We start from the raw sequence: 54,213 nt of genomic DNA, 5'->3' as shown, positions 1-54,213 counted from the left end.
AACTGCATGGTGCTAAGCTACTCAGACTGACCTTGCACAGAAGCTGCTCCAAACCTTTGATTATCTTTGTTGCTTCTCTCTAAATTTTTTCTGTGTCTGCTTTTTGGGAGGAGGAGGTTAAGTAAGGGTGCGAGTTAGCTAGGGATTTCTATGGTGACATCTTCATGTTTCCTGTTGTGCTCTGTGTTCCTTTTCCAATAGTCTGTAATATTTGATTGGTTTTTTTCTGACTGCTGCCACTCAGCTGAATTTTTTCTGATATGTAACTAATCCCATGGTTTCCTTCTCAGTGGCAGTGATCATCCCAGAGCTTTTCATCTTATATGAGAGGCTAGGATTGTTCTTACTGGCAGGTGGTGATTCAGTTTATACACAGTGAATTTCATCTGTTGTTTGATTGACCAGTCACTCAGCCTCACAAGGTCCTTCTGCAGCTCTTTGCAGCCAGCCGTTGTTCATCCTACCTCAAATAACTCAGCATCAGCAGCAGACTTGTTTCAGCTGCTTATATGTTGAACAGTGAAGGTTCTAGAGACACTAATCAGTCCAAAGCTACCAAAAGATAACTTCTCTAAACTACTATTCAAAACAAGTATGGTATGATCTGTACTCAGAAAGAAGCCTCATGAATGGATTCTTTGCATTTGCTTTGAATCTACTCCAAGAGTTAAAAGTTTATACCAAACTTCAACACTTCCGCTTCAGGTAATACTGCCTTACCTCATGCATACTCACATCAATGTGTATATTTAACAAAAAAGTTCCACCACAACAGCAGACTCAGCAGGTGGTAAATCATTACCTCATAGATAATCAGCAGTATGTGTGAATATGTGTATGCATTGTGTGTATATAATATATATATATTGAACACGGCAATCTGTTTCTTTATCAAGAGAGGAGGTGCTTTTGGACGATCACCCTCATTCAGTTGTCAGACTGTTGGAAAGTAGTTGGAGAGAGATGGCAAATAATTTCTACAGAGGATTTTAAGCATACCTGGAGAAAAAGGTGCAGGAAGCAGATAGACTTCTGAAGCAAATATGAGTAGGTGGGAATAGTATTCTTGGGTTTTAATGCTGTTTGAATTCTGCCCTTCATGCAATGTCTGATCCAAATGACATGGTGGGACATCCAGAGCTTACAAAGAAATTTACCTCCCTACAGTTTGCCCTAATGCACTTTTGGGCAGTACTTAGGTGTCTAGAGTGAGATGGATGGTGTAAGAAATTACACAGAAGACGTACCTAACAGTGGATACTATATGGCTGTCTTCTATTTTAGATTTGACAGGAGGGAGCTAGATTATTTTTTCTATTTCTAAATTTCCAGTTTTCATTATGATGGCATATACAGGCACACCTGCCGAAAGAAATGGTCCTGCCAGCTCCCTCCACTTCTCCAGTTGTGCAGTCCTTCCCTTCCCCCATGCTACTGCCCACTTTTTGCTGGCAAGAGCATTTCTCTGGCACTAGAGTGAACTGGGAACAGATGTGTATTTAAACCTTTTTCTTTTTTTTTTCACCAGTTGAAAGTGCCTGTGAAACTACAGCATTACATGCTGCATCAGAAATCCCACCAAATTTTAACAATCCCCCCCTGTGTACTGAAGGCAGTGCTGCTGCCTCTTTCCTTCTCAAACGGCTTCCTGAGCCCTCGTGCCAGCTCAGAATGGCCCCCTCTGTTTTCCACTCCTCATCTCAGCCTCTCTGCTTCTCACTGTCTCACATAGCTGCTTCTTTGTGTGGTACCTTTGCTTCCAATTGACATCAGTGTATGAGAGCTCCCCCCTGCACCTGCTGCCACAGTGAACAGATTTCCTGTAGCTCGTCCCTTACGACCTCTAGTTTGTCTCATAGCTCAGCTGCAAACTCTGCTTTTCTTCTTCTTGCATTCATCTTTGTTTTTCACTCTCTACCCCATCACTGCTACACCAGAGACCTTTTCTATTTCAGTAGTAAATAACGTATTCACCAAAACATGCTGCTGAAAGGAAGCCAACTCCACTTGCAAATTCAAGTCAAATTCAGGGGAAAAAAAAAAAAAAAAAAAAGGTTTTGCCTAGCATAAAGATGAGGAAAGCCCAGACATGTTAGACTCGTTTATTTTGATCTCTCCGGTATCAAGACATCTTGATCTTTTTAAGCTAGGCTCCCATGTGGCACTGCAGCATCTATCACAGAGCAGAAGAGTAAATAACCGTCATGGCCATGGCCTCATGTTCTAATGCAGATTTTCTCAAGCTATTCTTCTCACCATCTCTCCCTCACTTAAAAAAAACCCCAGCCATTTCCATGGCACCTTTTGAAGCATGGCTTCAGCATGGACTGGGGAAATGCCAATGAGGTGAGAGGCCAGGAAGGGGTGACGAGGGCAGAGCAGCAGCATGGGCTGGCACAGAACAGTGAGACGGTGACTGTGCCCGTGGGAAGGTAGGGCACCCAGCCAAGCTGCCAGATCTCACCAGAAGACTCAGGACAAGGGATGATGATAACTGTGGCTGGCCAGGAGGCTGGGAGATGGCAACTCAGCTCAGTTGTTTGCTGTGGCCATGGGTTCCTGCTCCCCACATTGCTGCCCTCTGCAGAAGCCAGAAGCTGGCTGATACTTTTTCATTGCCTGGTCCTGCTGAAGCCATAACCTCTGATATGCTTCCTTCTTATCTGTACACCCTCGTGACTCAGCTGATACATTTTCTTTCCTCTCAGTAACACCTTTTGCAGGGAAAACTAACACTATCTTCCACTTTTCCTTCAGTTTCACTTTAAATGTCCAAAACCAGAAGAATTAATTTCACTTTCGGTGGTGAAGTTCCTTCCCAAAGGATTGTTTTCTGTCAAGAAACAGTAAAAGTAAGAGCATTTTTGGTTAATCTGCAAAGAACCCTTACGTATCTATATATTTAGCTCATTCACAGAACTGAAGCAAATTTTTTTTTACTTTAATCAGTGCTTAGCTTAGATATACTACCATGCCCTACCCAAAAAGAGATGTTCCAAATTTTATCGTGCTTTAGTTAATTCTATGGGTACTTACAATAACTCTAGAACATGCTTGTGATGTGATTAGCATAAAGGTAATCTTCATAATAGATAAGTAAATAAAATAAATCAGAATACTTAATGCAAAATGTAAAAGTCCCAGTCGCAGTTATTAAACCACAGAACTCCTAGAGACTTCAGCTAAGCCAGGATTTTTGTTAAAAATATTTAAACAACTTCTTAAAACAAACTCATGCAAATCTGAAAGAAACTGATGAGACTTTAATGTGATTGTTGTTACAGGTGAATATATTTCACTTTCCAGAATAATCTTTTTTGGTTTTTGTCTACAGCTGTAACAGAGCAGCTGGTTGACTTTACTGGCATCATTTTCTGATCCTGTTCCAAAGACAGTGACTCAACTGGTGTCAGGGTAGACTTCAAAACAAGAGTAAAACTGATAGCTCATTTCAACTCAGTTCAAAATATTTATGGGATTAAGAATCTTATATTATAGATAACTCAAAAATGTTTGAAGTCTAATCCAGTGGATATGCAGATCAGAAGAGTTAAGCCTTGGGATGTTTATTTTGGCTGAATGCCTTCCTATAAACTTAAATTAGTCCAAGAAAAAATTAGTTTCCCTAGAGACACCTGATCACTAGCAAGCAAGCTGAGGATTCCTATTGCTGTTCTCCAGACTTTAAAAATGGATTTTAGGGACCTTTACTCATTGTAGTGTGGGCCAGACATAATTCTAAATCAGTAGATCAACTAAGAACAGAACTGGGAGAAATAAAAGCAGGAGCACTGGTGGTTTAAAAAGCAGAATAAGAATATCTTTCTCGGCAACTATCCTTTTTACTGTACTAACACCACCCCCACCCCCAAATCCTAAATTGCATCAAATTTCTTTGTCTCACACTCTTCAGTACCTACTGCTTGTCACAAACTGGGATTTAAACATCACAGTACAGCCACTCAGTAAACAATTAATCCTGCATTCATCTTTTTACATCTGGATACAGAATTATTTTCTATTGAACTGTCATTATTATGGGGTTTTTCTCCACAACACATGTGTATTTGGATTTGAACTTGTCATTATTTTGTTGTAGCATTCATTTTGATAGACTTTAACCCTTCAACATGCCATCTTACCCATAAGATGATTATTGTATACATCCATTTTCCTCTGTGGATTGAGTGGATCACACAGAGGGGAAGGTCTGAAATCTGGGCAGTCACAGTGACTCTGGCACAGAGTCCCTTACAAACACTTCCCACCTTCACAGAGCTGTGGCAATCATTTGTCCCATCCTGTAGCACTGGAACGCGGCTGCTTTTGCGGGCTTTTCCACACTCAGTCCCTAGCTAACTGCATCAGTGCTATCAAATGACCTGCTGGTGCTGTGATGCAAGTGAAAATGCTGGCCGAGGAATAATCCTGTGACTTGCCCACAGCTGGGCAACACGGCTGCCCTGCCTGAAGGAGCAGCAGATGCAGAGAAGGCAAGTGCCCTGAGCTGTACAGGGCCCCTCAGAGATGCTCACATACCCAGCCACAAAGAGCATTCAAATGTGTTAGCTTTGGCAACAATACTCCTGATGCCTTTATTTTTCGCATTTTCATGCCAATATACCTTATATGTGTAGCAGCATTTAAATAATATATTAAGCAGAAATACCAGATATTAAAAGTGAAAATATGTAAATCGTGTTCCCTGCATGCCAGAAAGGGGTGCTAGAGCAGGACCACAGTCCAGAGATTGAAAGCTCAGTGCATTGGGTCTCCAGCTGGAGGATGGGGTCTGGCTTCAAATTCAACTTGATCCATGTATGTCTGTGCTGAGGCTGTTCTTGGAGTTTACATCAGGCACTGCAGGTTATTCTCTGTGTGCAACTATGTTAGCAGTAATTGCAGGGGATTTTTGCTGTTCTATTAAAACAACTCTTCTGTTACCTGCAGAGCTTGCAGAGCAGCTGGGGGAACTCACTGACATGGGAAGACTGAAGGGCTTAATTCGGGGAGTGCACACCATGCCTAACTCTGAATCTGTGGCATATCCAGCAGACTTTCGGACACAGGATCAAGTAGGACCTTAAGAGTTTCTCTCAACCTTCCCTCTGCCCAAAGGAGGACTCACATTTCTGGCATCTAACATGCTATACGTCACCATGTTTAGGTCATTGAATCCCACTCTGGGGCTTTACCCCCTGGGTGATGAAGACCGGTATCTTCTTCCTTTAAATAAACCAAATAAAGTTATCTCTACAGCAGCTGATGAAAGGCCTTTCTTTTCCAGTTCTTGAATTATTTCTGTGACTCTCTGATGTGCTGGCAGAAAATTCTTCAGTGCTCTTTTTAAGTGGGAACACTCCAGCAGGATATGTATTCCAGCAATGGTTTCATGTGGGGCTTTTGATCGCTACCCACTTCTCACCAACTGTGTATCCAAAGACAGTCAACACCTTTTCTTCCATCACAATGGGAGCTCCTACTGAGTTGCTTTCTCTCTTCTGACATCTCCAAAGTATTTCAGAGTCACTGCTTACCCTCTGAAACTCACCTCCAGTAAGTACAGCCCCTATTCCTGCCTTTTAGATATCTAATTTAGCTAGATATCTTCAGACTGTACTAAGACACCACTTGCCTGAATGGGCACTCTACTGAGCAATCCTAAGTGCCACTCTAGGTGACTCTTCTTTTCATCATTATTTGCCACCTGGCCAGTGTTTGCACTATCCAATTTCTTAGCAGAAATATTATGGTTACTCTCAGATCTTGATAAAAACATTGAACAGCAGTAAGTCGTATATTGCTCCGTGCATAGACCTCGCTACAGTAACTCCCATTTCTTAACAGTTCTCCTTGGACAACTGTACCTTTTCAATCTACCAGGTCTCATACCACTGAATATTTCGATCTTGCATAGTTCTACATTTTCTTTTTTTTTAAAAAAATCAGGCTATTATGTGACTTCTCCAAATAACTGACAGAAAACTCTTACATTTATGGTGGTCGATATCCACCAAACTTGTGCTCTCAACAATGAATACTGAGCCTCAGGCCTGACAAGACTTGTTTAGATTAATGCTTTCCACACTTACTACCTCAGCATCTTCAGTTCACAACTGTTTGGGTTCTTTACCAGTAGTTAAATTATTTTTAGTGATTTGCCTGGGGCAAAGGTTAAGTTGACCTGCCTAGAGTTCCCTGGGGCTAGTCTCCCTTATTGAGAAGGAGACTGTCATTAGCACAGACTGACCTTGTGGGGTTCTGCCAGGACCCAATAGTCACATAACCCAAACACTGGCAGAGACTTCCTTGGCCAAGACCTGTGACTGGGGAGGGAGCAGACAACTAAGGCCAACAAATTTTTTGATATTCATGACATCCTCCCAAGTACTAAAGGACTGGAAAGCACCTGAGATGTCTTCATAAATCCCAAGTACCATCCTCCTGCTTTCTCATTCTTTGTCATCACCAGCAGATGGAACAGCTACATTGAGCAGTGAGCCTGCCCTATCACTAAGATTTGTCTCTGCCTATGATTTCTAAAACATACCCTTATTTATCTTCCTAATCATTGGCTTCACATCTTCACTACTGTAGTGCTTGTCTGAAAATGTGCAGATGGGCAACGTAGCAAGCATCCAGGCATTTCTGAGGCAACAGAAAAAAATATACTCTCTTTTGTGACCTTCACATACCTTGCTTGTTCACAGGTATTTTTCTGACTGTGCTAAGCCAAGAGCCACTCCAGCTAGTGGTACTTTTGTTTCTGCCTGATGAGAATCATAAAGGAAATATTTCTCTGGTCACTGACACAAGCCACACATAACAATTCTGGGAAATCTGATTGTCAAAAATAGATTTACTTTTTAAGAAATAAACTATATGAATTAAAAATCCTGCTCATTTTATTCTCCAATTCAGGAAATGGCATGAGATGACACAAAGGTTTTCATTTTTTAATGCCTGGAAAGAGGAAAGCTGGTTCCATTTCAAACACCATCAGATAATACCTTTGCCAGAGGATGTTATTACAGTTTTAGGCTAAATATATAAATAACCTGTTTTCTTCTGTACAAAAAATATCTACTGGCTGGAAGCAATTATTGTGAGATAATACATGGAAGTTTGCCAGCTGGGCTTGTTAGGTTTTCTAACTCTACATTTATAATTTACATTAGTGCATAGCACTATCTCCTAGTACAGCCAAGGCTCTATTGCTCTATTTATGAATCTATTTTATGTATCAGTGGTAAAATTATAGGGCTGAAGTAAACCATGCAGTGAACTAATCTAAACCAAATCCTTAGAAGAGATGCATTTCCATTCAGGAAATAAGCACCACCTTTAAATGGACCACATTCAATATGAGTAAATCATTATTCCAATTATTTGGCTAGCTTTACAGCTTACCAGTGGCTCAGTGCCAGCATTTTATTTAACAGGCTAATAAAAATTTGATTATCAAAGCCACCAGGTCAGCTGCACACAGAACGGCAGTCAGTGGGCAGAGAGTGAGCTGTTGCAGCCACTGCCACAACAGCCACCTTGGTTAGACACAAGGCCAAGGAATTACACTTTTCTGTTACGTCATGTCCTGCAGTCAGTAATAAAATTAACCAAAAATACTCCCAAGAGCTGTCTGTGTCAAAGAACATGTGGACGTGGACCCAGTTTTCCCTCCACCAGTGACCTGTGGACAAGGGTTAAGTGTGGGAAAGAGTGTCCTATCAAGCCTGCCCTGGGGACAAGAGACCTTCATTAGGAAAGCTGTCATCCCTCTTGTGCCCACAAGTGTTTAAAAGGGAAGGGAGGGCAGAGATGCACAAGGAAAGGGAGGGATTATGTGACTTCAACAAAATTTTGCATTCCAGGATCATCAGGCAATAAAATCTGTGATCCAGGCTGGAGGTGAAATCCTGGGAAAGTCACTGACAAAATCTTGCAGACAGATCATAGGACCAAATTTCTACACAGAAAATAGACCTTTACCATATAACAGCTTGTCAGCAACCTCAGTACACAATAGAGGGTGATTACAGAGAAACTCTGGGAGGGTTGTTATAATACTGCCTGTATTTTCTAGGTCTGATCACAGAGAATTGGAAAAATCTCTTTGGGAACAAATGTCTGGATAGAGATAAGGCTGCATTTGTGGTTCATGGTTCCTGTGTGATTTGCTATGGAAAAGGCTAAACATGGCTCCATACAAAATGTTGAAGCTAGTCCTTGGGAGGCATTCTCCTGGCAAAATGAAAGCTGTGGAAACTGTGCAGACACATGCTTTTAAATGGTTGAGTGAGAATTAAAGTTTTACTTCCCTTTTCACTTTTATTTCCTTATTCCTTACATGATACTTATTTTTAGGGTGAAAAAGGAACAGGAGCAAAAATGTTCACTTGGCTTATTGAAGTTGGACCAAATGCTTTGTTTGTAGCACAGAGACAGGACTTTGGGGTAGGGGAAAGCTGTTACAAGGCTCTGTCAGGAAGTCTGCAGGTGCAACTTGTGCTAACTGTCAAGGTGTGGACAGAAGTCTGGCACCTGAGAGGGCAATGTTGGTTAGAGGAAAGATGCTCTGATTTGTGCTCCTCCATCTGATGTGCAAAAAGACTGTGCAAAAGCAGGATTTGTACTAAATAACTGTTGGGCCCCAATGCAAAGCTCTTAAGTTAGGATATTCATCTGTCTTACTGACAGACCATGGCAGGAGATCAGTCTTCACAAGGTCTTTCATCAGCCTTAAAAACTGAGTCACCTTCTGGAGGCTCCCATCTCTTCCCCTTGACTACAGAGGGAGACAAGGAAAGTCACCTTCTTCAGCTGAGCGCCCCAAACTGTGGGAGAACACTCTGGGCCACACAAATGGCCACATAAACAGAGCTGCTGTGATTCAGCCCTTGGGAAAATGATCAGAAAGGGAGAAAGTGGAGTGTATGGTTTGGCAGAAAGCAAGAGAAATAGGGAAGCTAAAAGAGGAAAAGAGGAAGAAATTGAAAGAAATGAAGATGAGTGGTAAGAGGGAAAGCAACTTCTGAAGGGCAATAGCAAAGAGACTGAGGGGGGAAAAGGTGTGTGAGAGAAGAGAGCAAGCAGAGGAAAGCCAAAAGCAGACAAATGAGAAGCCTGAGCATCACATGAAGAAGCCCTTGTGCCCATACCCTGACAAGGAGCAGCTGCTGCCTGTGGCTGTGGGAGTCACTGGTTCAGCTACCCCCAGGGGCCAGAGGGAGCCCTGCATGAATGACACTGCAGCTTGCTCTGTCCGGGCCACTCCTGTGACCACCTCGTCTGCCATTCCTGTTAACGGTAGAAATTTAGCACTTGGCAGTCATCAGCCAGAGAATGAAATAGTCTTTTCTTCATGAGAAAACATACAGAACTGTTAATGGACACAGGGCAGGTTTTCTGGTGCATGGTACCATGCGGTGGGCGGAGGAAGCAAGCAGCCGATTCAATGTGAATGATTGCTTTGAGCAAGCTTCAACTTTATTGAAAGAAATCACCCCTTATATAAGCACTCTACAATAATCATGCATACTACTCACAAATCTATTGGATACATCTAAAAGGCTACATTATAATACCCCAGCCCCTTGTGGCATTTCAGGTATGTCACAACATCTTCCCTCTTCTGAACCTGTTTTCTCCTGGGGCCGTTCCTTTATCATACACAAGGCCATAATGTACCTCAGTTTCTCTCTTTGTTAACATAACAGTCCTTTGTTAGCATAACTGTACCCTGGGTTTTTTCCTTTGTTTACCTCCGATGCCTGCAATCAGCTTCTGCAGAGACCCATGGCCTTGCTCTCTGCAAGCCGTTCTCCAACAGTACCAGCAGGAGGAATTTTTTAGTTTTCTGTTTTCATTCTCTTTTAGATGTGAAAAAGTTGGCAAGTTATTCAGGGTTTTTTCCTTGCTCTGCTGGAAAATTATCACAGCATGACCGAGACAAGGTAAGCACAGAGAAGCCTCCAAACATATTCTGTGGGTGCTGAGAATCTCTGGAAACACTTTTGGTTTAATTGTTACATGTCTTTCGTACCTGCAATGTACTTGGAAAGTTACACAAATGTGTATGTAATGCAAATCCAGGGATTAAAAATCACTTACTAGTTCATAACAGTAACTATACTGCTGACTGGCAGAGTTAAATATGGTGAACAGAAAAGAATGTGGAATACATTAACCAGTGTAATTGCTTTAATAGAGTCTATTATCTTTAATGGAGTTTTTACAAATACACACACACGTACACACAGTGAAGATACCAAATTAGAAATAAAAGTCTAGTAGTGCCAAGCCACAACTTAACTATTAAGACAATTGATAAAAGGACTGCAGTTGCAGCTGGATTACAAAGTACTGTAAAATGTAGTGAGATGCATTTTCTCTTTGAGAAACCTTCCTGAACACTGTTTAATACTGTGAGGAAGTGTTGCCTGAAGGGTGAGCCAGCACATCTGGGATATGAGCATCCAGACTGCGGTCGCATGGTGCTGCAGTATAACGTGCTGCAGAGCTACAACAAGAGGCTGAGGGAGGGAAAGAGGAAATTCTCACAATTGCCTATTTCCCTGCACCGCATTAAGGGACTGAGTGATCACAGGCCACAACTGAATTACAAGAGTGAGTCACAGAGTTCAAAACAAGAGCATCCACTAATTGTTTCATGGATGAGGCTCAGGGAAGTCTGAAGAAGGATTTTGTAGGATATTCTTTTACTCATTGTGAGCTTTGTAGTCTTTTGTGGCAAAGCCAGCCGTTCTGATCTGAGAGTTTATTTTACGACTTGTAGCCCAGGGAGGGCTGTGTTCCAGGGCAGGGCATCCCTCATGGGCAGCGTTTTCTTCTAAGCCTGGAATAGCTTTGAAGCTGTCCAGAAGGAGCTCACAGACACCACCTGATGGCAAATGGGAGGGGATATATGGCCTTATTCCCAGTCCAGCTGTCCCATCATCTCTGTGCAAAGTTTTTTGTCAGTTTGGTTAAGATTTGTTCACCTACATTTCAGGTGTTCAAGGCAAGAAGGTAATACTCTAATTATTATTTGTCAAATATCTCTATCCCCAAGCCTCCAGACTTGGATAAGTTGTCTCAATGATTGGCCCCTGAGCCTTGCTCAGTGGAGCTGTAGAGCTGGATACTAGACTGGGAAGAGCTCCTGGCTGCTGGTGTTTTACTTTATGGGGGCTGAATATTCATCCTGGGTGATAAATGGGAATGAATGGGGATCTGGGAGGCATGTGGATTCAGGGTCCTGCTTTGCCACAGTCTTGTAAGTGCGTAGTAGAGCGTCAACTTCCTTTCCCTCACATAAGAATGATTCATCAGTGCTCCTGCGATGCTGATACACCCTGGTGTGGGCACTGAGGATGTATGTGAGAGGGATAAGTGCAGTCGCAAGCCTAGGGGTTGCACAAATGGCTGGGGACATGCAGGTTAGAAGGAGGAATGGAAGGGCATTCATGCACTGGCAGATCTTTCTGGCAAGAGGGTCAGTGTGGATGGGGATGGCTTCCACAGTGCTTATTGCCTCAGGGTTACAAGCAAGTTTATGGCGTGGGACTGCCTTTTGGCTGTGCTTTCACCCTTTCCTACCCCCTACTGACCAGCAAGCTTCAGTGGTTGGGTCACACAGAACCCACTTGCTTTTACATTGCTGATTCCCTTGATCTCTTTGGTCTATGTCTTGGACAAAGAATCAGTTTGTTACTCCTTATTTGCAACCCAGCTCCTCCAGAAATGCTCTAACCCCTGATTTGCCTAATTTGTGTCTTGTCCCCCTCCCACAGCTTCAGCTCTACGTGTGCTCCAGGTTATTGGGTTCCAATTTCCAGGATACAGGAATGCAGAAGACAGGTCAGGACCTGACATGCGCTAGTGGTATAGAAACCTCTTTGCCAAAAATACGTCTTAGTGCAGAGTGGGTTACCATGTACTCACTTCTCTACATAATTCAGACTCTTCATCTCCAATCGCTGTCCTGTTGGTAGCCCTAAGCTTTTCCTTCCTCCTGTTCTCTCTGTCCTCTGAGGCATCAAGTCTCCTGCCATCTTGCTGCCAACTTTCTGCTTCTGGTTCCGTAAACCTGCCTAAGACAGAAAGGGATCACAACCTACCTGCTGGACTGTTGTTTTCTGAGCTAAGGCTTATTCAGTATCTCAGCAGGCTTCCCTGCAAATCAAAGATGACCAAGGCTCAGTGACTCGTTGGTCTGGAGTCACATTTTTTTCAAATATCAGTCCCAACCTGGAGACAAAAACATCAACAGAGAAAGCAGATGAATCAAAATCGGATTTGCAGGTTGGTAGAGAAAAGACCTGTGAAGGCAAATTCACTTGACAGAAGCTCAGCTGGCTGGTTCAGAGGCAGGCAGGAAAGACTTTATACAGAGACAGTAGTTTCTTCCCATTGAGATGATATGGTTACAAAAGATTTAATGACCAAGGGCTAATCTCACCCTTGCTCTTTTCTGAGTGAAGAAATTAAATAGTGGCTGCTTCTCGACCTGTCCTCCTCTCAGGTCTCACTTGTGGGGAAAGGTCCCTGCTGTTAGCAGGAGCTGGGCTCATTTCCATTTTTCTTCTATCTGAATTTTTATTTTTAAAAAGGATGAACTTTTTTTCCATTGCCAAATATGTGGAAAATTTAGCAGGCTGGGAAGGTGAACAAAAATTAGAAAATCTTGCCCCCCAAAAATTGAAATTTTCCATGCTTTACACTTGGATTTAATCCAAAATCCATTTGGAGTAAAAGCACTTGCCAAATTATTATCAGAAAAGTGAGAGTTATCAGAGATATGTCAGGATTCAGAAAGAGCTCAAATTAGTGGAAATTATCACATTTGGGGACCATTTACTAGAATAGTAACACTTATGGTCTTATATTTAAAACAGCTTGGTCTCAGCTGTCTAAAACAACTCACTGCATTACTGCCAAGTCATTAGCTTACAAAGCTCCAGGCCCTGTCTACACACAAGCCTGCCATCAGTTTAACTAAAATCACTATTTAATCCATTTAGAGCAATCAGCACAACCCTTTTTTTTGGGTAATCAAATTAACTTAAATCAATACAAGCCTGTTACAAACAGACAAACAATTTAAGGACATCGACATCAAAACCTGTGTTAGCTCAAGTGGTGTGAATTTTGTGGCGAGGTGAGAGCTCAGGTCAAGCCTGGGGGATGCTGCAATGGTCCTATTTGTGTCACAGAGCTGTGCCTGAAGCATATCCAGCAGCAGCTGTGTGTCAAGGTGCCCAAGTGGTCCCTCCTGCACGTGGCTACATGTACAGTCTGGATCCCCACTGCTTCTCAGGGCTGTACCCTGCTGTGTTTAGGATCTGTGGCCACCCTCACCCCGTCTTCTTCCCGGCCCTGAGCCCTGCAGGAGAAACCCAGCTGGTTTGCTGGGTGAGCTTGAGGTGAAAGGTGTAAGACTCTGGTAGAAAGCGTTTGGCTTCTATGACCCGGGAAACCCAGTTTAAACTCTATTCCCCTGTGCTGAAACACATGTGAGCCTAAGTATGGCCACAGCAGTTTATGCCAACATCCTCCGTCCCCATGTTTGTGGCTGCCTCCACACAAGCAGACGTCCAACATCCCCCTCCCAGGAAGAACAGCAGCAGCAGCAACAGCTGTCCCAGAGCACATGTTATTTTCCCCTGGGGGTGTGCACGATCCTGGTTGCTGTCGCTGTGCTCAGCCCCTGCGGGGGCTGCCTAGCTGCGCAGTGCTCGTCTGCAGCAGGGCAGGGGGGGAAAGCACCAGGAAGGGCGACCCTCCAGCTGAGAGCAGCGCTCACCTGAAAGGAACCCCCCAAAAGGGGCTCGGAGGCTTCCTCAGATTAGTTTGGTTTGTCGAGACAGTAAACTGCAGTGGCTCTCATGATCTCCAAGTGCTTGCCCAGCCCCCACTTGAGGCCTCTTCTGCTTTTGGCACACGCAGCTCTGACGGGTGAGGGGTTCCCCAGGTCTCCATCCACTGTGCGAGGCACCAGCTCCTCGTGCTTGCTCTGAGCCAGGCCGTGGCCAGCTGCAGTAGATGGCGTCTAATTCTTCTCTTGCCGAGACAGTGAACGGCTGCTCCATACCCACCTTCTTTATGGCACACATAACTCTGTAGACCTCTACTATACCATCCCTAACGTCATTTTTCAGGCTGAAGAATTACAGCCCACTGGAATTCCATAGTTTCCTTTCATAGAGAAATTATTCCCTACCTTTGATCATCCTTTCTGCCCTTCTCTGGACCTTCTCCAGTTCTGCTATATCCTTTTTGAGATAAAGGGATCAGAGTGACACTCAAAAGCACAATGACACAGGGATTCATATGATGACATTTATACAGCATATCCTCATCTTTATTTCTAGTCCTTTCCTAATATTTTCTAACATTTGACTGGCATTTTCGCTTGCTGACAAGCACTAAGTTGATATTTTCATGGAAAAAATCCCAATATTTTGATCTTGAAGGGGGTACACAGACTATTTTTCCCTGTGTGTATCGCTTCACATCTACCTACACTCAATCTGTTTCCCCATCCTGTCACTCTGCAGTCTCGTAATGCTCTTCTGCATTTTTTCAGTCAACTGTTGTCTTTACTACAGTGGATATCTCACCGTCAGCTAACTCTCACTTCACAGCTCACCTCCTTTTCCATATCTTTACAGGTATGCTCCGTGTGTGTGCACAGGGCAGCGAGGAGGGAAGTGTGCAGGACATAGAGCAAAAATACATGTACTCATATACCAGTTGTTATTCTGTTTTCAGGTGCTGCATCACCAACCCCCCATGGTAACACCCTACAGCAAAATGCAATTCCCAAAAGCAAAGGAGACCAGAATCTTTAGAAAAGAAGCAGGGCCACAGGCAGTCCAGGGAAGGGCTGCTGAGGTGTGAAGACACCTTTGTAGCTGCTTATCTCTGGGTTTTCCTGTTGCCCAGAGGGATGACCAAGTGCTGCCCAGAGCTCCTTAAGGCTTCAGGGAGAGCTCTGACCTGGGGCAGAGCTGCAGGATGTAGCTGCTGAGTTTCGGCAGGTGAGGAATGCCACTAACTTCCCTGCCAGAGCTAGGGATTTCAATGTATTTTTACTGAAGACACCTGCTAGAATCTCACCTGAGTCTATCCAAAAGACAGAAAGGACTCCAACTCTCTCCTACTTTTATACACAATGCGAGTTCAATCCTTCAGAGGTTCATACAAAATCTCAGTCTTTGTTAAGCTGTGCAGAAAAAGACAGAAATCCCTCCAAAACCTGTGATCTTCCACAGGCAAAGGAACTGCTCTAAAACAAACTAGCATCTCCTTCCTCCTGTGGCTGTAATCCAGAACACAGTTTACATTACTGGGGTATCTGGCCCAAGCTAAGCTATGAAAAGCCAAAGATGTTCAGATATGACTGTGACAATATAACATAAAACAGGGCTAATTTTGTATTGCAGAGTGCCTGGGTAGCAATAGATATCTGCAGCCACATGTCCAGACACACCCGCCTTGCCCAGTCAATCATTTCCAATGTGCCAGCCCACCACCCTGGCATTGGGTGTAGGACAAGCAGGAACTGTGGGTGTAAGAACAGGAGATCTGTGCCATTTAATGGCTTTCAGTCCCAGAGTGGGTATCCTGTGGAAGGTACTCAGTAAAGAATGGGCCCTGTAGGAGAAGGACCCTTAAATGACCCTTGAATGACTTTTAGGAGAATAAATAAATCTCCATGGTGACAGTGCCACCATTTCTATGTCTACTGATGCAATTTTACAAGTGATTGTTATTGCTCCCTTTCCACTGGGGCAATCCAAGCAACAACTCTGGCTGTGTTATCCCCTTTAAAAGCCCACTGCAGTATTTCATCATCCCTCTGCCGTGGTGCATGCCAGGTCTCTCCTGGCCCAGGGCACCCCTGAGCAGCACAGGGCAAGGGAGAGCCAATGGACCAGTGCAACGAGAGGGACCAACTCATTGCATCAACTGGGCAATGCCCCAGGGCTTAAACACCAACCCCAGCCTCGTTCTGTCCACAGAGCACAGCACAGCACTTATTTATGTGACATACACAGCGTCTTGTGGGTTTAAAGCCACTTGTACCTTCTGCCCGAGCGTTTTCTGTGGCAACCATAGTCATGGCAGGGTAGTACACAGGCACATTCACACATGCAGGAGCATTTGCTTTTATACCAGGAGTCCAACAGCTAAAAAAAGGCTTGCATTTTCTTGTATAGGTAGCATGATTATAATACAGATTAAGGAATTCAGGACTCCAGTCTACAAATCCTTATTAGCACTGGTAATCCTTAAAAGTACTAGTTCAAATAAGAATATTTGTATAACTCACAAGTCTGAAAGAACACGTTTAGTCAAAGTTTCTCATGGCTTTTTACTGCCTTCAAAACACCATACACACATATGAGGAGATACAAAATAAGCACATGCTATTCCCTGGTATTCCCAAAGTTTCCAAATAGTAGAAGGTGCTGAGTATGATTTGTTACTATCAGAGGCCTACCTAAGTCTAAAAATGAAGCTTACACCGCACCACTAATTGTGTTTATAAAAACTTAAAAGAGAAATTAGCAAGTAACTTGTAACTCCCAAATAACTTTTTTTAACACCCAAAAAAGCTTGCTTTGAGTATTTCTAGAACTGGGCACTAGGTGGCAGAACAAATACGCGTTCTCCAATAACTGACAAATACGCATCCTGTCAGTTAAGAAGGAAGGCCCAGAGAAGTTAAAGTATAGCATGTATCTGAAATAAATTGAAAGCTTACAGCTGCCCTGCTTTTCCTGATCAGTTCCTGTAGAGCCAAGCTCTGTTAAATTCTTTACAATGATGGTCACGATTTAGTCACAAACTCGGGTCTCACCACAAATGCCCGTGGCTCCCCTTACAACGTGTTCTGAAAGTAGAACCCGGACGAACTCCACCCCAACATTTAAGAGACAACAAAAGTTTTTACAGAGATGTAAGAATCTCAGTTGAGCCCAAGAGATTTAGGGACATTGGTGTAACGGCAAGTCGGTAGGACACTGCACCAGGTACCTCAAATGAGGAAAGAGGGATCTAAAATGCGAATGACTGCTTTGCTCCTGTAAAGCAACCTTTCTGCAACACCACATCACCTAGGAGCCGCCGTGGGCAAAGGCAGCGCTGAGAGGGCAGGAGAAGGGGCCTGGGAAGGCCGAGGAAGCATTTTGCACCACGAGATGTCAGCACGCGCCCTGCCCGCCCGCCGGGGCCCCTCTCCGCGCGCTGCCGGCGGGAGGGGAGCGCGCGCCGCTTCGGGCAAGGCGCGGGAGGGGGGCTGCACAAAGCACCCGGAGCTCCATAAAAGGATTACAAAAAACAGTTCTGCTGATAAAACTACACGCAACAGGATTCTATGAAGGCCGGCTGGAGGGTCAGCAGTTGCGGTCAATGGCTCGATGTCCGCAAGGGGAGAGCGGTGACAAGTGGCCTTCCTCGGGGGTCAGTGCTGGGACCAGCGCTGTTTAACATCTTTGTTGGGGACACGGACAGTGGGATGGAGTGCGCTCTCGGCAAGTGTGCCGACAGCACCAAGCTGTGTGGTGAGGTCAACGTGCTGGAGGGAAGGGATCCATCCAGAGGGACCTGGACAGGCTTGAGAGGTGGGCCTGTGCAAACCTCATGAAGTTCAACAAGGCCAAGTGCAAGGTCCTGCACATGGGTTGGGGCAATCCCAAGCACAAACACAGGCTGGGCAATGAGTGGATTGAGAGCAGCCCTGAGGAGAAGGACTTGAGAGTAGCAGTGGATGGAAAACTGCCTATGAGCCAGCAATGTGCGCCCACAGCCCAGGAAGCCAACTGTATCCTGGGCTACATTAAGTGTAGGCAGCAGGTCAAGGTGTGTGATTCTCCCCCTCTGCACCACTCTTGTGAGCCCCCACATGCAGTACTGTGTCCAGCGCTGGAGTCCTCAGCATGGAAAGACATGGACCTGCTCAAGTGGGTCCAGAGGAGACCACAAAGATGATCAGAGGGGCTGGAGCACCTCCCCTGTGAGGACAGGCTGAGAGAGTTGGGGTTGTTCACCCTGGAGAAGAGAAGGCTCTGGGAGACCTTATAGCGGCCTCCCAGTACTTGAAGGGGGCTACAGGAAAGGTGGGGAGGGAGTTTTTACAGGGAGTGTAGTGACAGAACAAGGGGTAACAGTTTTAAACTGAAAAAGGGTAGATTTAGATTAGATATAAGGAAGAAATTCTTCACTAGGACGGTGGTGAGGCGGTGGAACAGGTTGCACAGATAACTTGTGGCTGCCCCCTCCCTGGCAGTGTTCAGGCCAGGCTGGACGGGGCTTTGAGCAACCTGGTCTAGTGGAAGGTGTCCCTGCCCATGGCAGGGGGGTTGGAACTAGATGATCTTTAAGGTCCCTTCCAACACAAACCATTCTATGATAAGCATTTCTAACGCTGTTACCTGCCCAACTGGGCACACAAACACACACACGTGGCAGGTGACAGACCTGCACATGCGAGTGGCCTTTGCATTTCAGTGGAGCAGCTTCTTACCTTGACTGACTCTGGAGAGCAGAAGGAGCACAGGTTTGCAGCAGTGAAAGCTGGGATGGAAGTTGAAAGAGCCACATCTAACCCCAGGCTCCTGACTGATTTGCTATATGACTTTACACTGCTTCATCTGACTCATTTTCCCTCACAGCCCTGGTATCTACTGTCTGTCACATTTCCCTTCAGGTGTGAGGTATGCAGAGCAAAACATACCTACCAAAAGTCCTTGCTGAAAAGAGAGAAACCCGCACTCCCTCTTAAAAATGAGGCTGCCAGCACTTAACAATATTCCTGTGATACTGAAACATCCAGGACTGTCCATTCAAGTGCATCCTTTGCCCATTTGGTTCCTGTCCCCAAGCATGCAAAATCTTATTTTAACAAAACACTGGGCTATTTCGAGATCAATTTTGTCAGCTCCCCTTGCTGGGGCCATCAGAGTAGCCTCTACTCTGATGAAGAATTAAATGGAAGTGGTAGGACCCTTGTGGATTAAAAAGGACTTGCAAGCCTACAAGAAAGCACAGGGCTGTGGAAGAAGTGCTCAAAGATAGATGATGTCCCATGAAATCCGCACTGCACCACTACCCAGGAAACAGTTCATGATGGGCTTAAGAAGTCATCTGACATGCTGTGGCAGTGGCAGAGCAGAGAACACAACAGCTTCTTTCTTTGGGATGAATGAACATCTGCATGACACGAAAACACCACCACTAGGGAAAAAAAAAAGAAAAGAGGATGAGCCCACGAGTCACTGGTCTGCAAAATCCAATAGTGAAGGCTCTGAGGTCAGCCCCCCTGGGTGGCTGGAGGGACATCAGAGCCAGCCTGTCTGGCCTGTGGGAGGAGCTGAGAAAGAAGCCATCACATCATTTTTGGCCAGTGTTCAGGGAGGCACTGACTGTCTCCAGAAGAAGTCACAGGCAGGTCTCTTCTGCCACATTCTGCAAATAGGCCTTTCAAAGGGATAATGCATCAGGTAAAAAGAGGTAGAGTTGGTAGGAAATAATATTCCTCAAAGACAATCTTTCTCAAAACTGGAGAAGAAACTTCTTTCATGTTTACAGGCAATTTATCTTGGCTCATGATGATTGCAAACCTCAGAATAACTAAGGTTTGCTCACCTGCAAAAGCAACATGAGACCTGCCCACCCATGACACCATGGCCGCCGTAGGACATATGCACCAGGCCTTATCTGCGTGCAGGAGTACCAGACCTCTCCCCTCACAGTAGGCAAACCTACCTAAGAAACCAACTGATTCCTCTTCCTGCGTGGAGACATTTTACCTCAGGATTCCAGCTAAACACAGAAAGGACTGAACCACGGGATGGACATGGGCAATGGCTCCTCCAAACAACGGTACAGCCTAAGAAAGGATAAGTAAAGAAAGGGAAGAAACAGAGAGGGGGTTGAAGCAGCAATGACAGCAAAACGGACACATAAACAGCACACAAGGGGAAAACAGTGGTCACCGTAAGCATTCCTTTATGTTAAAAACTGTATCTAACCATGTCTCTAATAGCTGCAAATGGTGGTAGTGCTACCAATATGGGAGTGAAGGGAACGTGCATGGGAAGCTGGGTGGTACGGGATATAAGAGCTTGTTGATTTGTGACAGCATGGCTGGAAGCCTTCAAACCCTGCTCAGTGCAGGACCCACAAGTCCTCAGCTGCTCAGAAAATCAGGTTCCCTTTATTTATGACTCAAGGATAGACAGACAGATGCTTCAAGGACCTTGTGGTCATTTTGAATTTAATTCCTATGGTCAACTCCAAGTCTCTTTTATAGCTGAGTCACCTGGTTTCGAAGTGTTATTTTCAACTCCTTGCAGTGCTGTCTTCCTGTCCCACGTCCTCCCCAGTCCCACCCTACTCACATGTGCACGCTGTCCTGCAGCTCACCCTGCTCTTCCTCCATGCTGTCCCACTCCTGGCCACTTTTCCCCGCTTTGTCTCTACCTCACTTCCTTCCATTTTGCCTCTCCACTGCCTTCACCCTTCCCAACTAACCCTTTACTGTCACACTCCCAACTTTCTGAAGTTTTGACAAGTTTCTTTTCCGAAATGGGAAGTGGTAAACCAACCCATTACAGTCTTCTGGTAAAAATCCTGTCACTTCATTCACCCTCCCCCCGCTCCTACCATCTTCCTTTTGTTTGTCTTGGCTACTCTTTTGCTTACTCTAAAATTGTTAAGTCTTTGAGGGCAGTGCCAGAATCCGGTCCATAGAATTCCATAAGGCACTTAATATGCTAAATATTATAAAAGGTCCTATTTATTTTTTTTTCTTTTGATTTTTCAATAAACTCACTGAAAATCCAGGTAAGCGGGACTCGAAGTAGACAGACATGTGTGTGTTGTCAACAGGAAGTTTCTCTTGCATAACTTCTCCGGCAGTTCTGGAAAGCTAAATGAGGTTGGGTTTATTTTCCTCACTGCAAATTAATACTCAGGAAAAAAGTGAACCCGTAAAGAAAAATCATTTCTGAGAAAGGAGATTCTAGAAAGGCAGATGATTTTTAGCACGCAGAGCTGCCCTCATGAAACATCTGCTATGACATAGTCCTGTTCTGGCCATAGACCAAACGTATCAATAGCTCCACAGAGTAATGGGATAAGAAATGGGAAAATTGCCATTGCTTGTTTAGCAGCTTGTTTTGCTGATAAATGCCTGTTACTTTTCAAATAGCCACAGTGTAATTGTTTTTTTGGGGAAAATATTTCCTTGAGCAGGAGGTTTGCAGGCCATTAGCTATTTCCCATATGTGCTGGTGTTTTAATACACCACACATACACTTTGCTCCCTATTAGAAATTACTCACAAGTTTTGATTATGGGCAGTAAGCCTGAAGTTTAGAAATCACATCTGTCATTAAAAAGTTTTCTTTTGCCTTACAGAAAATTTAAATCTCAAAATCATTTGAACCAATATGTATTTTTTGAAAGAACCTCTACTTATAAAGATTGTTAGGAAAAAAGTCATATTTTTAGACATCTGTAATTTTAAAATAATGAATGACCATACAAAAGCAGCAGCTGTTTGCCTAAAATGGTGGCCACTGTGTGCTCATTCCATGGCTAGAGGCACAACATCTCTTGGCCAAGTGCTGCCACGTGCTGGAGTTCATCTCATCCCCGTTTCAAACTGTGCCATGAAAATTTTTAAATTCCACCTGATCGTTGCTAAGACAGACAAGAGACAGACCTTTGTTTAATATCACACAATACCTCTAACAATATCTGCTTTCACTTCACACACATACACTCAACAAGAAATTAAGTGCAACAAATTTAGCTGTACCAAAACCCACAGAACTATACTCTTACCTGAATCAACTGAAATACTAGATGCATACATTTCTGGGAGAAAAAAACCTGAAACCCATTCCGTATTAATAAGTATACTTCTCCCCTTAGAAAAAAGGCAGGAAAAAAAAAAAGGAGAGATAAAAAAACATGGGTACCTTTGCAGATTTATTCCAGCAATAAACTTGTTTTGTCATCAGAATCCTTTGCATTTTTTTAATTCAAGAGGATTACATGAAGTTTCTATCCTAACTAGGTTTTGGACTTCACAGAATAAAGTTAAGGGGGAAAGAGAAAAGAGATTCAGGATTAGAAAGTGCTCCTCAAAGTATGAATACAGGGATGGAGTGAAGCTTCCGAGGCAAGTCCTGCACAGTGGGAAACTTGCACCGTTATTTACCACTGGGACCAAGAGGCAGAAGGACCAATGTACAGGCAGTGAGTGCTTTTCAGAATTTATTGTAAAAAATAGTATTAAACAATAGGAAAAAAGCCACTCCTTGTTCAACCCACCACATATTGCTTTATGTGGAAACAATGGAAAAATGTGACATAAATGTATTTACCCTTTCCTATCCATATGTCAGATGATCCCAGCTACTCAGGACATGCTCACGGGAAAAATATTGGCACTATCACAGCATATGGAAGTGGAAATAGAAAACATGCAATATTTTGAGTTGCAGCTGGGACACCTATTTCCTGGAGTCTAAAGATCATGTTGTTTTATCTGTTTTCCTTTAGCATAATGTACATTATCAGAGACTTTCATAACTTCAGACACCAGCAGAAAGCCCTGATTTTTTGCCAACGGTGACATACCCACCTCAAAGATAAATGTGGAAGTCAGAATGTCTGCCTTACTTCTTTTTGCAATTTCCTTTGCATAGGAACATGCACATGATATAGTTCCTGCTAACAGATATTTAAAGCTTGGCTAGCCCTTTTTCATGTGTAACAGTTCAACCCCACTGGAGGTCCTCAGGGCAGCACAAACAATGGAGAACAGATTTCTAACACCTCACCGCATTTGGTTTGGCCAAAACCTGCTTGTCCTAACACCAAATTATTCATGTTAAACATACTTGGCAGGTCTTCTACTTTTGTCTACAAACAGAAAGATGTGAGATTCTGCATTAAACTGCATTGCAAAAAAATGTTAACTAATACATTCCACAATTAATTTTTTTGGTGGATTTTCTAGCTCATGTCAAAACTGTGAAGTACCAATGTTAGCTTTAACAGAGCTCAATTCAAACAGAGCCCTAAAATAATGAGTGCACAGTAGTATTTACCTGGTGCAAATAGATTCATTAACAACTGGTGAAAAGTTGACTTAGCTTCAGTTCCATGCTCAAAAGCGTTAAACAGAGATAACTTTAGTTACATGGCACTTTTAAGACCACCTCAGTTTCAAGTCAAGGGGTGAACTTACACATTGGGTGTGACATTAGTACAGAATCCAAATACTCAGAAAACAGGTCAGCAAAAACCATGGATAATGCTAAATAACAGTACCTAACCATTTTTTTTCCACTGCTGTGCTTGCTGAAAACTGATAGCAACCACAACAGTTTGAGGTGACTCACACATCTGACAGTCGCTGGTGTAGAGGACAGTGGAAATTTTGGTCATTCTGAAAGCAGATACAATGGAGCAATACGGGAAATTCCATACCAAGAGGACAAAGTCAAACATTCGTTCTCTTGCACATCATAAAAAGTACTTTTGGTTAAAAATTACCACTGCAAACAATCTTCTCATAGATAAAACTAAAGTTGTCTCTACCTAAAAAGCTTTGAGAAGGGTCAAAACCCCACAAACCATAACTAGAAATCTTTTTCTAAGTCCTCTTTCCTTCTGAGTTGTAACAGTCTCCTTATTTTAAGAAAGGCCCTCCTCTTGGTCAATCAATTCCGTTTTGGTGGAGAACACATCAGCCAGCATGTGCTTTGGAATTTCAGATCCCCGTACTTTTAATGTGTAGCAGGCATTCTCTACTTTTGCCAGGCTCTGTTTCAAGGTATACAGCTTCTTAGATACTTCATAAGGTCCAGTGTTGCCAATGAAAGTAAACCCATCATAAATCTGACGTAAGAACTGGCTCAGTTCAAAAGGCGTATCTATGTCACCATTTCCAACACTGCCGATGCACAGCCGCATCAGCTCTCCAGTTAGATCAGCCACTCCCAGCAGGTAATCTACAGGTGTTACCTTCAGGCTCCAAGTGTGTGGTGGTTTATCATGGGAATTGGAGGTCTGAGGACAGAACAGAACAAAGTCCAGTACAGAGAACAACGAAAAGCAGTTTATAATGGTTCAAATACACACTAACTTATTTAACATAACTGGTAATTAAAAGCATTTGGGAAAAGTAAATTGCATGGCACTTCCACACAATCTGATTTCAGAAGTACTAATCTCCTTCAGACATACCAGAAGGTATGAAAGCATCATTTCCACTTGAGATGTGATTTCCATTCTAGCAAAGCATGATAAACATGCCCTAATTCTACCATCTCTATTTGCAAACAAAGTTATCACGTCTCTGTAACAACATTTATTTGCAGTTGCCTTTTAGGTACTCTTGTTTAGGCTGACAGATCTCAGCGTAAAAGATTTAAATTTTCCCTAAATGGTCTGTCCAAAGCTACCAAAGCAATCAAGAATCCAAAATAACCTGCATTATGAAAACAAATTGTGATTTTGTAATAGCATCTGGAATTTTCTACAAGAAGCTGATGTGTATAGTTCCCTCAGGTGCATTTGATATCAACTGCACTCATTAAAATAGCTTAAAAAATACTTCATGAAGAAAACTCATCACAAAGTTTCTCCTATACCCAAGTTACCAACACTTTTTTATTGCCATAATATTGGTAACTTGGAAGACAAGACAGGTTTCTTCCTGTTCCCTTGCTCCCATAACATGCTATCCACCCGAATTCACAAATCTGGTCAGATGTGTATGCAGGGGTTAACAGCTTTCCAGCTTGTTAACACAGGTGTGCCACAATGGGTTTGCCTCTGGTAAGAACAAATGAACTTAAGCTAAAAACTTGGCTTCTTTGCAAATATCTTACAAAGAGAATGAAGAAAGAATAAGAAGTGCTTTACAGCAGAATCTCTTCAATGGAAGCAGACTCAGGAATTCATCTAAAGCAGCAGTGCTGTGCATTACTGTACACTGCACATGCACTGCATGTGCATTTCTGTATATTACTACAAAATCACCTTTTGTCCCCTATCAACAATCTAACTGTACTCAGTTCACTGTGGTCGGTGGCAGCAGTTTGTCCCTATGCAAAAAATTCTATTTAGGACAGGGTAGGAACATGGGCAAGTCAAGAAACAGCAGATATGGTATTAGGGCCAAGGTATGATGGAACACAAGATTGTCCTCTGAGGGGAAGCATCAAGATCAACTCCAGGAAAGTTACCAATGACCAAGCTAAGACATACGCCGTGCATTTTAACAGAAGCTGAATACAGTGCCTCCTGTGTCTAGTTCAGCACCAGCAGTAAGACTTCATTCATGGAGTTCATGCTGCTTCAGATTGGTTTGTCTCCCCCAACTTCTGTGACATCACTATACACCGTTAGGCCTTAGAGGCAGTCCCAGCCATTAAAAAACCCCTCCTCTACATTTGTTTGCTAGTATCTCACTATCCTGGATCTTTCCCCCTACCAGAAGTAGTTCAGTTTGCTCTGAATAAAAAGGATATGAAACTTATTAACTTGTATCCCAAGGATTTAGTTTGCTACTTGTCAGAATGAAAAGCATGTTTTGAACAAGTGAGTCAAAGTCCATATGTATATCTAATACCATTCCACTAACTGGCCTTGTTTAATCAGATGACAAAAGGTGACTAAGCCTACTCATTGCATTTCCATCCCAGAAAGATGTTTGTCACATAAGAAAAAATTTTACCGTGTTTGTTGTTTCTTCTCTGTCTTCTGCTGCAAATATTAGTTGTTTGTTGATCTCTTCAACACTAATCAAAGATCGTGTCTTGATAAAGTACTGAAATGAGACTGCCTCAACGTATTCTTGAAGTCCTGCAGAAACAGATGAATTAAGCTAATGTTTCAAACTTTCCAGCAATGATCCATGCTCACTATTTATTTTTTTTAGAAATCTTAAGTGAGACTATTTTAAGGTTACTAGCAAAAAGTGATAACTAAAATAATCCAGAAATAACACTGAAACATAATCTAACATAGCACACTTCTGAAGTACAAAAACCAGACCAAGAATACAGCAGATAAACATTTTCCAGATTTTACTCCAACATGACCCAGCAATTTTACCCCAACATGACTCACAGCCCAAGCAGCCAACCGTGTCCTGGGCTGCATCAAAAGCAGCATGACCAGCAAGCCAAGGGAGGTGATTCTCCCCCTCTACTCTGCTCTGGTGAGACCCCCACCTGCAGTGCTGTGTCTAGCTCTGGAGTCCTCAGCACAGGAAAGACATGGACCTGCTTGAGCAGGTCCAGAGGAGGCCACAAAAATGATCAGAGGGCTGGAGTACCTCTCCTATGAGGACAGGCTGAGAGAGTTGGGGTTGTTCAGCCTGGAGAAGAGAAGGCTCCAGGGAGACCTTATAGCAGCCTCCCAGTACTTAAAGGGAGCTTACAAGAAAGATGGGGAGACTTTTTAGTAGGGCCTGTTGCAACGGGACAAAGGCCAACGCTTTTAAACTGAAAGAGGATAGATTTAGACCAGATATAAGGAAGACATTTTTAAAAATGAGGGCAGCAAAATACTCAAACAGGTTGCCCAGAGAAGCTGTGGCTGCCCCCTCCCTGGCAGTGTTCAGGCCAGGCTGGACGGGGCTTTGAGCAACCTGGTCTAGTGGAAGGTGTCCCTGCCCATGGCAGGGGGTTGGAGCTAGATGATCTTTAAGGTCCCTTCCAACCTAAACCATTCTATGATAATGAGAGTTTTTCAAAATCAGCATTTGTATGTTGGAGCACACAGATTACTATTTCATGAGTTCACAAAGACACAATGCAGAGAAGAAGACTGCAGATAAATCAAAAGCAAGGCTGCTCACCTACAGAAAAAAAAAAAAAAAAAAAGAAGCTCCCATTGTTTCATCTTACTAGCAACAGGAGACACTTGTTTAAAACTGAGTTTCCCACTTCACTATTTTGTGGGAATTCTTGAACAGGCTCCTTAAAAGAGGCAGGTTCGGCTAAATTCATGTTCACGACAAAGCATCTGTTGTTACAAATCACTCCAGACAAAAACAAACAAACAAACAAGGCAGGCACACACACACACACACACACACACAAAAAAAAAGGCAGGGCTGTGATCTCCAATAACAGCAATGACAGCTCTGTCCAAAAGAACTTACAGTCTAAAAACAAGACATGAAGGGCAACAAAAGGAGTTGCTGTGTTGGCAAGGAAATAAAAGACTGGATAACAAATCTAGTTTGTACCAGATTTATATGCCATCTGCAGCAATTACCTCTCACTACCTACTTAGCAGATTATGATTTTCTGTATGCATTATAGCAAAGGTGAGATCTAAAAAAGAGCTTGGATGTTCAGACAGCAACTTCACAGCTTCTGTCAGTTTTTCCTTACATGCAGAGACCAGATTTGGGGAAAGCATGTGGGAAAAGTTCATACACAGAAAAGCTGAAATTGGCACCATCAGTGGAAAAATAGCAGAAACAAACCTGGAACAAACAACCATGGCAGGACTAAGGTAAAAAAAGTTTTGAAGATAAAACCAATGCATGTGTATATCTGACCTATGGACAGAGAAAGCACCAAAGGAGGACATTAAATGAACAGACTGTAACATGACAGAGATGACTCTAGCAGAGCCGTTCTGAGCCATTTTAAGGGTTTCATTTCAAGAGAAGTGAAGAGGTGACACTGCCGCATCATGCTGCAAGACAGCCAGGATTAGACAATAGTTTTGCCGGTTCATAAAGTGAGAAAATGTGGAGGTACCCAAGGGTACCAGAAGTAGAATCCTAGTTCCGTTAGAATCATCTCAAAATTCTCAACTGACCTCTGCAGGGCCAGGACCTCAACCTACAGAGATATGCAGGAAGCAGCAAATTTACACTTCACCTGTATCAAAGAAAAAATTCTAAATCAAAAAAGAACATAGAATTGAACAACAGATGAGGGTGGAAATACCCCCAAAAAACTAGAGGTAACCTCAAGGGAAAATTCAATTGTAGGTGACTTTCCACATTACAACCACAAAGGCATGATGAGTGACCTTCATTTTTTCTTTTTAAATGTGTATTTGCAAGGTGAGCAGAGGCAATTCAGAACGACAATTAAGCCTGTACCCTTTATGCTTCCGTATAGCAGCAATGGGAAAAGCAGAATAAACATCCAGCAACCAAAGCCATGCTCAGCACAAGCTGTTCACGGATCAGAACACACAAAGGGAGCTGCAAGGCCAATTAAATACAATAATTTAATCAACTGAATTTGGGTAAAGCATTCTGGCCAAAAGCAATAGAAAAATACTAGATAAAAGGATCTTCTAAGATAAATAACATCAAAACTTGCAGAGAGGTAGATTTCATCACCCGTTCTTTTCCTGCCTTACCCTCTGATGTAACGCAGCCAGTAATCCATTACGAAATTTTGGCTTTTTCTGTAGATAAGCTGTAAGCTACCAGATACAGCAGCACTCAACATGACAACATCTCTGAGAATCTCTCTCTGCTATCTGTGGAGAAAACTATCACATATGAAGAATCAACTTGGCATTTTCCCAAGTTCTCAGAGAGATCAAATCAGCTTTCAAACTTTTTTGGTAATCAGTTTTCTAGATCCATCATAACTTCCAGTTTCAGTTCACTCCACTTTACTACTTCACACGTTTTGTCCTTTTCCAGGATAAGTGTTTGGCTCTGCAGTTCATGTGTTTTTATTCTTTTTTTTTTTTTTATACAGGCATACTTATATGCACGTATACACACTCGCATTTTTACTTCCGCTCATCGTCCCACCCTAGCTGACATGTCCCACTCTTCTCCTCCCTTCTTCTGTTTAATGCCACCATATGAATGTTGCACACACAGTCTGGTTTGTTATTTAGTGTCACCTTTTCACAATCCATCTCCTACTATTTACAAGTAAGCCTTACAAAACCTCATTTAAAGTCGTTACCATTATAAATAGACTGGTAACAAATCCTGGTATCAACTACTTTGCAAAAAATACACAAATTTGACTTCTTTTGTTCCTTTTTTAAGTCCTTCTTCCAGAAGTTGCTACAACATGACACTTCCATGACCCAAGACCTTGAAATAAGGTGTTTCCACCTGCAGATAGAAGGATGTTTAAACATGTTATATTTTAGCTTAATGGTAGGACATCCGCTATTTTGAGCAAACGATCCCCAAGGTGAATAACCCCATCCCATTTCACTACACCATCCAACAATACCTTTCCCCTTATGGTCTTGTTTTGGACTTATTCCAAAATTGGCTTATTTACAGATTGAGCTGCCAGTAAAGGAATAGTTTGTAGCACTGCCTTTTTTGTAGGGTTTTTTTTTTTTTCTAGCACACCAACCGAAAATCCCAATTAAAAGCATTGTATTATTTCTACTAGCAATTCTTAAAATTACAGATGTAAGGTAAAAAAATGCTTAAGTATTTTTGATATTTTATTACATTTACTCTATATAAATAGCTTGTACTAGTGATAAGTTCCAGTGACCCAGTATAACAGCTTCCTTCTACATTTTGAAATTTTATTTTCTACATAAGAACTAGAAAGTTACCCTGAGATACCTTCTAAGCACATATTATCTATAAAGGAGGAAATCTGTGCCTGAATGTTTGTGCACTTTTTTTGCCAGCTGTATCAGCTGATATTCAAGACTTGTCTACATATGCAAGTACAGAGACAGAACTGTTAAGCAGAAACTTAGTAAGAAATCAGGTTTCTTCAAAAAAACAAGTCATGGGAGCACTCAAACAAAGAGTCAAATGAATGCAAAAGGGGTAGGAAAAAATAGTTCTATTTAAAAAAATGAGTAAAGAATAGAAATTCCTTGGTTGCAGGACTCAGGGTAAACAGAATCCAATTCCACCTGAGATGTACATGCCTGCATGCATGAAAGCTTTAACCCAGAATGACGAAAGAGGTGAAAGTTTCCTCCTAAACTTGTTTACTTCACTTTCTCCTTTAAGTATCTGTTCAACAGTTTAAATATGGGTTAAAATGGATTTCATGCCTCTTCAGTTCTTAAGGTTAGCAATGCCAATGCTACCTGCTATCTTCCCAAACAAGCTGCTGCTTCTCCCTATTTCTTCTCAAACTCATTTTCCTTCTATCCCTTTGTCCTCTTTCTCTCCTCTTTCTTTCTCTATATCTTTTTATTCACAGAGCAGTCTGTGCTGATGGTTGGGGACACAAGCACATGACAGCCTGTGTTCTCTTACCCAGTTCCTCCCCTAAACCCTGCAGCAGGAATCCCAGGCCCATAGCAGCCACTAGAAAGATAGTAAGAAAACATACACAGCAAGTTTCTTCTAGGATCACTATATGAAAGGTGGGGCACGAAATCACAGGGCAAGTCATGTGAAATTACCCACTTGCAAATTCATTACAAAATCAAAACAGCACAGCCACAGATCTATCTTATCATCATGTTTAGGCTGGCAAGTTATAGTCTCCTTAAAAAAACCAAACAAACAAAACCAACCACAACCCCACACAACCCAGAAAAAATAAGTGTTGTATTCTTGTGTAAATCCCAAACACAAAAATCAAAGTTAAACTGGAGGGCCCTTACTGCTAACCTCTGCAGAATATTGGGAGGATGGAAGACTTAAAGAACCCACTTCTACAAGTATATTGATCACTGAAGGGGAGAACTGGTGAAATAAGCAAATAATTAACAAGGTACATCAATTTAAACAAGTACAAGCAACAAATTTAAAAGTATTAATACACAAATTAAATAATTTTGCCTCAGAGTCAGCGTACTATTAGGAAGAAACTGACAATTCATACCTCGGTCTTCTTCATTTACGTTCTCTGCAGATTTGGCAATGATTCCTTAGATTCACAGGTCTCTTTCCACACATAAGTGACAAAAACTTAAGTAATTAAACTGATGCCGTGAAACAATTCAACTGCTTTGTTGATTGTGTGCATGAAGTCAAAGGTTAATTTTATAAGAGTACACTGAAAGAGCATAAAGCCAGCTATCCTCTGAGACAGGCATGCTCTGGACATCCTGTTGTGAAAATGTCTTTAAAGAATAATTCTAACAGGGATGGATTTTATAAAATGGGACTAAACAAATACAAATGGAAGCACTAGAACAAATGTCCATAAAAGCTTATAAATCTGGGGGAAAAAAAAACCTGGTTCTATTCACTGAGTAATACTTCAAAAGCTGAATCATTATGGCAGATAAGGCTGTAAGTAGTCTGAATTTTTAAGGGAACTGGATACAGAAAAAACACAACTAAGTCCACATCCACATAAACAAACTGCTCCATGTTATCAATCCAGTTTTGAAATTACTTTAGTAATCAGTGCAAACCCAGATGTGAATATTTGTCAGAAAGACTTATTTTTAACAACCTTGAACTTTACAAATGGAATATAAATAAAGAATGTATAGTACATCTAGCAGTGATTTGTCTAAACCAGTTTAATATTGTATCAGTAATCAAACCGATGCAAATTTCTCATATTGAGCCCTGAATGCTTTGTTGATGAGTCAATTGCTACTCAACACATCTATGACCACCAAGTTCTGTTCCCTTCTAGCTGCATGTGATATTTCAGATACTGAAGTGTTAATATTGTTTGCACTTTGTTTAAAGCTGAATACACACCAACTTTAGGGAAAATGTAATCCTGAGATTAGCCTGTTTTCCCAGTAACTACAGAAACAAATATAGGCTCCCTATTTAATAGGCACAGGTGCCTGTGAGAGTTAAATTATTTCCCCAAACAGGCATAAAACCCCTGCAGAGAACTGCAAAGACTATTTTAATCTCTCATTGCAGAGAACAGTTTAATCAAGCCTCTTTGTTATTAGAAACATGTACATATGACAAATGCTATGTTCCTTGCACATAACTCATCACGCATGAAAAATTCACAAGCTTTCATTTCGCTCCTAGTTGAAGACCTGAGGGATGTACCACAGTTACTTTTGTAACCATGTTTTTTGTTCTGACGGGTTTGTTTTGTTTATTCGCCAAAAAATGTAGTGATTCTGAAGAGCAGCCTATGTTCTACGAGTACTTAAAAAAAAACAGAAACAGAAACCCCCCAAACTATTCCTGTGACAAGTAGTCTTCTTGTAACTACCTCCAATTGCCTTCATCATTGATACAGATGTTTAAAAGCCAGTCAGACAGCAAATTTTACACTATGTAACAGCCTTGAAGGGAAGGGTTCAAGACACCAAAGAAAGGAAGGTCTGACCCAGCCAGGATGTTCAATGATCAAAGAAGAAAGAGCACCTAACACAACTTAAGTTCAAACCTCAGTGAAAGTTCTCAAGGTGATGATGTTTCCATGCAACAGCCCCAACTCACTAGCATGTAAGAAATACCAATGGTGGCCATTTATCCTCATGAATGGTGATATGATAAAAAAGGTACATCACCACTCACCAACCTCTATTTCTCACCACATGACTGCAAAACGAAAACCTAATCATGATATGCTATACTATTTGTTTACTGGAATGAAGCTCCTCCGTGACACATTCTGCTGTGTGGTTTTAAACAAACAAAAAAGGTACACAGATTTTTTTTCTTGGTCTTCTCTCATGTTCCACCTGCACTTGGTTCCTGTACAGGCTGAAGGGCTCTGGTTTGTGAATGACTGCTTTTAACAGCTGCAGGGTTGAAAAAATTCCTGAGCCAGAGCACAAGGTTTCCTCCATTTGCTACCTATGAAACTGAATTAAAAGACAAACAACATCACCAGATTTAGACTGTCATGTCAATGACTGCAATACTTGCCATAATAACACCACAGGACTTTAAGACAGTTAGGTCTTAAGTTAGAACCAGGAAAGGACAATCTTTCTTTGGCCTGATCCACAGCACACATCTTTAAAAGACTGTATATAGCTTCTCCTAACACACTTATGTTGCCTTCAATGGCTCCTGCTGAATTTATGGTTTATGCTGAACTCAATGGCTCATTCAAGGATCAGCTAATAATCACTGCTCACATAGTGCATGCCCTGTTTGGTCATGTCTGACTTCACATTCATCTTCCCAGGTTTAATTTGAGTTTTTGCGTATGAACATACAAACCCTGCAGCAGAAAGTTAGAAGTGAGAGGCTGTGCAGTTGCTATTTTTTTACTTTCCGTGGAAGAACCTATAAAAAAAAAAGGAATGAACCAGAAATAATCAAAGGGTAACAAAATGCAACAAGCTGAAAGTATCAAGTTTCAAATAAGAAACTTGTAGCGTGAAGAAAATCAGTCTGACAAAATTCATTGGCACACTTGTTGATGGAAGAACATCAGAGACACAGAGAAAGAAATTAACAAAACTAGATCTGATAAATATTAGCTTATTCACTGCAAATTCTGTTAATTTTCCAGTATAATCAGGAAACTTTGTTTCCATTTCTGGCATTTTACCTTTCACCCACAACAGCAAAGAGATTAACTTTAATTCATCAGTTACATCCTGTTCCTGTGTTGCTGTTTTCCCACCATCTTGCAGAAACCTGATTGCTTCCTTCATGGATAGATTTTCTTTCAAGTTTTAGGTGTATTCAAACTTCTTCCTGGGTGAGATGTTTACAATTCATGACACCTTCCTCATGCAGTAAAAAGCTTTTCCTTTGTATCGCCAACCTATGATTAAATATGCCACCTATTTTTATTACAGTTTTTAAGCTTTCCTAAGAAGAAAAACATGTCCTACTTCTACTGTTCCTGATGTGCAGAATAGTTCTTTACCTTGGTATTATTTCAGAAATACCTAGGTGTCTACAAATACAAAGATAGCTAGCACAGCTTGAGTATGAGATGTTCTTTCCACAAGTGAAGGAGTTAAGAACAAAAAAAACAGGTAACAGAAAGCATGACATAGATGGTTCCTTTAGTTTGTGTTCTAATGCAAATCCTTCATACAATACCAAAAAACCCAACATTACTTAAATAATCAGTAACTTAAATCTGGCCTGCTTGGATGGACCTCAACTCATCTCCACAGCACTGCTTACAGCATCATGTCGGGTGGTCCTACATACTGCTGTTAAAAAACAGTATTCTAGCACAACTGAAGTATTTCCTTTTCATCCACATAGACTAAACTGACTTTGTCCAATCCAGCAATGCAGTTTGCTGCAGTATGATTGCATACCTAAAGTGACTCTAAATGGTATAAGGCAGGAGACAGAAATAAGCTCCATTATATCATTCTCTCAGAACACAAATAGTGCCTGCACCAGAAAAATTATGTGTTGGACTGCGTCAATGCTGAACTTTTACACAGAATTTCCCGCAGAAGCAGTCAGAGCAATAGTTCTGACAAGGTGCTGACATTTTACAGCCTCGTCATCTAATCCTATTGAGAGCAAGTGCAGACATGATAAAGAGCTAATGAGCTCCTCTGTGCACACCACTCCACTCACCACTGCTGCTAGCACAGGCACACAGCAGAAAGGCCAGCCAACAACGCTCGAGTTCCACCTACTATCATCACCCTATGCTGCTCTACTGAAGAAGCCCCAAAAGAATTATGAGCTCCTCATTCCGTATCTTGTCTTATGCACAGCTATCAGCTGTGAAGATAATACCACACCTGTACTTGCTCCAAGCAGAATCTAATAACCGCATTATAAAAACATCAACACATAGTTAAAACTATCACTTCTAGAGGTTTTTCAGTCAAGCTGTCCTATAGAAAGTCATCTCAAATGCCTTACAATTCTCTCACAAGCCCTTTTATTGGTAAGGAACAAGAAATTGAGTGGGTCTTCAAACAGCTACAGATTTCATTTAACAAAATCATGTTTAAAACATACTCCATTCAATCCCACACAGTGCCAGCCTATCAAGTGTAACTATCTTGGCCTCCCTCTGCATTACACAAGTTTTGTGTTTATGCAGAATAGATTTAGAACATGCTTCGAATAATTCCATAAATGCTAACATGTTGCAGAGCACCCTCTTTCTCGTCTTTAAGACTTGTAGAGGTCTTTCCTGTATACAATTAATATTTTTCCTAGTATTTTAGATATTTATATATAAATAAAAATACCCAAACACAGAGATATACATATATAAAATCCTGAAAAATTTCTTCCTCCCCTTCATAAATTCGTACAATTTTTTTCAGTCCTTCTCTTGCACAATGTCTCACAAGAATTTTAAAGAAACAGTATACATTTCCTCACAGGATATATAAGGTATACACTGCAAAGTGGGGTAAAGGAGCAGGAATTCTATATTACAAATAGTAAAGCTTTAAAAATATCAACAAAGCAGAACATTCTAACATAACAAATGAAGAGCTCTACATTAAAAAAAGACTTCATTATTTCAGTATCTCTTTGTTTGCTTGTTTAATCATCCCCTGGGACAATCTGTACTGTTAAGAAACGTGTAGAAAACAGTCATCAGTTTTTGTTGTTGTTCAATTAGTGCTATACTCAGTGTTTGAGCTCATGCAAGTGTCCTTTGGGGAAACGTCCTGCGTGCCATTAGCACTATTCTTAATGAGGGAAAGCATGAAACTCCTTTAGTGCTCTGCCAGAATTGTTTTATCTTCAAGTCAAAAGAACAACTGCTTGGAGTATCCCCAAAAAAAGCATTTAACAATTACAAGTGGAAAACAATATTCCCAAGCATTATACTCATAGAACTCTTCTATTTATAGGTTAACAGTTATTATACTGAATAAAATATGTATTAGGCAGCTTTATTATGCAGACAGTCATGATTCCCCAGTTAAGTCTGCTACGATGGTTTCCATTATAAGCCCAGTTTTGATCCCTTTTACTCTTTCTGTGAGAGGTAGGGTGGGGAACAGGAGGATGTCTCATGTTTGGTTTCAAGACAAAGGAGAATATTTTTAGGAAGTTTGAGGTTAATTGGACAGGCTGCTTTTGAGATATGGAACATAGGCGTTTCTTTATTCTTTTTTGAAGAAAAAAGCAGTTTAATGGCAATGTTTTTGTTCATAAAAAGCTTTTTAACTAGTTCTCCAGAATTTCTTAAAAATACAAAATCAGAATTAAAAACCAGGTGAAAAGAAGGTCAAGACTTACAGCTCTAGGAAATACGTAAAGACAAAAGATCTAGCACTTTTCCTAGCTACATTTATTTTCAAAACATGCAAGCTTTTTCCACTGAAAAAAAAAGCAAAACAACAATTAAAGAACACTAGGCTTAAAAACAAAACTAAAAGCAACATTCTGAACTCTTATCACTGTTTACTTCCCAATTACAGTTCTTCACAAACAGTGAGAGGCAGGGGGAATAAAGCATTTTCTCTCACCGTTGCTCTTCATCTAACTATCCCCTCATTCTTCGTGTCTCTAGGTTTTCTATCTCAGCATCATAATGCTGACATCAAATATACTCACATCTCTGACACCTCCTTGATCCTAGCTTCAGCATGACCAAGATCTACAAGCCTTAAGCCTTCATATTGCTTTTTTTGCCATTCCAATGACTCACTGGAGAGCAGAGGATTTAACGAACAAGGTAAGATAAAGCTCTGGCTAAAAGTTTGTACGGCATACTTGTACACACAAGCTCATTTAAACAATGCTAAAAGCATTGCTTGTCTTCTCAGTGGCACACATATATTCTAACACAGCCCTTACAAAACATGCACAATGACACACCAGCTGACACAAACTCCCCTCACAGAGGAGCAGCATGTTGAAGAGCTTGGAATTTAAGTAGATGCTGTGTATGACCTATAGAAATTGGATGAAGGCAACTTACTTCATTTGGATTTTATATACAGTCTTCTTAATAAGGCAAGAACTACCTAATTACAGCAACAACGGGGAGATCATAGGGCCGGCCAGCATTATCATAGAATCACAGAATAGTTTGGGTTGGAAGGGACCTTAAAGATCATCTAGTTGTAACCCCCCTGCCATGGGCAGGGACACCTCCCACTAGACCAGGTTGCTCAAAGCCCCGTCCAGCCTGGCCTGAACACTGCCAGGGAGGGGGCAGCCACAGCTTCTCTGGGCAACCTGTTCTAGTGTCTCACCACCGTCCCAGTGAAGAATTTCTTCCTTATATCTAATCTAAATCTACCCTCTTTCAGTTTAAAACTGTTACCCCTCATCCTATTGCTACACTCCCTGATGAAGAGTCCCTCCCCACCTTTCCTGTAGCCCACTTCTATAAGGTCTCCCCGGAGCCTTCTCTTCTCCAGGCTGAACAACCCCAACTCTCTCAGCCTGTCTTCACAGGGGAGGTGCTCCAGCCCCCTGATCATCTTCATGGTTTCCTCTGGACCCATTTGAGCAGGTCCATGTTCTTCTTACACTGTGGGGCCCAGAGCTGGACACAGCACTGCAGGTGGGGTCTCACAAGAGTGGAGTAGAGGGGGAAAATCACCTCACTTGACCCACTGCCCACACTTCTCTTGATGCAGCCCAAGATACAGTAACACAACTGATGAGATTGCACTGACTTGCCACTTGACACTTACTCGTGTCACCTGAAGAGAGGAAAAAGGTAAAAGCACAGCCATTCCCAGATCTAGCTCCAGAAATGCAGTGGGGGGCTGCGTATTTCTATCTTTTAGTTCCATCCACAAAACTGCAAAGTTCAGGCATTTGTTTGAGAGATTGCACACCTGATTGCTCGAAAGATGGACAGCAGAGTCTGCTTCTCCTCCCCATTATTATTTAGTGTACTAATTAATAACTCTTTGTCATCCTTTCTTCCTACCTAGAAAGGTCCGTAAGATTCACCCTCTTATGTTGTCTTAAAACTGTAGTAAGAAAATTCTTTAATTTTGTAACAATCTCACTCCAAGTCCCATGCAAGCGTTATGGATGTGCTATTATATATAGAACTGTGTGCAGTTCTGGGCCACACAATTTAAGAAGGATGTTATGGTCCTAATTGCATCCAGGAGTGCAACAAAGCTGGTGAAAGGGCCGGAGCAATTTCCTATGAGGAGCAGCTAAGGAGTTTGGGCTTGTCTAGTTTGGAGAGGAACCTCAATTGCTCTCTGCAGCTTCCTTGGGAGGGGAAGTGGAGAAGGAGGTGCTGACCTCTTCTCCCTGGTATCCTGTGATAGGACACATACGAATGGTTCAAAGCTGCATCAGGGGAGGTTTAGACTGGAGAATTTCTTTACCAACAAGGTAGTCAAACACTGGAACAGGCCTCCCAGAGAGGTGGCTGATGCCCCAAGCCTGTCAGTGTTGAAGAGGCATTTCAACAACGCCCTTAACATGCTTTAACTTGGTCAGCCCTGAATTGGTCAGGCAGTTGGACCAGGAGATCGTTGTAGGTCCTTCCAACTGAAATAGTCTATTCTAAAACCTCTGCAGCTGTGGATGCATTGAGTCATCATACACATGCAGCAGGCCTCTAACTTTCTATAGCCTATAGTAATTTGGCTGGCTCTACAATGTCAATATTAGTCATTTTTAAGAGACTAAGATTTAAAACAATGGGGAAAAGTTTTAGAAACAATGAATTGTTTCTGATAGCATATTTTCAGTTGTTTTCTAAAGAGTTTATTCAGGACCATTTAGGTATTAACAGATATTTTTATGCAACCGATTATGTAGGAGAACCAGTGTAGCTGACTGTGGATGAGTATTTACCAAATACACATAGCAAACTTGAACAGAAATTTTTTCATTAACTTCTCTATTTTCAGGTTGCTATGGCTAGCTTAAGTTTACATATCTTTCATATAAAAAAAAAAAATCTAACTTTTCAGGTTGGAAAAGATGTATTCAAAACCAATAATCTTCTTTTACTCAGAGGAGAGAATCTGGAAGTAGAAACCTAGGTTTGCTCACTTGCTTTATAAGACATGGATACACACAGAAGTTATTGTGCATTAAGTTTCTGTATGTCTGCTATGTAGGCGCACTCTATTACATCTGAGATGAATGCAAGCTAATTCCAGGCAAACTGCCCCTCAGTAAAAACAAGAGGTAGGTACGCCTCTTTGAATTTACCCACACAAAGCCACATACTAAGAAAATAAAGACAATTCACGTGAAGCAGCCGTAACTGGTTGCACCGTACCAGTTTTGCTCACGTGGCAAGACTGATAGCTTGTATCATGAGGTCTCACAAAGATTCATGAGATAGCAGACCTCAAATGCTGTTGTTCTATAAACAGCATTATATGACTCACATGGGACTACAAACTTCAGGGGTTATTCAGACAAGGTTTACAAGTCTCAATGAAATTTTTGTTCATAAAACTGAATGCAAGGATTTTCAGCTTCTACAAGCAGTACTTAAAATCCAAACACATTTTCAACATGTCAAGGTACTCATAATACACTCGGACTAGTATTGTTCATAGTTTGAAGTCACCTGTAGTGTCAGAGTTTTGAATTATCTTTCTTTTCATTGCCTCATTACAGTACTAAGCTATAAATAGCAGCAAGACACAGATTGTCTCTAAGAATAACTACTTCTATTTAATTTGAACAACCCAATGTACCACAGGCAAGAGAACCGAGGAACTGAATTAGAGCCACTGCAGACTAGCATGGCAAGCTCCTTCTGGTTCAGAAGTGCCAAACTGAGTTTTCACTTAAGAGCTGTCTCACTCTTAACAAACTTAAGTTTGTGTAAGACATAAGTACAAGTTAACCTGTGCACTGTTTGTCTCAGATTCCAATACGTTTGAAACAAGATTGATAAACACAAGACACTTTCATGCCGTGATCAAGATGACAAAAAAGCAGCTACATATTTTACTCATGTGTTGCCACAAACAGGTCATAACAATTTAGGTAAGATTCAGACTGTCAGGAAAGATTCAGCAAAGAAATATGATTTGACAGCAAGAGTCATGAAAGCACTGGGACACAGTATCTCAAGGAAGTTAGTAAAAACTGCTATTTACAGAGAGGAGCAGAAAAGATGTGATTGAAACAGATATAAACTCTGATTTAATGCTTGTAACAGAAGCAGAAGCACATTCCTGGGTCTTTAGAAGAAAATACTGATCTAAAGGTTTTAATTCATGAACTTTATAAACTCAAGATGGGATCATTTCACAAGTCAGTCGCTCCTGCTCCCCTCCCAGAAATTATAACCCTTCAGGTGGGGTAAATGACTGTAATGCACACACTCCTCTCAGTCAGAGAGGACCAGCCAGTGCATTCATTAGAACTACTCCCAGCTTCAGTTTAGGTCAGGGTCCAAATTTTTCCAGTTGTAGTCTGGAATGATAAGACGACTGTAGGGAAACAGCCTCTCTAATACCAGAGCCAACTTTGCTAACAACAAAGATTAATCTGAGTCCTAATTTATAACCATATAAATGTGACAGAAATGACCTGCAGCATGAAGAGGAACCACTGCTACATAAAGAGAAACTGAGCTTAGTGCAAAATAGCCTACTTCCCCTATTTTAAAATAATTTACCTGGAGATATAGCTCTGTGGAACTGATACATGTCTTCTCCAATCAGTTCTTGGGCAACCTGCTTAATCTTCCGTCGGACAGCATCTAGCTTGACTTCAGATTCATTTAGTATTTCTTCCCCATTGGGAGCACTGCAATCACAAAACAAGAAACTGAAAGAGCACCTTTCAGATCATGACCAAACAGAAAACGTTACAGATTTTCTTTTACTAACCAATACATTTTCAATGGCTTCAGGAAAAAAGCAAAGCTGATATTGGAATGAGTAACAGTTTAACATTGCTATCTGCTGCAGATTCTGAAAATCTGTAAATTCTTAACATGAAAATAATCAACAAGCCAAACACAGTTCTGGTAGCATGATCATTATTCCAGACTAGAATTTTAATTATTGCTGAAGTAAGAACAATGAGAAACATGTGCAAAGGCTTCAGAAGAGTATTCCAGAAAACTAGAAGTAATTGTACAAGTCCTTCAACCTTTAAAAAAGAAAAATCAGTACTTTGCAATATATTACAGTATTGCATAATACAATACATGACCTACTTTTTTTTTTTAAAGTAATTATGGTCTATGCTATTCAGGAATAGCTGAAATACCTGATTCACAACCACACTATATACTTGGCATTTAAACTTATCTAATTTCCTTAAAAATTCCCCCACCCCCTAATAATCTATATGGTACAGTAGTTTTCAGTCTATTTAAGGAACTACTGATCAACTGGTCTCAAGAAAGCATTTAAAAACAGATTTCTGAAAGTAAAGCCACAATAATAGCAAAAAGCAAAGAAGAAGGAAATAAAACTACAGCATGGAAAGCTTCCACTCTCACAAGAGCATGAATGTCTTACAAAACAGGAATCTAAAATTCGGAGTAAAGAGGAGTTTTTTGTTCTTGTTCTTTCCTCTACCAGTTCCCAGCTATCCAGCCCCTGCAGTGAGAGTAGCTATTTACAGTCAAGGCTGTAGCAGTTACTAGAATTATCACAATGCCTCCTCGCAGAAGTCGATCAAGCTAAAAACAGGGCAACTTCAAAATTCCTATTTGTAACTGTTACTACTATGATAAATATAAACAGTTACTACTACAGCAGAAATGCATTAACAGATAACAAAAAAAAAAAAATTAAAAGGAGCAGGTAGAGCTGTTATAACTGTAAAATATAAGACCAATGTTTGACACATACAACAAGCATTTTATACAACAGGCTATGCAAAGCTTCACATTTTCATGTTATTCTTCTACTTTGTCTGTGGCTTCCAAAGATTGTTTGAAGGCTCATGAGAACACAAAACACATAAAAGCTCAAAACTCCATAAAAAGCCTCTTAGGTTGCAGTATGTATTAGAGTAAACAGAACCCAGGTCACCTCCTCTTTGCATTGATGACCTGCGGTGGGGCTGCAAAAACCTAAATGGTGAAATGACTGCAGAGGCAACTAACCTGAAGGAAGGGTGCATGCTCTTCTCTACCAGCTTGCTGAAAGCTGGAAAGCTCTCATCTGCTGTCACACTCTACTATTCTGATCCCATTTAACACGTCAATAACTGAGAAACCTGAACCAGAATCTTTTAATTCTCTAACTGGAGTGTGCACTCCTTAGCTGACATCCAGCTTAAAGGATGTTTATAGGAAGTTAATTAAATTCCTCTCAACAGAGCATTGTAGCTATTAATCACAAATACAGAGAACACTACAAGGCAGCTTCTAGTTTTCTGCAAACACTTTCATGTCAGTGCGACTCACCTGGTAAACCTATGGAGCAGAAATATTGTTCTTTTGCTTTCGATAGTTATATCACGACTGAGCTTCACAAGCCGTTCATATTTATCATGCCTGGTGTCAAGCTCCAGCTGAAACGCTGCAGAGTCAATCATTACAGTAATAAACATGATTATCACATGTACATAGTGCAGAAGAGCAAAGAGCCTGTGCTACAGTAACTGCTTATGGGCCCCAGCCACACCAGCCTTTTCCCCAGGGTGCCTTTTCTCAGGCTGGGCAGTGCAACTGCTCCTGCATAGGGCACCGCTGCAGAGGCCACCACTGCCCACCACCTGCCAGAGTTGCAACAGACATCATTAATATAACTTCTGTTTAATAAGTCAGGTTTAAATATACATCAACCCTTATGACGATTTAAGGCAACCCAAACAATTTTAAGGTAAAAATACTTGTTTTAACCCGTAAAATCTATTCTGCAATACTGCTGTTTAAGAAAATGACTTAAAGTTTCACCCAAATTCAACAAGATAAATCAAAAAATAAAACCGTAAAATCCCTAAATAATATTCACAGTCTCTAAAAGAAAAACAGCAAACAAAAAAAGGCGTTTGACTAAGGCACATATACTGCTAAAAATACACCATTTAGTAAAAAGAAAGGTTGAATTTCACATCCCAGCCTTGGCCAAGAGTCTAGTATTTCAATATCCCTAAGAAACAGAAGTGCTAAAGCAAAGTGAGATCGATTACATAAAGTAAGATTTCTGACTTACTGATGTAAATTCTCTCTAACTACAATGAACACAGAGAAGAGAGGACGTGTATCTGGTTACCACATTCAAACATTATGAATGTTTCACAGATACCATTAACAATTGATACACCATTATTCCACTAAGTAAGCCATTAATAGATACTTACAAGAAATTCAAAATATTTCCTGCATAACTGTCTGAAGTGTTAAAGTGTCTGTGTGAGAAGACAGTGAAAATAAGCTAAGAGGTTACATTTTTAAGGGGTCTAGCAAGTGAATAACCTTTAGAAAAGCTTAGCAGTTTGCTAGCAATCAAAGTTTAGATGAAACTACAAAAATAACTGTATTTCTCATCATCTTGATAAAAACTTGGTTCCTCTTATCTTGTTCTGTTCTCCCCAATCTTCATCTGGAACCCTAAAATAAGTCACAAATGCTTCCATCGATCTTTTAAATCTTCCATGTGTCTGATTGCTGTGTCTCTTCAAATTCTGAGAGTCAAGTCCACCACTGAATTATCATCAAGAAGCCATTTTCCCTCAGATCACAGTGACAGGAACTTGAGGGAAGGTGACTGGTACTTTCCTTCCTAGGATGCCATATATGCAATTTCCAATTACCATTTACAGATTTCATCTACCAGAAAATTCACTATTCTGAAGATCTACAATATCAGCAATGGCCCCAAGCTCTTCTGGACAGTTGTGGCTTTTAGAGTTCTATGTTAGATTTTTAACCTGTTAGGGACTACTAGCAAGAGTCTTGTCACCTGAAGTAAAACACAGACAAAACTGGTAATCTTTAGCCTAAAAGAAAATCTACTGTACTGTTGCCTAAAACTGCAAAGGATTAGAACCCAGAGGATTCCCCAGGATAACACATCAAGACCGCACTGTCACTTCCTCCACACATTCCACTTTAATGTCTAATCTATCACTGAAAGCAAGGACTCATACTCAATTGATTTTGGTGGTCCAGAATCAGACCATTAAAAATTACACTTAATAAATCTTAACCTTACAAAGCAAGCTAAAAAAGGTGTAATGGAATACTCCTTGGTTTTTGATTTTTACTGTAGAAGACAATCTCTCATTCATTTTTTAGAAATCTTTGGTGCCAACAGAAAACTATGTCAAGTACAACATTTTTCCAAAGAGATGAAAGAGAGCAAAATGTGTATAATCATTTAATTTCACACACTAAGTTGTTTAGATTCCAGCAACATACATGAAATAGTGTACCACTCCAGTTCACCTGACACAGCTTGCTCAACTAGAAGCCATCTGGAGCACACCTTTTCTTAACATTTGTGCCTGACATGGAGACAAAGATCACCAGTGTCTCTGTCTGGGGCTTATAAGCACTAGTGCAGTACGAAGAGTGGATCATTGAAAAGCTGAAAAAAATATGTCCCTTACATCCTCTCTGAAACTAACCAAATGCTGATGACTGGCTCTCATGTGAAAGGAGCAAAACAAGTGTTGTTTTGAATGTGAATTAATGGGAACTTTATGATAAACTGATATGCCTAAGGATGAAAATTTAAGTTGAAAGTACAGTTGCACTACTCAATTCAAGTGCAAGTGTATGTATGTTATTCAGTATAAAAGTTCAGGGGTTAAAGTTAATCATCTGCCAGGCTGACTTACATAGAAAAAAGAACTATGCGTTTTAAAGGAAGCAAGGAAATTATACAATGCTGAAGTGACCACCTGTAACAGCCATCCAGCTCTTCTTCATCCTCCTTAGCTTCATAAAAAATAAGTGGGATGGGGAAAATTCTGTACCAAGAATTAATCTGTTCCCCACACCACATCTCCTTTTTTTCTGTCAAGGCTTCTCATTTCTGAAGCTCAACTTTGCCTTGTTAAGGCTTGTCGAATAAGAAAGTTCAACTAAATTTACTAGAGTTTAAATCTGGTTTTGTGCAAAATCCATAAAAACAATTTGTTGGGAGGGAAGTTTCCACTTGCTTATTTAAGAAACCAAAATATAAGCTAATTTTAAAAAGGCACTCAAACTGAAATAAGTGCCTACATACAGGTCTGTATTAGTTAGCTAAACTCATATTTTTTAAAAGTGCATGTATAAACAGCTACCGACTCGCAAAGCAATGCATCCAGATTTACACTAAAGTAGCTTAGTCATCTCTGCACCAGAGCTAAGGCCAACAGCTAAAAGACCCTCAGTCTCCCCAGCGGTAGCCATCTCCTCCTCTTGTCCCCATGGCTCAGATTTTGCATTACACCTCTACAGATCTTAGTTTCCTGCCATCAAAGGGCCTCATCAGCTCTTCTCTGGCTGAACACTTCTGCAATCAGGGTCAGAACAAGTGGGGTCAGCAGGGGCAACAGCAAGTAGGATGAAAAAGAGAGCAAGTCATGAGTTAGGTGGAGCTGTGTGAAGTCCCTCTCTCAGGACTTTACTGCACAAAAAGCAAAACACCAAGCTCTAAATGTATGAAGCATGAGTCCAACTAGTTTCATGTTTCTCCCCCAGAGAAAGTTAGTTTATTCCATCACTAAATACTAGTAATTTCCTAACAATTTCTACACCACACATTTTTATAATCTGGCTTTCCAAATGCTTACTTACATTTAAAAGACGTCATCAAAGCTGAAGATGGATTAACATTCTCTTTTTCCTCTCTTCTTTGACCATGTGGAAAATTATCATACTTTCGTTTTCTGAACCCACCCGATCCTATTAATAGGAGATACACATAAAAAAATATATTTAAAAATAGAGTAGTTTTGCCAAAGCATAAGCAGCATTAGAATGCCATCTTCAGAGCATTCCTGACTTTAGCCATACTTTACAGGATAGAATAAAGTAACTGGATGAACCTTATTACCAACTGACATCACCTTCACATTAGCATGCTACTTTTTCTACCACATGCCTAGTGAAAACTAGAAAAAAATCCCACCAATTTCAATGGATGAGTGTGGTAGGATCCAAAGTCTTTTTTTTTTTTTTTTGTAAGGTCTTCACACCCTTTTATGTCTCCTTTCTGTAAGGGAATCGCTGCATAGAAATCCTTGTGTGGGCAAGGACCTACAGGATCAGACCTTCCCCCCCCCCCCCCCCCCCCCCTTTTTTTTAAATTATTTTAAATATTCAGCTTGACAGAAGTCAATAAAACTACAAGGTTTTAATCACTGTAATTATTTACATTATGGGTCTTCATGGACTACCATTATCCATGTATTCAAGTTTAGCTCCTACAGCATAGCATCTTAAGTCCTTACACTCTGCCCATTAACCAGTTTCTTCTCTTTTCACACCGATATAGCCGTTCCCTTCATGTGGCCTTATATGCCTCTTCCTTAACCTCCCTTTTCAACCCCTCACCCAGAATTCAGCTCTTTTGGACTGTGTTTTACTACCGATTTACACTTTTGTCCTTCCTTCACCTAGCACTGACTCATTGTGTCATTCATGTTTTAACCACTCCTCCCTCTCATTAAGGGTAAGCTGTATGCTTTGTGTTCCTAACAGAGGCCAAAATTTGGCAAACTCTTACATACAAGCATACCTTTTTTAATATGTGGAGTTCTCTCAATCTCCTTAAAAGAAGAACAAAAGGAAGCTACTTAAAAGTTACAGACGAACATTGGATTTTAAAATGTTTCCGTTTAATTGTTTATTATCCCAAACCAAAACCAGAAGTGGGCGTAGCTACTTTCTAAAAGAGGAAACTGAAAATCATTTTTTCCTTCTTTTCTGTTAGGACATGAGTTCAGGGTTTTGTTTTTCCTGTAGCAGCTGAAAACATTACAAACACAACCCCTGAAATAGTGCAGAGAATTAAACTCTCTGCAGTATTCTGAAAGTTAGGAACATCATAATGACCTACAGGAAAAAACAGGCTCTCCTCAAATGTGTGTGTGGGGAGGGTTAGAAATACAGAGATGAGGTTCCACTAAATAACCAAAAACCTGAGTATCAGAAAACCACAGACTGCAATAACAGTAACTTAGCCTTAATTTAAAAAAATATGAATTAAAAAAGCCAGCTTCCTTGATGCAGAGCTTACTTTCTGGCTGAAGGGAGGTGTGTGAGACTGCGTAGGCTAAAATAACACACAAGCCACAAAGCAAATGCTGCATTATTGAAAATTCGTTACTGCTACAAGCACTTTACAGGCCTAACGCATACTCAGCTTCTGGCTGTAGCAACTGTTTTTTTAACCGCCAAGGATGAACATTCTAAAACTACATTCACAGATATATTTGTAAAGCCCAAGTGAGAAGGCGGCAACACCTCAGAAAAACCGGTCTCTCTCAGCGTGAGGGCAGAGTTCAGTGAACAGAGCTGAAGAGAACCACTGGCTCACGCACAGGCTCCCACCCCCGCCCCCTCCTAGCTGCAGGGCCTCCTCACCGCCTTCGCCAGCTCTAACTCCTCACGCCTCTGTCTCCCACCAGCTCAGGGAGCTGAACCGGCCCCGGAAGGCCCGCACAGCCGTCGGCCCGGGCCAGCCGCGGCTGGACCGCCCCTCGGCCGCGGCAACAAGGCGGCGCATCGGCCGCACGCTCCGAGAGGCGCCCGCCCCTACCCCAGCGCGCCAGGTGGCGGCGGGCGGCCCCACTCCGCCGGGGAGGCGGCACTGAGCCTCAGGGAACCGCGGTATTCGCCTCGCTTCGGCGGGGGCCGCAGCCGCGCTGCGCCACGCACCGGAGAGCCGCCGGGCTCCCACCGCCGCTGGGCCGGGCCGGGCCGGGGTGTGGGAGGGGGAGAGGTACACGCGCGCCGCCGCCGTCACCTTCCTTGCCGCTCATCTCGGTGCCGATGCCACCGCCGCCGAGCCAGGCCGCGTCCCCCCGGCAACCCGCTTCCGCCCCGCGCGCCGCCAGGACCCCGCCGCCGTGTCCGCAGCTCCCGCCCCAACGGCGCCGCGGCGGGGCGCCTGCGCGAGTGCCTGACGGCAAGGTACCACACAGCCGGGATGCGCCGGCTCGTCGCCCGCGGCGTCGGGGGCGCAGTGCGGAGCTGTAGCGGCGCGGGTGGTGATATCGGGCCTTGCTGCCCGCGAGATCGGGTAACGCCGCGGGCCGGGCCGTGCTTCCGAGCAGGCGACGCTGTGGGCAGCTTCTCCGCGACGCCGCCGTGGGGCCTCCCGCGCCCGCGGCACGATGGGACACGTAGTGCTGGGGCGGGGATAGCGATGCTGTCAGAGCGGGGCCGGGTGGCAGAGCTGCGGCCGGCGGAGGAGCTGCGGCGCTGCCCGCCCGCCGCTCCCTCTGGCAGCCGGTGTGTACCTCCACCGCTCTGCCCGACCAGCTGAGTGGAGGGGGTTGGCGGCGTCGGTCCTATCGACTTCTCTCGGCCTGGACCCGCAGAAAGTGGCTGTCATGTCGCCTTCCCCTCACCCACCTCCCTTCTCTCTCAGGCCCTCTCCCCACTCCCTGTCTTATTACTGCCCTTTTATCCTTGTCATCTCAGGACCATGGTGCTTTCCTTCCACGCGAGGTGAATCGGAGCACGTCATCATCCCAGAGTAGCCAGCACCTCAGTGCCCAGTGGGGAGGGGGCTCCGCAGCACCCAGTCACGAGGTGCACCTGGTAAAGGAGGCCAGGGAGGATGCGAACTGACAGTGAGACAGGACCTGGGAACTGGAGACACTTAACTGTACACCAAAAAGATCCGATAATGAAGCCACCTAAAACCTGGAAAAGAAATTTGAGAAGCAGTTGATATAGCTGCAGTCACAGGCAAGGCGGTGGCCACAGCAGAACAGAGGTCCCTGGCCTGCAGGCTGGGAGAGAGTGTCAGGAGGGGACTGTGGATTGCTAGTCTGACCTGGTTTGGAACTGCTAATTCCTGAACCCAGGAATCTGCTAGGCATTTTGTGTGAGCATTCATAGGAGACGACACAGGACTGAGCACAAGGGAGATGGATGCACACTCTAAATATCTCCCTGCACAGAGGGCACTTGATGACACTTCAGTTCTTATGGTGATGAGCTACAAAAAGTCTGCTCGCCCCAATGGATTATTCATGTTTTTTCTTTCCTACACAGGCATCCCGATGTGTTCCTCTAACATGTTTTACAAAGGGATGGGTGTTGCAAATCCTGAAACCAAAAGGCTTGCAAATCATCAGTCTTTTTGCTCTGCTGCTAGATTTAATTTCTTGCCACAGCTGTTGCCTGTTTTAGTAGTTGGATTCCCAAGGAAACAAAACCCAAATGAGCACAAAGGCGGAGTGCTCGCAGCCTTTGTGTGTGGGTGTGCACGTGTGTCTGTCCTTCCTCCCCACCCTTAATAATTTTTGAATCTGTTGGTCAATTGGTTGAACTGATTTGACAGAGGGAAAGAGCCTCCAGGACTGATTATAAACATCCTGACTAGGATAGGGAAAAAATTTTGGGTGGAACTTGCACCTTACTAGAAACCAGATAAACCTAGCTGTGAGATGCGAATGCTTCAGAGTCCCACATTAGCAGAGCCCAGCCTTTGGGAGTTCTCACAGAGCAGAGACACCAGTCCTGGCTCAGGCCTTTGTGTTTAACAAATAAATATGGCTGTAAATTGAAAAAATCGAATACCAGGCAAATCTGTCAACAGATTCAGAAGGACAATAAATCACCTAAGTCAGACAGTAGAGGAGAAAAGCTTTGACAATGAGCTTTAAACAGTCTCTAGGCAGCCAAGCAAGAGTTGCTAAAACCTGGTATTTCCAAATATCCAGAACACGACTCTGTCATGCAGTGTTCAAAATTATTCAGAAGCATAACATAAAAACCTCTCTCTGGTTTTCTAATCTAAGAAAACAGATGTTTATCACATTTGAAAAACAGAGCGATGTGGGACTCTCAATCGCAGCAGAGTACAAAGAGGATCCCGGCAGAACTTCCTCAGGCCTGATCTGCATATGGAGTTGTGCAACAGCTTGATTGCTGCCCTACCAGCTGCACAGGAGCTTTCTGCTTTCTATATAGCAAAATCAGAACATGAAGTTATTTGTGTCAGTGTGATCGCTGCACACATTAAAGCACGGCCTTTTGGAAACATACTTTTTTTAAAAAAACCTGTGCATTTCCCTGTTCTCAGCAGCTATTCGAACAAGAAGGACAGTGGTTTTGGTTATGCTGATGTCACTGGAGAGTGGAAAGAGCGCTGACATTTGAATGTTTCCCATCAGTGGAGAATTTTCAACCAATCATGAGGAGTGGAGGTTTGGTCTTCCACTGATTTCTGTTGGACTCTGCACTTTGCACATGCCCAGAGATACTCAACAGCTTACTTGACATCCCTGAGATGTTGTCGTGAATAAGAACTGGGGTTTTTTTCTGAGACAATCCATTTAAATGTGACAATGTTACACTTCTTTGGCAACAGGTTATTTGCAATATCTTTTCCCTTTCTTCTAGCTGATAATTATACCTTTCCCCCTTCCCCTCCAGTTATGTTTTGTGCCTGAAGCGAATGGCATCTGCACAAGTGTGAAGGAGGAATAGCAACATTTTGAGGGAGTAAATGGTAACAGAAAGGAGGTGCAAGGATTTAGGGTAGGGCAAAAAACCCAAACAAGCTAACAAACCAATGAGGTTTTCTCAGAGTCTTAAGGTCACACTGAGATGTTGCATATGGGTTGCATACATCTGTGCTCCAGATCCTAAGACAAGGTCAGCTTTCATATGGAAAAAAGTGAGTTTTAAGACTCATAATTGTGAGGACAGAGCATGAGTAGGTGGACCAGATACAATCTGTGCCTTTCTGAGTGGGCAAACTAATTGAAAACAGCTACTGTAGGAGCTAGGAACTCTTAATTCATTTTATCCCTGAAGTCTGCTGCTTTGGGCAATGACCTACTTTAATAACACTCCTACACAATATTCTTCAGTGAAGCTTTTGCTCTGCTGCACTATTGTCAGCAGAGACCACTTTGAAATGACACTCAAGGGAGTGAAGAATGGAGAATTTCCTTCTCTGGAAAAGCCCAAGTCCCATATCGACTCAGCTGAACACAGTGAAGGGTGGACATAGGAGTGCTGGTGGATCCAACTCAAGGACCACAGTAGTGAAGCTGCTTCAACACCTACAGCTTCAGGTAATGGGGTTGTACAGAGGTAGGGCAGTGATTTGGCAGACACATAAAATCACCAGAGCTTTATGCCCTCAGTCATTTCAATGTAGCTCTTTGTAAACTGTTTAAGATCCTGGGGTCTACTGTCAGAGCTCACCGTGGACCCATACAGCTTGTTTAGCTTTAGAGACAAATGCTGTCTTTGCAACACCCTCCTGCATTTAAATAACCAGCCTGGGAACGTCTCCTAAAGTCTCTGCTAATCAATAGCACTATGGATAGTTAGAGTTGGAATTATCTCTGCGTATCCTTTTGTTTTTTGTTTTATCTCATGACATGACATACTCTTAGAGCAAGGCTGTGAGGTTGCCTTGGAGATGGAGGGCTTAACCATGGGGCTATCTGTCATACTGAAACATTCACATTAGCCAATATAACTGAATGCTTTCAACAAACAATTGAGTGAAGTGACAAAAAACTTACGAAATGATCACAGGGGAATTGCATAAACTGGGGTCAGATGTTCAATTTGGGACTGTTACATGACCGAGGAGTTTTGCAGCTGGTTGACAAAAGGAAGAGGGAGGTCAGCTGTTCTCTAGTTGTTATAGCAACAACCTGTTATGTTTCTCAGGCAACAGAGATGCCCAGAGTCTTTTGGCAGGATGGATCAGGAGGATGATTTCCTCTTTTCCTGGAATAATGTTTGAAAGCTGTGAATGTTTTTCAGCTGGCTGAATTTGGGATTTCTCTTGGAAGTGTCAGGATTCTCCCAAGTGCTAATACACTATGGTGCAGCCTTTGAGGGGATCAGCAGGAAGGCTTTGGGAATCCACCATTGATTTAGCCAGTTTATAAATGAGGGAGTGGAAAAGAGAAGGACAGAGAGAACCTACAGGTTTGCTGCAGCAACCAGCTGGGGGAAAAAAATAATCCAGCTGTATATTGCCTTTATCCCTAATGTTTAGTTTATATCTTCCAAGGGAAAACTGGCAAGTGACCGACTATGAATAATGTACCCATGGGGAAAGTTTGTTTCTAAACATGAACAGTTAGTGCCTGGCTTATGTCTGGGTGGGTGTGCTGGCTACTTCATAAAGATTTCATTCTACTGAGGCAACCACATGAAAGAATTGTTTTGGAGGAATTCAAGGTGAGAATATCTTTATTCTGCATCTACAGCAACACCAACACCCTTAAAGCAGTAGAAGCGAAGTACAGAGACTGACCTTTCTCCTTCATCTGAGCCCCTTGCAAATTATAACTGAAGTGATATGAACCTTTATATTTCTAGCTGTTTCCATCTGGCCCACTCGATGAAATGCTGGGCTTTCCTGCCATAGTGGCAGGAAAAAGACAAGGTATGGGTTATAGTTTGTTGTAGTTTGGGAAAAGATGCTGATGGAGTAAGAGCTGCAAACAAAGCAAAACCAAAACATTTCCTTCAGCTATGGGAGTCACTAAAGTGAGGGAGTCTGAAGGTGCAGTTCTCATGAGAAATGGTAAACCCGATCACATAACAACAGAATTTGCTATTTTTTTTGTACACATGCCTAAGTCTCTCATCTGAATCCTAACAACCTTGAAAAGTCTCAGATGCTCTTCAGTACCTACAGCCCTCAGTACCTTCTGGATAAACAGTGCCAAATACATATTCTCCTCCACCCTCTTGGTCCTCTTCAGTGCTGCAGTTTAGAAGTAATGGCTCTTAGCAAAAGAGTTATCTGATTCATCTGCAGTTAACCCTCTGTAAGAAGGAGTCTGAGAATGGTGTTTGTGTCTACATCTGAGAGAGGCAAAATATTACATTATATATGGAAAACCCTCATTCATGCCAGTGTAAATCAGGAATAATTCTGTTTAATTTGGGTGCCATTGAGATGACTATCAGGTCTTGAGAATTCCCAATGTACAGAATATTTTATGCTGCGGTATAGGTAGGGCAAAAAAACCACAGCAAGGCTCAGGTAGTTAGAGAAATGCTTTCCTAAAAATTCCCACCAAAAAGTTCTGTTAAAAAGCAGTTAAGGTTGCTCCAGGGCAAAACACACCCACACAAGAAATGACAGGTTAGGGGAACCTTCTTCACATAAGCTATCATGCACACCTCATATTAACCACTCCCAGTGATCCAAACCCCAACAAGAAGCTTCCCTTGTTCTGCGGGATAAAGAAACAAACCAAATACTCATCCCTCCTACATGCTTCAGTGCAAAACCCTCTGGCTTCTGCAACACTGGCATTAGTGGCTGGTGCATGCGTAGAGGCTATGGAAATTATGGGAAAAAACAGATTAACAAGTGCCCCCCTGAGCATGCACTCTGCTGGTACTGCTGGTCTCGGGGAACTGCTTTGACTTTGTCAGATGGTGTTTTCTCTGTGGTTGACCACTCCACTTAGTAGACCCCTTCCACAAGGCAGAGCTGAAGAGCCATCTGTTGCTTTTTATTAGACTGGAGAATGATCTGTTTGATATATTTACACCAGAGTAAATCTGGTTCCCTTGCTGCAAAAATAGCTACACCTGCACAAGGTATTTGTACCGGACTTCTTCTAGATGATTTATTCCCAGCTGGGCCAGGACAGATTTTACATGAAAGCATTTTGTCACCCAATGCTACAGGGATCCTAGGCAGAATGATGACAGCACTAAGTTGTAGTTACAATTAAAGCTGTATTTTTTAAAGAGAATTTTATGATCAGTATAGCATACAATTTTATGACCATAATAGCACAGGATTTTTATAATCATAATCAGTGTAGCACAATTTTATAAGTAGCATAGCACAAAATTTGTAGCAAAGGTTAGATTATGGTTCCTAGTCCCTGAACCCTTTGCAGATTGGGTCAAATATTAATATTTGGCTTGCAGGATCAATATAACGATCATAACATAGACTCAAAACATGTAAAAGAATACGAGTCACTCACTCAATCCTTGGAGGGAGTAAATGACAGTGGAGGCATCCCTGACCAGTGGGGGATCATGGGGTTTGCTGTCCAGCACCAGTTGTGGTCCAAGTCCCGTTTAGGACTTGTAACTGCTTGATTTTACATACAGTGCTCTGTGTGCCGCTGCACTTCCCTGTTCTGTGACGGGGTCCTCACAACCTGGTTGGCCAGGTGCCTGGGACCCTCAAGGCTGGTAAGGAGGGCAGTAGTCGGCCTGGTGCCAAGGAACCTTGAGGCTGATAGGGAGGGGAAGAAGAAATCTTCCTGATGTGCAGGACCTTCCAGGCCTTATGAGGAGGGGAAAGGGG

The 54,213-nt window shown here is 42.2% G+C and overlaps 1 protein-coding gene across 3 annotated transcripts; it reads right to left on the bottom strand.

The window, feature by feature from the left end:
• Positions 1 to 21,972: 21,972 nt before the first annotated feature.
• Positions 21,973 to 47,791, bottom strand: TSNAX (translin associated factor X). Of its 3 annotated transcripts, none has more exons than XM_074896737.1 (6): positions 47,686 to 47,791; positions 45,513 to 45,620; positions 42,186 to 42,300; positions 40,437 to 40,567; positions 25,769 to 25,896; positions 21,973 to 24,096 (listed from the first exon to the last, which is right to left on the bottom strand). In XM_074896737.1, the coding sequence occupies exons 1-6, from the start codon at positions 47,699 to 47,701 to the stop codon at positions 23,722 to 23,724; spliced, it is 873 nt and encodes a 290-aa protein (XP_074752838.1). In that variant the 5' UTR covers positions 47,702 to 47,791; the 3' UTR covers positions 21,973 to 23,721. The 3 variants fall into 3 exon arrangements, with proteins under 3 accessions (XP_074752838.1, XP_074752839.1, XP_074752840.1); XM_074896738.1 differs by having other exon boundaries at positions 47,598 to 47,713; XM_074896739.1 differs by lacking the exon at positions 47,686 to 47,791 and adding an exon at positions 47,304 to 47,363.
• Between the last annotated feature and the right edge of the window lie 6,422 nt (positions 47,792 to 54,213).

The sequence above is a fragment of the Athene noctua genome, chromosome 1, assembly GCF_965140245.1.
Source record: "Athene noctua chromosome 1, bAthNoc1.hap1.1, whole genome shotgun sequence".
NCBI lineage: Eukaryota > Metazoa > Chordata > Aves > Strigiformes > Strigidae > Athene > Athene noctua.
This window is presented reverse-complemented; position numbering and strand designations above follow the sequence as displayed.

What these genes read in the sequence shown, in the direction of transcription:
- TSNAX (XM_074896737.1), bottom strand. An exon ending in CTGCTCCATAGGTTTACCAG is followed by an intron (nt 40,568 to 42,185) that starts GTGAGTCGCACT and finishes TTGTGATTGCAG; the next exon opens with TGCTCCCAATGGGGAAGAAA. An exon ending in CCACAGAGCTATATCTCCAG is followed by an intron (nt 25,897 to 40,436) that starts GTAAATTATTTT and finishes CTGTTTCTGCAG; the next exon opens with GACTTCAAGAATACGTTGAG.